General features: G+C 50.8%; 1 protein-coding gene and 1 long non-coding RNA gene across 2 annotated transcripts; both read right to left on the bottom strand.

Annotated features, from left to right (window-relative positions):
* Positions 1 to 12590: 12590 nt before the first annotated feature.
* LOC144952839 (uncharacterized) lies at positions 12591 to 35070 on the bottom strand. The gene is made up of 8 exons (XM_078883308.1): positions 34990 to 35070; positions 19779 to 19973; positions 18244 to 18448; positions 17195 to 17740; positions 16563 to 16630; positions 15839 to 16012; positions 14488 to 14592; positions 12591 to 12623 (listed from the first exon to the last, which is right to left on the bottom strand). Exons 1-8 carry the CDS (start codon positions 35068 to 35070, stop codon positions 12591 to 12593), a joined length of 1407 nt encoding a protein of 468 aa, XP_078739434.1.
* A 5843-nt stretch (positions 35071 to 40913) lies between these two features.
* LOC144952787 (uncharacterized) lies at positions 40914 to 46801 on the bottom strand. The gene is made up of 3 exons (XR_013640690.1): positions 46435 to 46801; positions 43362 to 43434; positions 40914 to 42565 (listed from the first exon to the last, which is right to left on the bottom strand). It is a non-coding gene; the product is annotated as an uncharacterized LOC144952787 (long non-coding RNA).
* Between the last annotated feature and the right edge of the window lie 23931 nt (positions 46802 to 70732).

Raw genomic sequence — 70732 nt, 5'->3', positions numbered from 1 at the left:
GGAGGCAAAAATAACGTGGATTTGGAGGCAAAAAAACGTGATTTGGAGGGCAAAAACGTGATTTGGAGGCAAAAACGTGATTTGGAGGGCAAAAACGTGATTTGGAGGCAAAAAACGTGATTTGGAGGCAAAAACGTGATTTGGAGGGCAAAAACGTGATTTGGAGGCAAAAACGTGATTTGGAGGCAAAAAACGTGGATTTGGAGGCAAAACGTGATTTGGAGGCAAAAACGTGATTTGGAGGCAAAAACGTGATTGGAGGCAAAAACGTGATTTGGAGGCAAAAACGTGATTTGGAGGCAAAAACCGTGATTGGAGGCAAAAACGTGATTTGGAGGCAAAAACGTGATTTGGAGGGCAAAAACGTGATTTGGAGGCAAAAAACGTGATTTGGAGGCAAAAACGTGATTTGGAGGCAAAACGTGATTTGGAGGCAAAAACGTGATTTGGAGGCAAAAACGTGATTTGGAGGCAAAAACGTGATTTGGAGGCAAAAACGTGATTTGGAGGCAAAACGTGATTTGGAGGCAAAAACGTGATTTGGAGGCAAAAAACGTGATTTGGAGGCAAAAACGTGATTTGGAGGCAAAAACGTGATTTGGAGGGCAAAAACGTGATTTGGAGGCAAAAACGTGATTTGGAGGGCAAAAAACGTGATTTGGAGGCAAAAACGTGATTTGGAGGCAAAAACGTGATTTGGAGGCAAAAACGTGATTTGGAGGCAAAAACGTGATTTGGAGGGCAAAAAACGTGATTTGGAGGCAAAAAACGTGATTTGGAGGGCAAAAACGTGATTTGGAGGGCAAAAACGTGATTTGGAGGCAAAAACGTGATTTGGAGGCAAAACGTGATTTGGAGGCAAAAACGTGATTTGGAGGCAAAAACGTGATTTGGAGGGCAAAAACGTGATTTGGAGGGCAAAAACGTGATTTGGAGGCAAAAACGTGATTTGGAGGGCAAAAACGTGATTTGGAGGCTAAAAACGTGATTTGGAGGTAAAAACGTGATTTGGAGGGCAAAAACGTGATTTGGAGGCAAAAACGTGATTTGGAGGGCAAAAACGTGATTTGGAGGCAAAAACGTGATTTGGAGGCAAAAACGTGATTTGGAGGGCAAAAACGTGATTTGGAGGCAAAAACGTGATTTGGAGGCAAAAACGTGATTTGGAGGGCAAAAACGTGATTTGGAGGCAAAAACGTGATTTGGAGGCAAAACGTGATTTGGAGGCAAAAACGTGATTTGGAGGGCAAAAACGTGATTTGGAGGCAAAAACGTGATTTGGAGGCAAAACGTGATTTGGAGGGCAAAAACGTGATTTGGAGGGCAAAAACGTGATTTGGAGGCAAAAACGTGATTTGGGAGGGCAAAAACGTGATTTGGAGGGCAAAAACGTGATTTGGAGGGCAAAAACGTGATTTGGAGGCAAAAACGTGATTTGGAGGTGCAAAAACGTGATTTGGGAGGCAAAAACGTGATTTGGAGGCAAAAACGTGATTTGGAGGCAAAAACGTGATTTGGAGGCAAAAACGTGATTTGGAGGGCAAAAACGTGATTTGGAGGCAAAAACGTGATTTGGAGGCAAAAACGTGATTTGGAGGCAAAAACGTGATTTGGAGGCAAAAACGTGATTTGGAGGCAAAAACGTGATTTGGAGGCAAAAACGTGATTTGGAGGGCAAAAACGTGATTTGGAGGGTAAAAACGTGATTTGGAGGCAAAAACGTGATTTGGAGGCAAAAACGTGATTTGGAGGCAAAAACGTGATTTGGAGGCAAAACGTGATTTGGAGGCAAAAACGTGATTTGGAGGGCAAAAACGTGATTGGAGGGCAAAAACGTGATTTGGAGGCAAAAACGTGATTTGGAGGGCAAAAACGTGATTTGGAGGCAAAAACGTGATTTGGAGGGCAAAAACGTGATTTGGAGGCAAAAACGTGATTTGGAGGCAAAAACGTGATTTGGAGGGCAAAAACGTGATTTGGAGGCAAAAACGTGATTTGGAGGCAAAAACGTGATTTGGAGGCAAAAACGTGATTTGGAGGGCAAAAACGTGATTTGGAGGGCAAAAACGTGATTTGGAGGCAAAAACGTGATTTGGAGGGCAAAAACGTGATTTGGAGGGCAAAAACGTGATTTGGAGGGCAAAAACGTGATTTGAGGCAAAAACGTGATTTGGAGGCAAAAACGTGATTTGAGGGCAAAAACGTGATTTGGAGGCAAAAACGTGATTTGGAGGCAAAAACGTGATTTGGAGGGCAAAAACGTGATTTGGAGGGCAAAAACGTGATTTGGAGGGCAAAAACGTGATTTGGAGGGCAAAACGTGATTTGGAGGGCAAAACGTGATTTGGAGGCAAAAACGTGATTTGGAGGCAAAAACGTGATTTGGAGGCAAAAACGTGATTTGGAGGCAAAAACGTGATTTGGAGGGCAAAAACGTGATTTGGAGGCAAAAACGTGATTTGGAGGCAAAAACGTGATTTGGAGGCAAAAACGTGATTTGGAGGCAAAAACGTGATTTGGAGGCAAAAACGTGATTTGGAGGCAAAAACGTGATTTGGAGGGCAAAAACGTGATTTGGAGGCAAAAAACGTGATTTGGAGGCAAAAACGTGATTTGGAGGGCAAAAACGTGATTTGGAGGCAAAAACGTGATTTGGAGGGCAAAAACGTGATTTGGAGGCAAAAACGTGATTTGGAGGCAAAAACGTGATTTGGAGGGCAAAAACGTGATTTGGAGGCAAAAACGTGATTTGGAGGGCAAAAACGTGATTTGGAGGGCAAAAACGTGATTTGGAGGCAAAAACGTGATTTGGAGGGCAAAAACGTGATTTGGAGGCAAAAACGTGATTTGGAGGGCAAAAACGTGATTTGGAGGCAAAAACGTGATTTGGAGGGCAAAAACGTGATTTGGAGGCAAAAACGTGATTTGGAGGGCAAAACGTGATTTGGAGGGCAAAAACGTGATTTGGAGGCAAAAACGTGATTTGGAGGGCAAAAACGTGATTTGGAGGCAAAAACGTGATTTGGAGGCAAAAACGTGATTTGGAGGCAAAAACGTGATTTGGAGGGCAAAAACGTGATTTGGAGGCAAAAACGTGATTTGGAGGCAAAAACGTGATTTGGAGGCAAAAACGTGAGTTGGAGGCAAAAACGTGATTTGGAGGGCAAAAACGTGATTTGGAGGCAAAAACGTGATTTGGAGGCAAAAACGTGATTTGGAGGGCAAAAAACGTGATTTTGAGGGCAAAAACGTGATTTGGAGGCAAAAACGTGATTTGGAGTGCAAAAACGTGATTTGGAGGCAAAAACGTGATTTGGAGGCAAAAAACGTGATTTGGAGGGCAAAAACGTGATTTGGAGGCAAAAACGTGATTTGGAGGCAAAAACGTGATTTGGAGGGCAAAAACGTGATTTGGAGGGCAAAAACGTGATTTGGAGGGCAAAAACGTGATTTGGAGGGCAAAAACGTGATTTGGAGGCAAAAACGTGATTTGGAGGCAAAAACGTGATTTGGAGGGCAAAAACGTGATTTGGAGGGCAAAAACGTGATTTGGAGGCAAAAACGTGATTTGGAGGCAAAAACGTGATTTGGAGGGCAAAAACGTGATTTGGAGGGCAAAAACGTGATTTGGAGGCAAAAAACGTGATTTGGAGGGCAAAAACGTGATTTGGAGGTAAAAACGTGATTTGGAGGCAAAAACGTGATTTGGAGGCAAAAACGTGATTTGGAGGCAAAAACGTGATTTGGAGGCAAAAACGTGATTTGGAGGCAAAAACGTGATTGGAGGGCAAAAACGTGATTTGGAGGCAAAAACGTGATTTGGAGGCAAAAACGTGATTTGGAGGCAAAAACGTGATTTGGAGGGCAAAAAACGTGATTTGGAGGCAAAAACGTGATTTGGAGGCAAAAAACGTGATTTGGAGGCAAAAACGTGATTTGGAGGCAAAAACGTGATTTGGAGGCAAAAACGTGATTTGGAGGCAAAAACGTGATTTGGAGGCAAAAACGTGATTTGGAAGCAAAAACGTGATTTGGAGGCAAAAACGTGATTTGGAGGCAAAAACGTGATTTGGAGGCAAAAACGTGATTTGGAGGCAAAAACGTGATTTGGAGGCAAAAACGTGATTTGGAGGGCAAAAACGTGATTTGGAGGGCAAAAAACGTGATTTGGAGGGCAAAAACGTGATTTGGAGGCAAAAACGTGATTTGGAGGCAAAAACGTGATTTGGAGGCAAAAACGTGATTTGGAGGCAAAAACGTGATTTGGAGGCAAAAACGTGATTTGGAGGCAAAAACGTGATTTGGAGGCAAAAACGTGATTTGGAGGGCAAAAAACGTGATTTGGAGGCAAAAACGTGATTTGGAGGCAAAAACGTGATTTGGAGGCAAAAACGTGATTTGGAGGCAAAAACGTGATTTGGAGGCAAAAACGTGATTTGGAGGGCAAAAACGTGATTTGGAGGGCAAAACGTGATTTTGGAGGGCAAAAACGTGATTTGGAGGTAAAAACGTGATTTGGAGGTAAAAACGTGATTTGGAGGGCAAAAACGTGATTTGGAGGCAAAAACGTGATTTGGAGGGCAAAAACGTGATTTGGAGGGCAAAAACGTGATTTGGAGGCAAAAACGTGATTTGGGAGGGCAAAAAACGTGATTTGGAGGCAAAAACGTGATTTGGAGGCAAAACGTGATTTGGAGGCAAAAACGTGATTTGGAGGCAAAAACGTGATTTGGAGGGCAAAAACGTGATTTGGAGGCAAAAACGTGATTTGGAGGCAAAAACGTGATTTGGAGGGCAAAAAACGTGATTTGGAGGCAAAAACGTGATTTGGAGGGCAAAAACGTGATTTGGAGGCAAAAACGTGATTGGAGGCAAAAACGTGATTTGGAGGCAAAACGTGATTTGGAGGGCAAAAACGTGATTTGGAGGCAAAAACTTTGATTTGGAGGGCAAAACGTGATTTGGAGGGCAAAAACGTGATTTGGAGGTAAAAACGTGATTTGGAGGCAAAAACGTGATTTGGAGGGCAAAAACGTGATTTGGAGGCAAAAACGTGATAAACGTGATTTGGAGGCAAAAACGTGATTTTGAGGCAAAAACGTGATTTGGAGGCAAAAACGTGATTTGGAGGCAAAAACGTGATTTGGAGGGCAAAAACGTGATTTGGAGGCAAAACGTGATTTGGAGGGCAAAAACGTGATTTGGAGGCAAAAACGTGATTTGGAGGCAAAAACGTGATTTGGAGGCAAAAACGTGATTTGGAAGCAAAAACGTGATTTGGAGGCAAAAACGTGATTTGGAGGCAAAAACGTGATTTGGAGGCAAAAACGTGATTTGGAGGCAAAAACGTGATTTGGAGGCAAAAACGTGATTTGGAGGCAAAACGTGATTTGGAGGCAAAAACGTGATTTGGAGGGCAAAAACGTGATTTGGAGGCAAAAACGTGATTTGGAGGCAAAAACGTGATTTGGAGGCAAAAACGTGATTTGGAGGTAAAAACGTGATTTGGAGGGCAAAAACGTGATTTGGAGGCAAAAACGTGATTTGGAGGCAAAAACGTGATTTGGAGGCAAAAACGTGATTTGGAGCCAAAAACGTGATTTGGAGGCAAAAACGTGATTTGGAGGGCAAAAACGTGATTTGGAGGTAAAAACGTGATTTGGAGGTAAAAACGTGATTTGGAGGGCAAAAACGTGATTTGGAGGCAAAAACGTGATTTGGAGGCAAAAACGTGATTTGGAGGCAAAAACGTGATTTGGAGGCAAAAACGTGATTTGGAGGCAAAAACGTGATTTGGAGGCAAAAACGTGATTTGGAGGGCAAAAACGTGATTTGGAGGCAAAAACGTGATTTGGAGGCAAAAACGTGATTTGGAGGCAAAAACGTGATTTGGAGGGCAAAAACGTGATTTGGAGGCAAAAACGTGATTTGGAGGCAAAAACGTGATTTGGAGGCAAAAACGTGATTTGGAGGCAAAAACGTGATTTGGAGGGCAAAAACGTGATTTGGAGGCAAAAACGTGATTTGGAGGCAAAAACGTGATTTGGAGGCAAAACGTGATTTGGAGGGCAAAAACGTGATTTGGAGGCAAAAACGTGATTTGGAGGGCAAAAACGTGATTTGGAGGCAAAAACGTGATTTGGAGGCAAAAACGTGATTTGGAGGCAAAAACGTGATTTGGAGGCAAAAACGTGATTTGGAGGGCAAAAACGTGATTTGGAGGCAAAAATGTGATTTGGAGGCAAAAACGTGATTTGGAGGGCAAAAACGTGATTTGGAGGTAAAAACGTGATTTGGAGGGCAAAAACGTGATTTGGAGGCAAAAACGTGATTTGGAGGCAAAAACGTGATTTTGAGGGCAAAAACGTGATTTGGAGGCAAAAACGTGATTTGGAGGCAAAAACGTGATTTGGAGGGCAAAAACGTGATTTGGAGGGCAAAAACGTGATTTGGAGGGCAAAAACGTGATTTGGAGGCAAAAACGTGATTTGGAGGCAAAAACGTGATTTGGAAGCAAAAACGTGATTTGGAGGCAAAAACGTGATTTGGAGGCAAAAACGTGATTTGGAGGCAAAAACGTGATTTGGAGGCAAAAACGTGATTTGGAGGCAAAAACGTGATTTGGAGGCAAAAACGTGATTTGGAGGCAAAAACGTGATTTGGAGGGCAAAAACGTGATTTGGAGGCAAAAACGTGATTTGGAGGCAAAAAACGTGATTTGGAGGGCAAAAACGTGATTTGGAGGTAAAAACGTGATTTGGAGGGCAAAAACGTGATTTGGAGGCAAAAACGTGATTTGGAGGGCAAAAACGTGATTTGGAGGGCAAAAACGTGATTTGGAGCCAAAAACGTGATTTGGAGGCAAAAACGTGATTTGGAGGGCAAAAACGTGATTTGGAGGTAAAAACGTGATTTGGAGGTAAAAACGTGATTTGGAGGGCAAAAACGTGATTTGGAGGCAAAAACGTGATTTGGAGGCAAAAACGTGATTTGGAGGCAAAAACGTGATTTGGAGGCAAAAACGTGATTTGGAGGGCAAAAACGTGATTTGGAGGGCAAAAACGTGATTTAGAGGCAAAAACGTGATTTGGAGGGCAAAAACGTGATTTGGAGGCAAAAACGTGATTTGGAGGCAAAAACGTGATTTGGAGGCAAAAACGTGATTTGGAGGCAAAAACGTGATTTGGAGGCAAAAACGTGATTTGGAGGGCAAAAACGTGATTTGGAGGCAAAAACGTGATTTGGAGGCAAAAACGTGATTTGGAGGCAAAAACGTGATTTGGAGGGCAAAAACGTGATTTGGAGGCAAAAACGTGATTTGGAGGGCAAAAACATGATTTGGAGGCAAAAACGTGATTTGGAGGGCAAAAACGTGATTTGGAGGCAAAAACGTGATTTGGAGGGCAAAAACGTGATTTGAGGCAAAAACGTGATTTGGAAGGCAAAAACGTGATTTGGAGGCAAAAACGTGATTTGGAGGGCAAAAACATGATTTGGAGGCAAAAACGTGATTTGGAGGGCAAAAACGTGATTTGGAGGCAAAAACGTGATTTGGAGGGCAAAAACGTGATTTGGAGGCAAAAACGTGATTTGGAGGCAAAAACGTGATTTGGAGGCAAAAACGTGATTTGGAGGCAAAAACGTGATTTGGAGGCAAAAACGTGATTTGGAGGCAAAAACGTGATTTGGAGGGCAAAAACGTGATTTGGAGGCAAAAACGTGATTTGGAGGCAAAAACGTGATTTGGAGGCAAAAACGTGATTTGGAGGGCAAAAACGTGATTTGGAGGCAAAAACGTGATTTGGAGGGCAAAAACATGATTTGGAGGCAAAAACGTGATTTGGAGGGCAAAAACGTGATTTGGAGGCAAAAACGTGATTTGGAGGGCAAAAACGTGATTTGGAGGCAAAAACGTGATTTGGAGGCAAAAACGTGATTTGGAGGGCAAAAACGTGATTTGGAGGCAAAAACGTGATTTGGAGGCAAAAACGTGATTTGGAGGCAAAAACGTGATTTGGAGGGCAAAAACGTGATTTGGAGGCAAAAACGTGATTTGGAGGCAAAAACGTGATTTGGAGGCAAAAACGTGATTTGGAGGCAAAAACGTGATTTGGAGGCAAAAACGTGATTTGGAGGGCAAAAACGTGATTTGGAGGGCAAAAACGTGATTTGGAGGGCAAAAACGTGATTTGGAGGGCAAAAACGTGATTTGGAGGTAAAAACGTGATTTGGAGGGCAAAAACGTGATTTGGAGGCCAAAAACGTGATTTGGAGGCAAAAACGTGATTTGGAGGGCAAAAACGTGATTTGGAGGCAAAAACGTGATTTGGAGGCAAAAACGTGATTTGGAGGCAAAAACGTGATTTTGAGGGCAAAAACGTGATTTGGAGGCAAAAACGTGATTTGGAGGCAAAAACGTGATTTGGAGGGCAAAAACGTGATTTGGAGGGCAAAAACGTGATTTGGAGGGCAAAAACGTGATTTGGAGGCAAAAACGTGATTTGGAGGCAAAAACGTGATTTGGAAGCAAAAACGTGATTTGGAGGCAAAAACGTGATTTGGAGGCAAAAACGTGATTTGGAGGCAAAAACGTGATTTGGAGGCAAAAACGTGATTTGGAGGCAAAAACGTGATTTGGAGGCAAAAACGTGATTTGGAGGCAAAAACGTGATTTGGAGGGCAAAAACGTGATTTGGAGGCAAAAACGTGATTTGGAGGCAAAAACGTGATTTGGAGGGCAAAAACGTGATTTGGAGGTAAAAACGTGATTTGGAGGGCAAAAACGTGATTTGGAGGCAAAACGTGATTTGGAGGGCAAAAACGTGATTTGGAGGGCAAAAACGTGATTTGGAGCCAAAAACGTGATTTGGAGGGCAAAAACGTGATTTGGAGGCAAAAACGTGATTTGGAGGCAAAAACGTGATTTGGAGGGCAAAAACGTGATTTGGAGGCAAAAACGTGATTTGGAGGGCAAAAACGTGATTTGGAGGCAAAAACGTGATTTTGAGGGCAAAAACGTGATTTGAGGCAAAAACGTGATTTGGAGGCAAAAACGTGATTTGGAGGGCAAAAAACGTGATTTGGAGGGCAAAAACGTGATTTGGAGGGCAAAAACGTGATTTGGAGGCAAAAACGTGATTTGGAGGCAAAAACGTGATTTGGAAGCAAAAACGTGATTTGGAGGCAAAAACGTGATTTGGAGGCAAAAACGTGATTTGGAGGCAAAAACGTGATTTGGAGGCAAAAACGTGATTTGGAGGCAAAAACGTGATTTGGAGGCAAAAACGTGATTTGGAGGCAAAAACGTGATTTGGAGGGCAAAAACGTGATTTGGAGGCAAAAACGTGATTTGGAGGCAAAAACGTGATTTGGAGGGCAAAAACGTGATTTGGAGGTAAAAACGTGATTTGGAGGGCAAAAACGTGATTTGGAGGCAAAAACGTGATTTGGAGGGCAAAAACGTGATTTGGAGGGCAAAAACGTGATTTGGAGCCAAAAACGTGATTTGGAGGCAAAAACGTGATTTGGAGGGCAAAAACGTGATTTGGAGGTAAAAACGTGATTTGGAGGTAAAAACGTGATTTGGAGGGCAAAAACGTGATTTGGAGGCAAAAACGTGATTGGAGGCAAAAACGTGATTTGGAGGCAAAAACGTGATTTGGAGGCAAAAACGTGATTTGGAGGGCAAAAACGTGATTTGGAGGGCAAAAACGTGATTTAGAGGCAAAAACGTGATTTGGAGGGCAAAAACGTGATTTGGAGGCAAAAACGTGATTTGGAGGCAAAAACGTGATTTGGGGGCAAAAACGTGATTTGGAGGCAAAAACGTGATTTGGAGGCAAAAACGTGATTTGGAGGGCAAAAACGTGATTTGGAGGCAAAAACGTGATTTGGAGGCAAAAACGTGATTTGGAGGCAAAAACGTGATTTGGAGGGCAAAAACGTGATTTGGAGGCAAAAACGTGATTTGGAGGGCAAAAACATGATTTGGAGGCAAAACGTGATTTGGAGGGCAAAAACGTGATTTGGAGGCAAAAACGTGATTTGGAGGGCAAAAACGTGATTTGGAGGCAAAAACGTGATTTGGAGGCAAAAACGTGATTTTGGAGGCAAAAACGTGATTTGGAGGGCAAAAACATGATTTGGAGGCAAAAACGTGATTTGGAGGGCAAAAACGTGATTTGGAGGCAAAAACGTGATTTGGAGGGCAAAAACGTGATTTGGAGGCAAAAACGTGATTTGGAGGCAAAAACGTGATTTGGAGGCAAAAACGTGATTTGGAGGCAAAAACGTGATTTGGAGGCAAAAACGTGATTTGGAGGCAAAAACGTGATTTGGAGGGCAAAAACGTGATTTGGAGGCAAAAACGTGATTTGGAGGCAAAAACGTGATTTGGAGGCAAAAACGTGATTTGGAGGGCAAAAACGTGATTTGGAGGCAAAAACGTGATTTGGAGGGCAAAAACATGATTTGGAGGCAAAAACGTGATTTGGAGGGCAAAAACGTGATTTGGAGGCAAAAACGTGATTTGGAGGGCAAAAACGTGATTTGGAGGCAAAAACGTGATTTGGAGGCAAAAACGTGATTTGGAGGGCAAAAACGTGATTTGGAGGCAAAAACGTGATTTGGAGGCAAAAACGTGATTTGGAGGCAAAAACGTGATTTGGAGGGCAAAAACGTGATTTGGAGGCAAAAACGTGATTTGGAGGCAAAAACGTGATTTGGAGGCAAAAACGTGATTTGGAGGCAAAAACGTGATTTGGAGGCAAAAACGTGATTTGGAGGGCAAAAACGTGATTTGGAGGGCAAAAACGTGATTTGGAGGGCAAAAACGTGATTTGGAGGGCAAAAACGTGATTTGGAGGTAAAAACGTGATTTGGAGGGCAAAAACGTGATTTGGAGGCAAAAACGTGATTTGGAGGCAAAAACGTGATTTGGAGGGCAAAAACGTGATTTGGAGGCAAAAACGTGATTTGGAGGCAAAAACGTGATTTGGAGGCAAAAACGTGATTTGGAGGCAAAAACGTGATTTGCAGGCAAAAACGTGATTTGGAGGCAAAAACGTGATTTGGAGGGCAAAAACGTGATTTGGAGGCAAAAACGTGATTTGGAGGGCAAAAACGTGATTTGGAGGCAAAAACGTGATTTGGAGGCAAAAATGTGATTTGGAGGCAAAAACGTGATTTGGAGGGCAAAAACGTGATTTGGAGGGCAAAAAACGTGATTTGGAGGCAAAAACGTGATTTGGAGGCAAAAACGTGATTTTGAGGGCAAAAACGTGATTTGGAAGCAAAAACGTGATTTGGAGGCAAAAACGTGATTTGGAGGAAAAACGTGATTTGGAGGCAAAAACGTGATTTGGAGGCAAAAACATGATTTGGAGGCAAAAACGTGATTTGGAGGGCAAAAACGTGATTTGGAGGCAAAAATGTGATTTGGAGGCAAAAACGTGATTTGGAGGGCAAAAACGTGATTTGGAGGGCAAAAACGTGATTTGGAGGCAAAAACGTGATTTGGAGGCAAAAACGTGATTTTGAGGGCAAAAACGTGATTTGGAGGCAAAAACGTGATTTGGAGGCAAAAACGTGATTTGGAGGCAAAAACGTGATTTGGAGGGCAAAAACGTGATTTGGAGGGCAAAAACGTGATTTGGAGGCAAAAACGTGATTTGGAGGCAAAAACGTGATTTGCAGGCAAAAACGTGATTTGGAGGCAAAAACGTGATTTGGAGGCAAAAACGTGATTTGGAGGGCAAAAACGTGATTTGGAGGCAAAAACGTGATTTGGAGGGCAAAAACGTGATTTGGAGGCAAAAACGTGATTTGGAGGCAAAAACGTGATTTGGAGGCAAAAACGTGATTTGGAGGCAAAAACGTGATTTGGAGGGCAAAAACGTGATTTGGAGGCAAAAACGTGATTTGGAGGCAAAAACGTGATTTGGAGGCAAAAACGTGATTTGGAGGGCAAAAACGTGATTTGGAGGCAAAAACGTGATTTGGAGGCAAAAACGTGATTTGGAGGCAAAAACGTGATTTGGAGGCAAAAACGTGATTTGGAGGCAAAAACGTGATTTGGAGGCAAAAACGTGATTTGGAGGCAAAAACGTGATTTGGAGGCAAAAACGTGATTTGGAGGCAAAAACGTGATTTGGAGGCAAAAACGTGATTTGGAGGCAAAAACGTGATTTGGAGGCAAAAACGTGATTTGGAGGGCAAAAACGTGATTTGGAGGGCAAAAACGTGATTTGGAGGTGTGTGTGCACTGTGTGTGTGTGCACTGTGTGTGTGTGCACTGTGTGTGTGTGTGCACTGTGTGTGTGTGTGCACTGTGTGTGTGCACTGTGTGTGTGTGTGTGCACTGTGTGTGTGTGTGCACTGTGTGTGTGCACTGTGTGTGTGCACTGTGTGTGTGTGCACTGTGTGTGTGTGCACTGTGTGTGTGTGCACTGTGTGTGTGCACTGTGTTGTGTGTGTGTGCACTGTGTGTGTGTGTGTGCACTGTGTGTGTGTGTGTGCACTGTGTGTGTGTGTGCACTGTGTGTGTGTGTGTGCACTGTGTGTGTGTGAGACGATGCGAATAAAGATTCTGCTCAGGGCAGCACCTCGCGAGGTCTGGACACTTGCTTACTGCCACCGCGGGGGGGAGAGCCGTCCCCGCCATAGGAACGTGGAATGAGCATCCTCCCTCCCTACCACCCCCTCCTCCTCCTTCCCACCCCTCCCCCCCACCCCTCCTCTTCCCCCCCACCCCTCCCCCCTTCTCACCCCCCCACCCCTCTCCCTACTCCTCTTCCTTCCCACCCCCCTCCCCCTACCCCCCCTCGTCCTCCTCCCCCCACCCCTCCCCCCCTCCTCGCCCCATCTCAGAGGCGACGGTTCAGACGACAACAACAACGTCAACAACAACAACGTCAACAACAACGTCAACAACAACAACGTCAACAACAACGTCAACAACAACGTCAACAACAACAGCGTCAACAACAACAGCGTCAACAACAACAGCGTCAACAACAACAACGTCAACAACAACAGCGTCAACAACAACAGCGTCAACAACAACAACGTCAACAACAACAGCGTCAACAACGACGACGCAGAGCGACTTTAGCGGCTTGTGCAGATTTTGCTTTAATTGGGAATCCTCACAGCGCCTCCCCCTCCTTGCACTTGCGGTGGTGGTGATGGTGATGATGGTGGTGGCGGCGATGATGAGATGGGGGGGGGGGGTTGCACGTCAACCACGTTGGTCAAGGTGGTGGCGGTGGTGGCGGTGGTGGCGGTGATGGTGGCGGTGATGGTGGCGGTGATGATGGTGGTGGTGGCGATGATGACGATGATGAGGTGGGGGGGGGGCTGCACGTCAACCACGTTGGTCAAGGTGGTGGCGGTGGTGGCGGTGGTGGCGGTGGTGGCGGTGATGGTGGCGGTGATGGTGGCAGTGATGGTGGCAGTGATGGTGGCGGTGATGATGGTGGTGGTGGCGATGATGACGATGATGAGGTGGGGGGGGGCTGCACGTCAACCACGTTGGTCAAGGTGGTGGCGGTGGTGGCGGTGGTGGCGGTGATGGTGGTGGCGGTGATGGTGGTGGCAGTGATGGCAGTGATGGCAGTGATGGTGGTGGTGGCAGTGATGGCAGTGATGGTGGTGGTAGTGATGGTGATGGTGGCGGTGATGGTGGCGGTGATGGTGGCGGTGATGGTGGCGGTGATGGTGATGGTGGCGGTGATGATGGTGGTGGCGATGATGATGGCAGCGGTGATGATGATGATGGCAGCGGTGATGATGATGATGATGGCAGCAGTGATGATGGCAGCAGTGATGATGATGATGGTGATGGCGGTGGTGATTATGGGAGCGGTGATGATGGCAGCGGTGATGATGGCAGCGGTTATGATGATGGCGGTGCTGATGGTGATGATGATGATGGCGGTGATGATGGTGGTGGCGGCGGTGATGAGGATGACGATGATGAGGTGGGGGGGGGCTGCACGTCAACCACGTTGGTCAAGGTGGTGGCGGTGCCCTGGTGGATGTGAATCTGGTCCGCCTCCACCAGGCCCAGCTGCAGATGCTGGTGCTGCTGGTGGTGTTGGTGGTGCTGCTGGTGGTGGGGGTGGTGCAGCACTGCCTGGAACTCTCTCCCAGCAGCTTCCATCACGGCCTGTGGGGGGGGGGGGGTGGTGGTGGTGGTGGTGGTGGGGTGGGGGATTGATTGTGGGGGTGGTGGTGGTGGTGGTGGGGGGGGTAGGGGGATGGTGATGGTGGTGCTGCTGGTGGTGGTGGGGGGAGGTGGTGGTGGTGAGGGGGTGGTGGTGGTGGTGGTATTTGTGGTGGTGGGGGTGGGGGGGGTGGTGGGGGTGGGGGGGTTGGTGGGTGTGTTGTGGTGGGGGGTGGTGGGGGGGGTGGTGGGGCGGTGGTGGGGGTGGTGGGGTGGTGGTGGTGGCGGGGGTGGTGGCGGGGGTGGTGGCGGGGGGTGGTGGCGGGGGTGGTGGCGGGGGTGGTGGCGGGGGTGCCTTGGTGGATGTGAATCTGGTCCGCCTCCACCAGGCCCAGCTGCTGGTGCTGCTGCAGATGCTGGTGGTGCTGCTGGTGGTGGTGGTGGTGGGGGTGGGGGGTGGTGGTGGGGGTGGTGGGGTTGGGGATTGATTGTGGGGGTGGTGGTGGTGGTGGGGGTGGTGGGGTTGGGGATTGATTGTGGGGGTGGTGGTGGTGGTGGTGGTGGTGGGGGTGGTGGAAGGGGTGGTGGTGGGGGTGGGGGTGAAGTTAGTGGGTTCGAGAGTGAGTGTGCGTGTTCTTGACACTTCACGTGACCTTATAACGTGCACCTAGCCTGGCACAAGCACTGCAGTGACGTCACCGCCACTTTGCGGAGAAAGGCGTTTGTTTTTGTTGTTGTTTGTTGTTGTTTGTTGTTCTTGTTATTTGTTGTTGTTTGTTGTGGGGAGCGGTGGGTGTAACAGCGGTTAGCGGAGCGCTGGGCTATGAGCCCGGCCATTGCCCGAGTTTGATTCCTGCTCAAGGCCAACACCAGCAGCTGTGTGAGTGAGTGGGTGGGTGGCTGAGTGAGTGAGTGAGTGGCTGAGTGGGTGGCTGAGTGAGTGGCTGAATGGCTGAGTGAGTGGTTGAGTGGCTGAGTGAGTGAGTGGCTGAGTGATTGGGTGGGTGAGTGAGTGAGTGAGTGGCTGAGTGAGTGGCTGAGTGGGTGAGTGGTTGAGTGTGTGAGTGAGTGGCTGTGTGGCTATGTGAGTGGCTGAGTGAGTGGGTGATTGAGTGAGTGTATGAGTGGGTGAGTGGCTGAGTGGTTGAGTGTATGAGTGAGTGTGTGAGTGTGTGGCTGTGTGAGTGAGTGAGTGGCTGAGTGAGGGGCTGAGTGAGTGAGTGACTGTGTGAGTGGCTGAGTGAGTGGGTGATTGAGTGAGTAGCTGAGTGAGTGAGTGGCTGTGTGAGTGAGTGATTGAGTGAATGAGTGAGTGGGTGAGTGGCTGAGTGGGTGTGTGGATGAGTGAGTGAGTGGCTGTGTGAGTGAGTGAGTGGCTGAGTGAGTGGGTGAGTGAGTGAGTGGCTGTGTGAGTGAGTGATTGAGTGAGTGGGTGGGTGAGTGGATGAGTGAGTGAGTGGCTGTGTGAGTGAGTGGGTGAGTGAGTGGCTGTGTGAGTGAGTGGGTGAGTGAGTGGCTGTGTGAGTGAGTGGATGGCTGAGTGAGTGGCTGAGTGAGTGAGTGTGTGAGTGGGTGGCTGAGTGAGTGGCTGAGTGAGTGAGTGGCTGTGTGAGTGTATAAGTAGGAAGGGGGGGAGGGGGGGTTGTGGTTGCGATCTCCTCCCTGGTCACTCACCGTGGCCACGACTACTCCATCGTGCCCTCCGTCTCGGCCGTCGTCACCGTCACTGCCGCCGCCAGCGGGCGCCAGCTGCATGTACTGCCCCTGGATGGAGCTGGCCGGCAGGGCGGTGGTGGTGGTGGCGTCACCGGCAGCGCCGCTCGCGTCACCGGCTGTCTCCGCAATCAGCTGCCGCGGGGGGGGGGGGGAGAGGTACGGTCCAGACGGCATGGTACAGATGGTACAGTGCAGATGGTACGGTGCAGATGGTACAGTGCAGATGGTACGGTGAGGTGAACGACTCACTCACCCACCCCACCCACTCAATCACCAACTCACCCACCAACTCGCCCACCCACTCAACCACACCACTCACTCACTCACCCACCCACTCACCCACCCCACTCACTCACCCCACCCACTCATCCACCCCACTCACTCACCCACCCCACTCACTCAATCACCCACTGACTCACCCACCCCACTCACTCAACCACCCCACTCACCCACTCACTCACCCCACTCACTCACCCCACCCACTCACTCACCCCACCCACTCACTCACCCCACCCACCCACTCACTCACCCACCCACTCACCCACTCACCCATCCACCCACCCACGGAATCAACCACACACTCACCCACTCACCCATCCACCCCACTCACCCACCCACCCACTCACTCCCTCACCCATTCACCCACCCACTCACCCCCTCACCCACCCACTCACCCACTCACCGTGGGTATGATCTGCCCGCTGGCCAGCGTGTAGCTGTGCAGCTGCGTCGTCTCCTCCCTGCAGACGCCTGGAGGTGGAAGGAGGTCACCACCATCACCACCATCATCACCATCATCACCACCATCATCACCACCACCATCATTATCACCACCGCCATCACCACCATCACCGTCAGCACCGCCATCACCACCATCACCGTCAGCACCGCCATCACCACCGCCATCACCACCATCATCATCATTACCGCCATCACCACCATCACCGCCATGACCGCCATCACCGCCATCACCACCATCATCACCGCCACCACCAACATCACCACCATCAGCACAATCACCGCCATCACCACCGCCATCACCGCCATCACCACCATCATCATCACCGCCATCACCATCACCACCATCACCGCCATCACCACCATCACCACCATCACCGCCATCATCATCATCATCACCGCCATCACCACCATCACCGCCATCACCACCACCCCCATCGCCATAACCACCATCACCGCCATCACCACACATCAGCAGCATCAGCATCACCACCATCACCACCCTCACCAGCATCACCACACACCACCACCAACACCCTCACCACCCTCATCACCACCACACACCACCACCCTCACCTCCCCCATCACCGCCGCCGTGTTTAGCAGCGACTCCCGCTACGCCGGTGCCGCTGGTGCCGCTGGTGCCGCTGGTCCCGCTGGTGCCGCTGGTCCCGCTGGTGCTGCTGGTCCCGCCGGTGCCGCCGGTGCCGCCGGTCCCGCCGGTGCCGCTGGTGCCGCCGCCGTGTTTAGCAGCGACTCCCGCTACGCCGGTGCCGCTGGTCCCGCTGGTGCCGCTGGTCCCGCTGGTGCTGCTGGTCCCGCCGGTGCCGCCGGTGCCGCCGGTCCCGCCGGTGCCGCTGGTGCCGCCGGTCCCGCCGGTGCCGCGAGTGCCGCTGGTGCCGCCGGTCCCGCGAATGCCGCCGGTGCCGCTGGTGCCGCGAGTGCCGCCGGTGCCGCCGGTGCCGCTGGTGCCGCGAGTGCCGCCGGTGCCCCTGCGGCCCTTAACTGTGCAGCTCTTGCCGAGCTGCTTGCGACGCCAGGCGGAGCGGCATTTTGTATCTATGGCAAGTTTTATGCGGCACCAGTCGCCCTCAGTGATGCCGAACTTGTAGATTAAGTGGCCTGCGTCACGGTCGGCATGGTGGTGGTGGTGGTTGTTGTGGTGGTGGTGCAGGTGGTGCAGGTGGTGGTGGTGTAGGTGGTGGTTGTTGTGGTCGTCGTGGTGGTGGTGGTGCAGGTGGTGGTGGTGGTGGAGGATGGAGGGAGGGAGGTTACAATTTGTGAGTATTCAATGGGACACTCCCACTAACACCCCCCACAACCCACTCCACCCACCCCACTCACTCCCTACCCGTCCACCCCCTCCCCCCTACACACCAGCCACCACCACCGCACCATCACCACCACCACCCCACCCACGCACCCACCCACCCCACCCCACTCACACCCCACCACCACCACACCCTCCACCCACTCCACCACCACCACCACCCACCACCACCACACCCTCCCCCCACCCCACCACCACCCACCACCACCACACCCTCCCCCCACCCCACCACCACCACCCACCACCACACCCTCCCCCCACCCCACCACCACCACCCACCACCACCGCAACTCACAGCGGATGCCGTCGACCATGAGCGGGTCCAGCTGCTTCTTGCCGTGGTGCCCGCGACCCGACAAGTTGCTGGTGGCCTGCACCTCGCGATCGAAGAGGTGGTCCAGGAGGGTGAGTGCCATCTTCCTGGGCGTGCGGCAAGTGGCGGTGATGTGCAGGAGGGCCCCCGGGGCGATGGGGCAGCGCACGCGAAGATTTAAATTTGACTGGTCGCCCAGCCAAGTGCCATGCGGGAGTGGGTGGGTGGGTGGGTGAGTGGATGGAGGAGAGGGGTGGTGAGTGGGTGGGTGAGTGGGTGAGTGTGTGAGTGGGTGGGTGGGGTGGGGTGGGTGGGTCGGTGGGTGGGGTGGGGTGAGTGGGTGGGTGGGTGGGGTGGGGTGGGGTGGGTGGGTGGGTGGGTGGGGTGGGTGGGTGAGTGAGTGAGTGGCCCTGGCCCGGCACAGCGCTGGAGGTGGGGGGGAGGGGCGGGGGGTGGACGCAGAAATCAGACCGAGACTGTGGGTCTCTGTGATGAGTCTGTGGGTCTCTGCTGTGTGATGAGTCTGTGGGTCTCTGTGATGGGTCTGTGGGTCTCTGTGATGAGGCTGTGGGTCTCTGTGATGAGGCTGTGGGTCTCTGCTGTGTGATGAGTCTGTGGGTCTCTGTGATGGGTCTGTGGGTCTCTGTGATGAGTCTATGGGTCTCTGTGATGAGTCTATGGGTCTCTGTGATGAGTCTGTGGGTCTCTGCTGTGTGATGAGTCTGTGGGTCTCTGTGATGGGTCTGTGGGTCTCTGTGATGAGGCTGTGGGTCTCTGTGATGTGATGAGTCTATGGGTCTCTGTGATGAGTCTGTGGGTCTGCTGTGTGATGAGTCTGTGGGTCTGCTGTGTGATGAGTCTGTGGGTCTGCTGTGTGATGAGTCTGTGGGTCTCTGCTGTGTGATGAGTCTGTGGGTCTCTGTGATGAGTCTGTGGGTCTCTGTGATGAGTCTGTGGGTCTCTGTGATGAGTCTGTGGGTCTCTGTGATGAGTCTGTGGGTCTCTGTGATGAGTCTGTGGGTCTCTGTGATGAGTCTGTGGGTCTCTGTGATGAGTCTGTGGGTCTCTGTGATGAGTCTGTGGGTCTCTGTGATGAGTCTGTGGGTCGATGTGATGAGTCTGTGGGTCTTTGTGATGAGTCTGTGGGTCTCTGTGATGAGTCTGTGGGTCTCTGTGATGTGATGAGTCTGTGGGTCTCTGTGATGTGATGAGTCTGTGGGTCTCTGTGATGAGTCTGTGGGTCTCTGTGATGTTATGAGTCTGTGGGTCTCTGTGATGAGTCTGTGGGTCTCTGCGATGTGATGAGTCTATGGGTCTCTGTGATGAGTCTGTGGGTCTCTGTGATGAGTCTGTGGGTCTCTGTGGGAGTCTGTGGCTCTCTGCTGTGTGATGAGTATATGGGTCTCTGCTGTGTGATGAGTCTATGGCTCTCTGCTGTGCGATGAGTCTATGGGTCTCTGCTGTGATGAGTCTACGTCTCTCTCCGACCTTCCCGCACCCAATGCCGACCTGCGAACTTTCATGGACGAGTGCATGACGCCCCAGGGTGAGCCGGCCTGCATCGACACGGTGGGTGCCCCGGCCACACCGCCACCGCCAGCGTACCTGCCCAGCAGCACGAGGCTCAACTTTTCCTCGACGTGGGCCAGGATCCGAGCCTCCATTGCCTCCAGGCGGTCGCACACAGCCTCGTGAAGGTCCACCAACAGGGCCTGCACGGCATGAGACGCGGGGGGGGAGGCAGACAGAAAGCAGACTGAGTATGTGGGTCTCTGCTGTGTGATGAGTCTATGGGTCTCTGCTGTGTTATGAGTCTATGGGTCTCTGCTGTGTGATGAGTCTGTGGCTCTCTGCTGTGTGATGAGTCTATGGGTCTCTGCTTTGTGATGAGTCAGTGGGTCTCTGCTGTGTGAGTCTGTGGGTGTCTGTGTGTGATGAGTCTGTGGGTGTCTGCGTGTGACGAGTCTGTGGGTGTCTGTGTGTGATGAGTCTGTGGGTGTCTCTGCTGTGTGATGAGTCTGTGGATCTCTGCCGTGTGATGAGTCTGTGGGTCTCTGTGATGGGTCTGTGGGTCTCTGTGATGAGGCTGTGGGTCTCTGTGATGAGTCTGTGGGTCTCTGTGATGAGTCTGTGGGTCTCTGCTGTGTGATGGGTCTGTGGGTCTCTGTGATGGGTCTGTGGGTCTCTGTGATGAGTCTATGGGTCTCTGTGATGAGTCTGTGGGTCTCTGCTGTGTGATGAGTCTGTGGGTCTCTGTGATGGGTCTCTGGGTCTCTGTGATGAGGCTGTGGGTCTCTGTGATGAGTCTGTGGGTCTCTGTGATGAGTCTGTTGGTCTCTGTGATGAGTCTGTGGGTCTCTGTGATGTGATGAGTCTATGGGTCTCTGTGATGAGTCTGTGGGTCTGCTGTGTGATGAGTCTGTGGGTCTGCTGTGTGATGAGTCTGTGGGTCTCTGCTGTGTGATGAGTCTGTGGGTCTCTGTGATGAGTCTGTGGGTCTCTGTGATGAGTCTGTGGGTCTCTGTGATGAGTCTGTGGGTCTCTGTGATGAGTCTGTGGGTCTCTGTGATGAGTCTGTGGGTCTCTGTGATGAGTCTGTGGGTCTCTGTGATGAGTCTGTGGGTCTCTGTGATGAGTCTGTGGGTCTCTGTGATGAGTCTGTGGGTCTCTGTGATGAGTCTGTGGGTCTCTGTGATGAGTCTGTGGGTCTCTGTGATGTGATGAGTCTGTGGGTCTCTGTGATGAGTCTGTGGGTCTCTGCGATGTGATGAGTCTATGGGTCTCTGTGATGAGTCTGTCGGTCTCTGTGATGAGTCTGTGGGTCTCTGTGATGAGTCTGTGGGTCTCTGTGATGAGTCTGTGGGTCTCTGTGATGAGTCTGTGGGTGTCTGTGTGTGATGAGTCTGTGGGTGTCTCTGCTGTGTGATGAGTCTGTGGATCTCTGCCGTGTGATGAGTCTATGGGTCTCTGTGTGTGAGTCTGTGGATCTCTGCTGTGTGAGTCTATGGGTCTCTGTGTGTGCGAGTCTGTGGGTCTCTGTGTGTGATGAGTCTGCGGGTCTGTGTGATGAGTCTGTGGGTCTCTGCTGTTTGATGAGTCGATGGGTCTCTGTGTGCGAGTCTGTGGGTCTCTGTTGTTTGATGAGTCTATGGGTCTCTGCTGTGTGATGAGTCTGTGGGTCTCTATTGTGTGAGTCTATGGGTCTCTGTGTGTGTGAGTCTGTGGGTCTCTGCTGTGTGCGAGTCTGTGGGTCTCTGCTGTGTGATGAGTCTGTGGGTCTCTGTGTGTGATGAGTCTGTGAGTCTGTGTGTGATGAGTCTGTGGGTCTCTGTGTGTGATGAATCTATGGGTCTCTGCTGTGTGATGAGTCTATGGGTCTCTGCTTTGTGATGAGTCAGTGGGTCTCTGCTGTGTGAGTCTGTGGGTGTCTGTGTGTGATGAGTCTGTGGGTGTCTGTGTGTGATGAGTCTGTGGATCTCTGCCGTGTGATGAGTCTATGGGTCTCTGCTGTGTGATGAGTCTGTGGGTGTCTGTGTGTGATGAGTCTGTGGGTCTCTATTGTGTGAGTCTATGGGTCTCTGTGTGCGAGTCTGTGGGTCTCTGTTGTGTGATGAGTCTATGGGTCTCTGCTGTGTGATGAGTCTGTGGGTCTCTATTGTGTGAGTCTATGGGTCTCTGTGTGTGAGTTTATGGGTCTCTGTGTGTGAGTCTGTGGGTCTGTGTGTGTGAGTCTGTGGGTCTCTGCTGTGTGCGAGTCTGTGGGTCTCTGCTGTGTGATGAGTCTGTGGGTCTCTGTGTGTGATGAGTCTGTGGGTCTCTGCTGTGTGATGAGTCTATGGGTCTCTGCCGTGTGACGAGTCTGTGGGTCTCTGCCGTGTGATGAGTCTGTGGGTCTCTGCCGTGTGATGAGTCTATGGCTCTCTGCTGTGTGATGAGTCTATGGGTCTCTGCCGTGTGATGAGTCTATGGGTCTCTGCCGTGTGATGAGTCTATGGCTCTCTGCTGTGTGATGAGTCTATGGGTCTCTGCTGTGTGATGAGTCTGTGGCTCTCTGCTGTGTGATGAGTCTATGGCTCTCTGCTGTGTGATGAGTCTATGGGTCTCTGCTTTGTGATGAGTCAGTGGGTCTCTGATGTGTGAGTCTGTGGGTGTCTGTGTGTGATGAGTCTGTGGGTCTCTGCTGTGTGATGAGTCTGTGGGACTCTGCTGTGTGATGAGTCTGTGGGTCTCTGTGTGATGAGTCTATGGCTCTCTGCTGTGTGATGAGTCTGTGGCTCTCTGCTGTGTGATGAGTCTGTGGGTCTCTGCTGTGTGATGAGTCTATGGGTCTCTGCCGTGTGATGAGTCTGTGGGTCTCTGCCGTGTGATGAGTCTGTGGGTCTCTGCCGTGTGATGAGTCTATGGCTCTCTGACGTGTGATGAGTCTATGGGTCTCTGCCGTGTGATGAGTCTATGGGTCTCTGCCGTGTTATGAGTCTATGGGTCTCTGCTGTGTGATGAGTCTGTGGGTCTCTGCTGTGTGATGAGTCTGTGGGTCTCTGCTGTGTGATGAGTCTGTGGATCTCTATTGTGTGAGTCTATGGGTTTCTGTGTGTGAGTCTATGGGTCTCTGTGTGTGTGAGTCTGTGGGTCTCTGCTGTGTGCGAGTCTGTGGGTCTCTGCTGTGTGATGAGTCTGTGGGTCTCTGCTGTGTGATGAGTCTGTGGGTCTCTGTGTGTGATGAGTCTGTGAGTCTGTGTGTGATGAGTCTGTGGGTCTCTGTGTGTGATGAGTCTATGGGTCTCTGCTGTGTGATGAGTCTGTGGGTCTCTGCTGTGTGATGAGTCTATGGCTCTCTGCTGTGTGATGAGTCTGTGGGTCTCTGCTGTGTGATGAGTCTATGGGTCTCTGCCATGTGATGAGTCTATGGGTCTCTGCCGTGTGATGAGGCTGTGGGTCTCTGCCGTGTGATGAGTCTATGGCTCTCTGCCGTGTGATGAGTCTATGGGTCTCTGCCGTGTGATGAGTCTATGGGTCTCTGTTGTGTGATGAGTCTATGGCTCTCTGCTGTGTGATGAGTCTATGGGTCTCTGCTGTGTTATGAGTCTATGGGTCTCTGCTGTGTTATGAGTCTATGGGTCTATTGTATGAGTCTATGGCTCTCTGCTGTGTGATGAGTCTATGGCTCTCTGCTGTGTGATGAGTCTATGGCTCTCTGCTGTGTGATGAGTCTATGGCTCTCTGCTGTGTGATGAGTCTATGGCTCTCTGCTGTGTGATGAGTCTATGGCTCTCTGCTGTGTGATGAGTCTATGGCTCTCTGCTGTGTGATGAGTCTATGGGTCTCTGCTGTGTGATGAGTCTATGGGTCTCTGCTGTGTGATGAGTCTATGGCTCTCTGCTGTGTGATGAGTCTATGGGTCTCTGCTTTGTGATGAGTCAGTGGGTCTCTGCTGTGTGAGTCTGTGGGTGTCTGTGTGTGATGAGTCTGTGGGTGTCTGCGTGTGACGAGTCTGTGGGTGTCTGTGTGTGATGAGTCTGTGGGTGTCTCTGCTGTGTGATGAGTCTGTGGATCTCTGCCGTGTGATGAGTCTATGGGTCTCTGTGTGTGAGTCTGTGGATCTCTGCTGTGTGAGTCTATGGGTCTCTGTGTGTGCGAGTCTGTGGGTCTCTGTGTGCGAGTCTGTGGGTCTCTGTTGTGTGATGAGTCTATGGGTCTCTGCTGTGTGATGAGTCTGTGGGTCTCTGCTGTGTGATGAGTCTGTGGGTCTCTGCTGTGTGATGAGTCTGTGGGTCTCTGTGTGATGAGTCTATGGCTCTCTGCTGTGTGATGAGTCTGTGGCTTTCTGCTGTGTGATGAGTCTATGGGTCTCTGCCGTGTGATGAGTCTATGGGTATTATAGTAGGTTGTTACCCTTTTAACTGGTACAAAACTGACACCTTTATTCAAGGCATCATGTTTGCAATGACCACAACACAAGTAGTCAAAAAAGCAAACAAAAAGAAGCAACCCTGATAAGGATGATAATATGCACGAGCTCTCAATACTCTGATATTGCACTGTGTTTGAGTTGTACGCCTTCTGGTGTCATCTGGCCCTACACCAATGGGGACTAGGCTCTAAAGAAAGCCGTCTCGGGTGTGGGCCAATCAACTTCAAGGACAGTGCATATTATCATCCTTATCAGAGTTGCTTCTTTTTGTTTGCTTTTTTGACTACTTGTGTTGTGGTCATTGCAAACATGATGCCTTGAATAAAGGTGTCAGTTTTGTACCAGTTAAAAGGGTAAAAACATACTATTATATTTTGCCACTGGTAAAAGAGATCTCATAGTGTAAATGCTTACCCCGAGCTCTCAATACTCTGATATTGCACTGTGTTTGAGTTGTACGCCTTCTGGTGTCATCTGGCCCTACACCAATGGGGACTAGGCTCTAAAGAAAGCCGTCTCGGGTGTGGGCCAATCAACTTCAAGGACAGTGCATATTATCATCCTTATCAGAGTTGCTTCTTTTTGTTTGCTTTTTTGACTACTTGTGTTGTGGTCATTGCAAACATGATGCCTTGAATAAAGGTGTCAGTTTTGTACCAGTTAAAAGGGTAAAAACCTACTATTATATTTTGCCACTGGTAAAAGAGATCTCATAGTGTGAGTCTATGGGTCTCTGCCGTGTGATGAGTCTGTGGGTCTCTGCCGTGTGATGAGTCTATGGCTCTCTGCTGTGTGATGAGTCTATGGGTGTCTGCCGTGTGATGAGTCTATGGGTCTCTGCCGTGTGATGAGTCTATGGCTCTCTGCTGTGTGATGAGTCTATGGGTCTCTGCTGTGTTATGAGTCTATGGGTCTCTGCTGTGTGATGAGTCTGTGGCACTCTGCTGTGTGATGAGTCTATGGGTCTCTGCTTTGTGATGAGTCAGTGGGTCTCTGATGTGTGAGTCTGTGGGTGTCTGTGTGTGAGTCTATGGGTCTCTGTGTGTGAGTCTATGGGTCTGTGTGTGAGTCTATGGGTCTCTGCTGTGTGAGTCTGTGGGTCTCTGCTGTGTGATGAGTCTGTGGGACTCTGCTGTGTGATGAGTCTGTGGGTCTCTGTGTGATGAGTCTATGGCTCTCTGCTGTGTGATGAGTCTGTGGCTCTCTGCTGTGTGATGAGTCTGTGGGTCTCTGCTGTGTGATGAGTCTATGGGTCTCTGCCGTGTGATGAGTCTATGGGTCTCTGCCGTGTGAGGAGTCTGTGGGTCTCTGCCGTGTGATGAGTCTATGGCTCTCTGCCGTGTGATGAGTCTATGGGTCTCTGCCGTGTGATGAGTCTACGGCTCTCTGCTGTGTGATGAGTCTATGGGTCTCTGCTGTGTGATGAGTCTATGGCTCTCTGCTGTGTGATGAGTCTATGGCTCTCTGCTGCGTGCTGAGTCTATGGCTCTCTGCTGTGTGATGAGTCTATGGCTCTTTGCTGTGTGATGAGTCTATGGCTCTCTGTTGTGTGATGAGTCTATGGGTCTCTGCTTTGTGATGAGTCAGTGGGTCTCGGCTGTGTAAGTCTGTGGGTGTCTGTGTGTGATGAGTCTGTGGGTGTCTGTGTGTGATGAGTCTGTGGGTGTCTGTGTGTGATGAGTCTGTGGGTGTCTGCTGTGTGATGAGTCTGTGGATCTCTGCCGTGTGATGAGTCTATGGCTCTCTGACGTGTGATGAGTCTATGGGTCTCTGCCGTGTGATGAGTCTATGGGTCTCTGCCGTGTTATGAGTCTATGGGTCTCTGCTGTGTGATGAGTCTGTGGGTCTCTGCTGTGTGATGAGTCTGTGGGTCTCTGCTGTGTGATGAGTCTGTGGATCTCTATTGTGTGAGTCTATGGGTTTCTGTGTGTGAGTCTATGGGTCTCTGTGTGTGTGAGTCTGTGGGTCTCTGCTGTGTGCGAGTCTGTGGGTCTCTGCTGTGTGATGAGTCTGTGGGTCTCTGCTGTGTGATGAGTCTGTGGGTCTCTGTGTGTGATGAGTCTGTGAGTCTGTGTGTGATGAGTCTGTGGGTCTCTGTGTGTGATGAGTCTATGGGTCTCTGCTGTGTGATGAGTCTGTGGGTCTCTGCTGTGTGATGAGTCTATGGCTCTCTGCTGTGTGATGAGTCTGTGGGTCTCTGCTGTGTGATGAGTCTATGGGTCTCTGCCATGTGATGAGTCTATGGGTCTCTGCCGTGTGATGAGGCTGTGGGTCTCTGCCGTGTGATGAGTCTATGGCTCTCTGCCGTGTGATGAGTCTATGGGTCTCTGTTGTGTGATGAGTCTATGGCTCTCTGCTGTGTGATGAGTCTATGGGTCTCTGCTGTGTTATGAGTCTATGGGTCTCTGCTGTGTTATGAGTCTATGGGTCTATTGTATGAGTCTATGGCTCTCTGCTGTGTGATGAGTCTATGGCTCTCTGCTGTGTGATGAGTCTATGGCTCTCTGCTGTGTGATGAGTCTATGGCTCTCTGCTGTGTGATGAGTCTATGGCTCTCTGCTGTGTGATGAGTCTATGGCTCTCTGCTGTGTGATGAGTCTATGGCTCTCTGCTGTGTGATGAGTCTATGGGTCTCTGCTGTGTGATGAGTCTATGGGTCTCTGCTGTGTGATGAGTCTATGGCTCTCTGCTGTGTGATGAGTCTATGGGTCTCTGCTTTGTGATGAGTCAGTGGGTCTCTGCTGTGTGAGTCTGTGGGTGTCTGTGTGTGATGAGTCTGTGGGTGTCTGCGTGTGACGAGTCTGTGGGTGTCTGTGTGTGATGAGTCTGTGGTTGTCTCTGCTGTGTGATGAGTCTGTGGATCTCTGCCGTGTGATGAGTCTATGGGTCTCTGTGTGTGAGTCTGTGGATCTCTGCTGTGTGAGTCTATGGGTCTCTGTGTGTGCGAGTCTGTGGGTCTCTGTGTGCGAGTCTGTGGGTCTCTGTTGTGTGATGAGTCTATGGGTCTCTGCTGTGTGATGAGTCTGTGGGTCTCTGCTGTGTGATGAGTCTGTGGGTCTCTGCTGTGTGATGAGTCTGTGGGTCTCTGTGTGATGAGTCTATGGCTCTCTGCTGTGTGATGAGTCTGTGGCTTTCTGCTGTGTGATGAGTCTATGGGTCTCTGCCGTGTGATGAGTCTATGGGTATTATAGTAGGTTGTTACCCTTTTAACTGGTACAAAACTGACACCTTTATTCAAGGCATCATGTTTGCAATGACCACAACACAAGTAGTCAAAAAAGCAAACAAAAAGAAGCAACCCTGATAAGGATGATAATATGCACGAGCTCTCAATACTCTGATATTGCACTGTGTTTGAGTTGTACGCCTTCTGGTGTCATCTGGCCCTACACCAATGGGGACTAGGCTCTAAAGAAAGCCGTCTCGGGTGTGGGCCAATCAACTTCAAGGACAGTGCATATTATCATCCTTATCAGAGTTGCTTCTTTTTGTTTGCTTTTTTGACTACTTGTGTTGTGGTCATTGCAAACATGATGCCTTGAATAAAGGTGTCAGTTTTGTACCAGTTAAAAGGGTAAAAACATACTATTATATTTTGCCACTGGTAAAAGAGATCTCATAGTGTAAATGCTTACCCCGAGCTCTCAATACTCTGATATTGCACTGTGTTTGAGTTGTACGCCTTCTGGTGTCATCTGGCCCTACACCAATGGGGACTAGGCTCTAAAGAAAGCCGTCTCGGGTGTGGGCCAATCAACTTCAAGGACAGTGCATATTATCATCCTTATCAGAGTTGCTTCTTTTTGTTTGCTTTTTTGACTACTTGTGTTGTGGTCATTGCAAACATGATGCCTTGAATAAAGGTGTCAGTTTTGTACCAGTTAAAAGGGTAAAAACCTACTATTATATTTTGCCACTGGTAAAAGAGATCTCATAGTGTGAGTCTATGGGTCTCTGCCGTGTGATGAGTCTGTGGGTCTCTGCCGTGTGATGAGTCTATGGCTCTCTGCTGTGTGATGAGTCTATGGGTGTCTGCCGTGTGATGAGTCTATGGGTCTCTGCCGTGTGATGAGTCTATGGCTCTCTGCTGTGTGATGAGTCTATGGGTCTCTGCTGTGTTATGAGTCTATGGGTCTCTGCTGTGTGATGAGTCTGTGGCACTCTGCTGTGTGATGAGTCTATGGGTCTCTGCTTTGTGATGAGTCAGTGGGTCTCTGATGTGTGAGTCTGTGGGTGTCTGTGTGTGAGTCTATGGGTCTCTGTGTGTGAGTCTATGGGTCTGTGTGTGAGTCTATGGGTCTCTGCTGTGTGAGTCTGTGGGTCTCTGCTGTGTGATGAGTCTGTGGGACTCTGCTGTGTGATGAGTCTGTGGGTCTCTGTGTGATGAGTCTATGGCTCTCTGCTGTGTGATGAGTCTGTGGCTCTCTGCTGTGTGATGAGTCTGTGGGTCTCTGCTGTGTGATGAGTCTATGGGTCTCTGCCGTGTGATGAGTCTATGGGTCTCTGCCGTGTGAGGAGTCTGTGGGTCTCTGCCGTGTGATGAGTCTATGGCTCTCTGCCGTGTGATGAGTCTATGGGTCTCTGCCGTGTGATGAGTCTACGGCTCTCTGCTGTGTGATGAGTCTATGGGTCTCTGCTGTGTGATGAGTCTATGGCTCTCTGCTGTGTGATGAGTCTATGGCTCTCTGCTGCGTGCTGAGTCTATGGCTCTCTGCTGTGTGATGAGTCTATGGCTCTCTGCTGTGTGATGAGTCTATGGCTCTCTGTTGTGTGATGAGTCTATGGGTCTCTGCTTTGTGATGAGTCAGTGGGTCTCGGCTGTGTAAGTCTGTGGGTGTCTGTGTGTGATGAGTCTGTGGGTGTCTGTGTGTGATGAGTCTGTGGGTGTCTGTGTGTGATGAGTCTGTGGGTGTCTGCTGTGTGATGAGTCTGTGGATCTCTGCCGTGTGATGAGTCTATGGCTCTCTGACGTGTGATGAGTCTATGGGTCTCTGCCGTGTGATGAGTCTATGGGTCTCTGCCGTGTTATGAGTCTATGGGTCTCTGCTGTGTGATGAGTCTGTGGGTCTCTGCTGTGTGATGAGTCTGTGGGTCTCTGCTGTGTGATGAGTCTATGGCTCTCTGCTGTGTGATGAGTCTGTGGCTCTCTGCTGTGTGATGAGTCTGTGGGTCTCTGCTGTGTGATGAGTCTATGGGTCTCTGCCGTGTGATGAGTCTATGGGTCTCTGCCGTGTGAGGAGTCTGTGGGTCTCTGCCGTGTGATGAGTCTATGGCTCTCTGCCGTGTGATGAGTCTATGGGTCTCTGCCGTGTGATGAGTCTACGGCTCTCTGCTGTGTGATGAGTCTATGGGTCTCTGCTGTGTGATGAGTCTATGGCTCTCTGCTGTGTGATGAGTCTATGGCTCTCTGCTGCGTGCTGAGTCTATGGCTCTCTGCTGTGTGATGAGTCTATGGCTCTCTGCTGTGTGATGAGTCTATGGCTCTCTGTTGTGTGATGAGTCTATGGGTCTCTGCTTTGTGATGAGTCAGTGGGTCTCGGCTGTGTAAGTCTGTGGGTGTCTGTGTGTGATGAGTCTGTGGGTGTCTGTGTGTGATGAGTCTGTGGGTGTCTGTGTGTGATGAGTCTGTGGGTGTCTGCTGTGTGATGAGTCTGTGGATCTCTGCCGTGTGATGAGTCTATGGGTCTCTGTGTGTGAGTCTGTGGATCTCTGCTGTGTGAGTCTATGGGTCTCTGTGTGTGCGAGTCTGTGGGTCTCTGTGTGCGAGTCTGTGGGTCTCTGTTGTGTGATGAGTCTATGGGTCTCTGCTGTGTGATGAGTCTGTGGGTCTCTATTGTGTGAGTCTATGGGTCTCTGTGTGTGAGTCTATGGGTCTCTGTGTGTGTGAGTCTGTGGGTCTGTGTGTGATGAGTCTGTGGGTCTCTGTGTGTGATGAGTTTGTGGGTCTCTGTGTGTGATGAGTCTGTGAGTCTGTGTGTGATGAGTCTGTGGGTCTCTGTGTGATGAGTCTATGGCTCTCTGCTGTGTGATGAGTCTGTGGCTCTCTGCTGTGTGATGAGTCTGTGGGTCTCTGCCGTGTGATGAGTCTATGGGTCTCTGCCGTGTGATGAGTCTGTGGGTCTCTATTGTGTGAGTCTATGGGTCTCTGTGTGTGAGTCTATGGGTCTCTGCTGTGTGAGTCTGTGGGTCTCTGCTGTGTGATGAGTCTGTGGGACTCTGCTGTGTGATGAGTCTGTGGGTCTCTGTGTGATGAGTCTATGGCTCTCTGCTGTGTGATGAATCTGTGGCTCTCTGCTGTGTGATGAGTCTGTGGGTCTCTGCTGTGTGATGAGTCTATGGGTCTCTGCCGTGTGATGAGTCTATGGGTCTCTGCCGTGTGATGAGTCTGTGGGTCTCTGCCGTGTGATGAGTCTGTGGGTCTCTGCCGTGTGATGAGTCTATGGCTCTCTGCCGTGTGATGAGTCTATGGGTCTCTGCCGTGTGATGAGTCTATGGGTCTCTGCCGTGTGATGAGTTTATGGGTCTCTGCTGTGTTATGAGTCTATGGGTCTCTGCTGTGTGATGAGTCTGTGGCTCTCTGCTGTGTGATGAGTCTGTGGGTCTCTGCTGTGTGATGAGTCTATGGCTCTCTGCTGTGTGATGAGTCTATGGCTCTCTGCTGTGTGATGAGTCTATGGGTCTCTGCTTTGTGATGAGTCAGTGGGTGTCTCTGCTGTGTGATGAGTCTGTGGATCTCTGCCGTGTGATGAGTCTATGGGTCTCTGTGTGTGAGTCTGTGGATCTCTGCTGTGTGAGTCTATGGGTCTCTGTTGTGTGATGAGTCTATGGGTCTCTGCTGTGTGATGAGTCTGTGGGTCTCTATTGTGTGAGTCTATGGGTCTCTGTGTGTGTGAGTCTGTGGGTCTCTGCTGTGTGCGCGTCTGTGGGTCTCTGCTGTGTGATGAGTCTGTGGGTCTCTGTGTGTGATGAGTCTGTGAGTCTGTGTGTGATGAGTCTGTGGGTCTCTGTGTGTGATGAGTCTATGGGTCTCTGCTGTGTGATGAGTCTGTGGGTCTCTGTGTGATGAGTCTATGGCTCTCTGCTGTGTGATGAGTCTGTGGCTCTCTGCTGTGTGATGAGTCTGTGGGTCTCTGCCGTGTGATGAGTCTATGGCTCTCTGCTGTGTGATGAGGCTGTGGGTCTCTGCCGTGTGATGAGTCTATGGGTCTCTGCTGTGTGATGAGTCTATGGGTCTCTGCTGTGTGATGAGTCTATGGCTCTCTGCTGTGTGAGTCTATGGGTCTCTGCTTTGTGATGAGTCAGTGGGTCTCTGCTGTGTGAGTCTGTGGGTGTCTGTGTGTGATGAGTCTGTGGGTGTCTGTGTGTGACGAGTCTGTGGGTGTCTGTGTGTGATGAGTCTGTGGATCTCTGCCGTGTGATGAGTCTATGGGTCTATGTGTGTGAGTCTGTGGATCTCTGCTGTGTGAGTCTATGGGTCTCTGTGTGTGCGAGTCTGTGGGTCTCTGTGTGTGATGAGTCTGCGGGTCTGTGTGATGAGTCTGTGGGTCTCTGCTGTTTGATGAGTCGATGGGTCTCTGTGTGATGAGTCTGTGGGTCTCTGTGTGTGCGAGTATGTGGGTCTCTGTGTGCGAGTCTGTGGGTCTCTGTTGTGTGATGAGTCTATGGGTCTCTGCTGTGTGATGAGTCTGTGGGTCTCTCCTGTGTGATGAGTCTGTGGGTCTCTGCTGTGTGATGAGTCTGTGGGTCTCTGCTGTGTGATGAGTCTATGTGTCTCTGCCGTGTGATGAGTCTATGGGTCTCTGCCGTGTGATGAGTCTATGGGTCTCTGCCGTGTGATGAGTCTGTGGGTCTCTGCCGTGTGATGAGTCTATGGCTCTCTGCCGTGTGATGAGTCTATGGGTCTCTGCCGTGTGATGAGTCTATGGGTCTCTGCTGTGTTATGAGTCTATGGGTCTCTGCTGTGTGATGAGTCTGTGGCTCTCTGCTGTGTGATGAGTCTATGGGTCTCTGCTTTGTGATGAGTCAGTGGGTCTCTGATGTGTGAGTCTGTGGGTGTCTGTGTGTGATGAGTCTGTGGGTCTCTATTGTGTGAGTCTATGGGTCTCTGTGTGTGAGTCTATGGGTCTCTGCTGTGTGAGTCTGTGGGTCTCTGCTGTGTGATGAGTCTGTGGGTCTCTGTGTGATGAGTCTATGGCTCTCTGCTGTGTGATGAGTCTGTGGCTCTCTGCTGTGTGATGAGTCTGTGGGTCTCTGCTGTGTGATGAGTCTATGGGTCTCTGCCGTGTGAGGAGTCTGTGGGTCTCTACCGTGTGATGAGTCTATGGCTCTCTGCCGTGTGATGGGTCTACGGGTCTCTGCCGTGTGATGAGTCTACGGGTCTCTGCCGTGTGATGAGTCTATGGGTCTCTGCTGTGTGATGAGTCTGTGGCTCTCTGCTGTGTGATGAGTCTATGGGTATCTGCTGTGTGATGAGTCTATGGCTCTCTGCTGTGTGATGAGTCTATGGCTCTCTGCTGTGTGATGAGTCTATGGCTCTCTGCTGTGTGATGAGTCTATGGCTCTCTGCTGTGTGATGAGTCTATGGCTCTCTGCTGTGTGATGAGTCTATGGCTCTCTGCTGTGTGATGAGTCTATGGCTCTCTGCTGTGTGATGAGTCTATGGCTCTCTGCTGTGTGATGAGTCTATGGGTCTCTGCTTTGTGATGAGTCAGTGGGTCTCTGCTGTGTAAGTCTGTGGGTGTCTGTGTGTGATGAGTCTGTGGGTGTCTGTGTGTGATGAGTCTGTGGGTGTCTGTGTGTGATGAGTCTGTGGGTGTCTGCTGTGTGATGAGTCTGTGGATCTCTGCCGTGTGATGAGTCTATGGGTCTCTGTGTGTGAGTCTGTGGATCTCTGCTGTGTGAGTCTATGGGTCTCTGTGTGTGCAAGTCTGTGGATCTCTGTGTGCGAGTCTGTGGGTCTCTGTTGTGTGATGAGTCTATGGGTCTCTGCTGTGTGATGAGTCTGTGGGTCTCTATTGTGTGAGTCTATGGGTCTCTGTGTGTGAGTCTATGGGTCTCTGTGTGTGTGAGTCTGTGGGTCTGTGTGTGATGAGTCTGTGGGTCTATGTGTGTGATGAGTCTGTGGGTCTCTGTGTGTGATGAGTCTGTGAGTCTGTGTGATGAGTCTGTGGGTCTCTGTGTGTGATGAGTCTATGGGTCTCTGCTGTGTGATGAGTCTGTGGGTCTCTGTGTGATGAGTCTATGGCTCTCTGCTGTGTGATGAGTCTGTGGCTCTCTGCTGTGTGATGAGTCTATGGGTCTCTGCCGTGTTATGAGTCTATGGGTCTCTGCCGTGTGATGAGTCTGTGGGTCTCTGCCGTGTGATGAGTCTGTGGCTCTCTGCCGTGTGATGAGTCTATGGGTCTCTGCCGTGTGATGAGTCTATGGGTCTCTGCCGTGTGATGAGTCTATGGGTCTCTGCCGTGTTATGAGTCTATGGGTCTCTGCTGTGTGATGAGTCTATGGCTCTCTGCTGTGTGATGAGTCTATGGCTCTCTGCTGTGTGATGAGTCTATGGCTCTCTGCTTTGTGATGAGTCTATGGCTCTCTGCTGTGTGATGAGTCTATGGCTCTCTGCTGTGTGATGAGTCTATGGGTCTCTGCTTTGTGATGAGTCAGTGGGTCTCTGCTGTGTAAGTCTGTGGGTGTCTGTGTGTGATGAGTCTGTGGGTGTCTGTGTGTGATGAGTCTGTGGGTGTCTCTGCTGTGTGATGAGTCTGTGGGTGTCTCTGCTGTGTGATGAGTCTGTGGATCTCTGCCGTGTGATGAGTCTATGGGTCTCTGTGTGTGAGTCTGTGGATCTCTGCTGTGTGAGTCTATGGGTCTCTGTGTGTGATGAGTCTGTGGGTCTCTGTGTGTGCGAGTCTGTGGGTCTCTGTGTGCGAGTCTGTGGGTCTCTGTGTGCGAGTCTGTGGGTCTCTGTTGTGTGATGAGTCTATGGGTCTCTGCTGTGTGATGAGTCTGTGGGTCTCTATTGTGTGAGTCTATGGGTCTCTGTGTGTGAGTCTATGGGTCTCTGCTGTGTGCGCGTCTGTGGGTCTCTGCTGTGTGATGAGTCTGTGAGTCTGTGTGTGATGAGTCTGTGGGTCTCTGTGTGTGATGAGTCTATGGGTCTCTGCTGTGTGATGAGTCTGTGGGTCTCTGTGTGATGAGTCTATGGCTCTCTGCTGTGTGATGAGTCTGTGGCTCTCTGCTGTGTGATGAGTCTGTGGGTCTCTGCCGTGTGATGAGTCTATGGCTCTCTGCTGTGTGATGAGGCTGTGGGTCTCTGCCGTGTGATGAGTCTATGGGTCTCTGTGTGTGAGTCTGTGGGTCTCTGTGTGTGATGAGTCTGTGGGTGTCTGTGTGTGCGAGTCTGTGGGTCTCTGTGTGCGAGTCTGTGGGTCTCTGTTGTGTGATGAGTCTATGGCTCTCTGCTGTGTGATGAGTCTATGGGTCTCTGCTTTGTGATGAGTCAGTGGGTCTCTGTGTGTGATGAGTCTGCGGGTCTGTGTGATGAGTCTGTGGGTCTCTGCTGTTTGATGAGTCGATGGGTCTCTGTGTGTGAGTCTGTGGGTCTCTGTGTGTGATGAGTCTGTGGGTGTCTGTGTGTGCGAGTCTGTGGGTCTCTGTGTGCGAGTCTGTGGGTCTCTGTTGTGTGATGAGTCTATGGCTCTCTGCAGTGTGATGAGTCTGTGGGTCTCTGCTATGTGATGAGTCTATGGGTCTCTGCTGTGTGATGAGTCTATGGGTCTCTGCTGTGTGATGAGTCTACGACTCTGCTGTGTGATGGTTCTGACCCTGAGGCTGGCGTCATCCGTCACCTCTCTGCTGGTGCCGGCGAAGACCTGGAAGCGCGGGCGCTTCAGCGGCGGAGCCATCTGGCTACCATGAGAGATTCGTTCATGAGGCTATCCACATATATAAACACAGAGACAATTTCAACCGAGAAGATGGATTCTGGCTTAGCAATCATTGGAAGGACGTAATAAACCATTTCGGATCTTAACTGATTGTGTTCACGTTTACGGTGACTTTCAGACCGCGTTCCACTCACTGGCATTGTATTCTCCGCAGAGAATGGATGCTTTGCTCCGCTGCATTGACATATTTTGTTGCTTCCTCTTAGTATCTTTCACACGACGGTCAACAGTACAGTGTATCATAACAAATAGTTTAAAAATGTATATGCTTAATACAATGTACAAAGTAATATATAGTATCGTAATTGTATAGTGAATATACAGCAGTGTAATATACATTAGGGTGGGTAGAATAATACATAGTGTAATATTACAATGGATAAGGTATAGGGTGGTTTATAGCAATACAGTATATATTTTAATGTTTGGGTTTGTCTATGGCAGTATATAGTACGGTGTAGACTCGTGTGATGTAAGAGAATAAAGTTTAGATGGAAGCATATTATATTTTTTACGACGTAGAATTGTAATGTATTACTTACTGTTAGTAACTCAGCTTATTGTAGAGTATATTTAGTATAATTATGATACTATGTAGTTTATACTTTAGTTGTTTACGTGGTGGTTTTAGTTACTGCTGCTACATACTATTGTAATAAATGGACTCGACCACAGTATCTGGTCTGGTGTCCTTTATTCGGGTTCGTTTCTGTTTCCCACACGGCTGTCCTTTATCTGGCTCCTTCCACACGGTGCCGACTTCGCTGTCGCTCCCGTCACCGCCAACAGCCCCGCTGTTGGTCTCCGTCGCTCCCGTAGCTCCTTAGCAGCCTTGCTGCTGTTCCCCCACACGCAGCCCCTCCGGCTGCTGTCGCTCCCGTAGCCCTCTTGCTCTGCAGCCCCCGGCTGCTGTAGCCCCTAGCAGCCTCGCTGCTGTCTCCCACACGCAGCCCCTCCGGCTGCTGTCGCTCCCGTAGCCCTCTTGCTCTGCAGCCCCCGGCTGCTGTAGCCCCTAGCAGCCTCGCTGCTGTCTCCCACACGCAGCCTCTCCGGCTGCTGTCGCTGCTCCCAGCTTTCGCCCTCCCTGGCCTCACCCTCGTCCAGTCTCCAACCAACTCCCTTCCATCCCGCTGGCTGGCGCTGTCACCGAGCCCCTCAGCCACCAGGCTGAGGGCACGGCGACCACCCAACGCGGTCTCCACTCTTCCCTCGCCCGACTCCTCGATCTCTTCCTGTCTCACCGCTATACTATCTCCCTCTCACGTGACCCTGACTCCTCCCCACATGACGTCACATCCGCCAAGCCCTTTACGCCCGCATTACACTATTAACACTTCTTCCCTTTATTAATGCTACCCCTATCCCCTCCCTGTGATGCTGCTAATCCTGCATCATGCACGGGCAAAGTAGCACTAATCACATACCTGCATTTCTCATATCCCCTCCCTTGGATGCTGCTAATCCTGCATAATGCACGGACATAAGTAGTACTAATCACATACCTGCATTTCCCATAAATATGCTAAATTCCTCTTGATATGCAAATTCTTTTGTCAAGGCGCCCTTCCCCCCCCCCCTTCCAACCCAGCTTATATATATGCTCCAAGCACGTGTGCTGTTTCATTCAGACTCTGTCGCCTCGACAGACCTGGTTTCACCTGAGGACGGCTGCTTGCGTTGTGGCCAAAACGTCGTGGGAATTATTTTATTGTTTTATTTTTATTATTTTATTACTTCCCTTCTATGTGACTTTACCGAAAGAACCAAGAAGATGAACCTTACACTTATTACTACACCGCATTACACTTATTACTACACACATTACACTTATTACACATTATTCTTATTATAACATTATACTCGTTATAACATATTATAATTACGGCTTTGTGTCAATGAGAGATTTGGAGGTTTGTTGACTGCACTTAATCAAACAAACTTCGTAACATTTGAAATGTAATGCAATGCAACACAGAGAGTCGGTCAACACAATTGACGCATCGCCTGGCTGATTGCGTTCTTCCACAGATTGCTAAACTAAGCGAGAGAATTGAAGCGAACGCCATCAGGCGAGGGCAGGAGGCAAGGCCCCGCGTTGTAAAGTTCCAACGTGGACATCGCTTCCATGCTCGCTGCTACTCAATTGACATCCCTACGAGAGAGAGCGCGAGGCTCTACCTCGGTATACAACAACAACCACCACATCCACCACCACATCCACCACCACATCCACCACCACAACAACCACCACAACCACCACATCCTCCACCACAACCACAACAACCACCACAACCACCACTACAACCACCACAACCGCGATGAAAATTTCTCACCTCGAATTTCAGTGTGAGCACGGAGATGCAACAGTCACGCAGCAGCAGGCCGTGACGTCACTTCCAGGGTACAAGACACGCCCCTCCCGCAATGAGCGTCTCTTAACTTAAAAAATTATGTTAATGAGCCCCGCCAATACGTGGAGGGGTGGGGTGCGCGTGCTGAACCCGTCGCAATGAACTCGCGACGGCTTTCACGAATAAATTATGTTAATGAGGTGCCAGTCACTGGGCGTGGCTTTGCCCAAATAAGGATTGGCATTGGAAGATATCGTCTTCTTAGGTTTTTTCGGTAAAGTCACGTAGAAAGTAAAATAAAATAAAAACAAAAATCACGACGTTTCGGAGGCAACACAAGTCTCCGTCATCAGGTGGGACCGTCACAGCCAGATTAGCTGTATCAAGTGAGGCAATGATTCAAGATGTAATCCCTTAAAAGCGAGTTGAGGGGGGAGGGAGAGGGAGGGGGGAGCTCATCAGACTATGGTAGCCAATGAAAGGAACGTATCGGGAGGGAGGGGGGGCGAGGCCAAAAGGGTGGGCGATGGACGTGGAAGCGCTTGTGCCCAAGCGGCCAATTACTGCACACGCCAACACAATGGAGCGATTGTGCGCAAGCGGCCAGCCACTGCACCCGCCAACACAATGGGCAGAGAGGAGGAGGGGGAGGTCTAATACACATGATAGACAAAAGAACGAAAATGATGATGGGTACAAACTTAGGGGGAGCTCATCAGACTATGGTAGCCAATGAATGGAACGTATCGGGAGGGAGGGGGGGGGGCGGGGGGGGGGGGCGAGGCCAAAGGGTGGGCGACGGACGTGGAAGCGCTTGTGCGCAAGCGGCCAATTACTGCACACGCCAACACAATGGAGAGAGAGGGGGAGTGGGGGGTCTGATACACATGATAGACAAAAGAACGAAAATGCCCATGTTTATACCAATGCTGGCTGAACAATGAAGAGAGTACTGTTAAAATAACTGGGGATGTTAACACTTGGTAAAGTACAGTAAAATAGTGCCTGTCAGATAAGATGGTCCAAAAAATTTGTGATTAAGTCTTTTTGGACCATCTTATCTGACAGGCACTATTTTACTGTACTTTACCGAGTGTTAACATCCCCAGTTATTTTAACAGTACTCTCTTCATTGTTCAGCCAGCATTGGTATAAACATAGGCATTTTCGTTCTTTTGTCTATCATGTGTATCAGACCCCCCCTCCCCCTCTCTCTCCATTGTGTTGGCGTGTGCAGTAATTGGCCGCTTGCGCACAAGCGCTTCCACGTCCGTCGCCCACCCTTTGGCCTCGCCCCCCCCCCCCCCCGCCCCCCCCCCCCTCCCTCCCGATACGTTCCATTCATTGGCTACCATAGTCTGATGAGCTCCCCCTAAGTTTGTACCCATCATCATTTTCGTTCTTTTGTCTATCATGTGTATTAGACCTCCCCCTCCTCCTCTCTGCCCATTGTGTTGGCGGGTGCAGTGGCTGGCCGCTTGCGCACAATCGCTCCATTGTGTTGGCGTGTGCAGTAATTGGCCGCTTGGGCACAAGCGCTTCCACGTCCATCGCCCACCCTTTTGGCCTCGCCCCCCCTCCCTCCCGATACGTTCCTTTCATTGGCTACCATAGTCTGATGAGCTCCCCCCTCCCTCTCCCTCCCCCCTCAACTCGCTTTTAAGGGATTACATCTTGAATCATTGCCTCACTTGATACAGCTAATCTGGCTGTGACGGTCCCACCTGATGACGGAGACTTGTGTTGCCTCCGAAACGTCGTGATTTTTGTTTTTATTTTATTTTACTTTCTACGTGACTTTACCGGAAAAAACCTAAGAAGATGATTCCTTGCAGTCACGAAAGCTTCAAATCTAGAATGGAAGATATCGGTTGCGGCCGAGCGGAAGTGACGTCAGGAGGTGGGCGAATACCTTGGTGACATGACGTCACTAGCGAAGCACACCTCCCCCTGACGTTTGACGTCGATGAGGTCACGCTGAGCGGCGACGTCAGAGAGCGGGGTCAGAGTTCAAGTTTGTTGACAACAGTGGAGCGGCAGTGTCGTGGTGAGCGCTGCGCTCCGCACCGACCAGCCGAGTTCCATTCCCGCTCGTGGCCAACACCGCCAGTGACGACTTTCTGAACCGGTCCTGAGCCTCCCCTACGTCGACTCAGCCTCAAACGAGTACCCGGTGCGGTGTGTCAACATCGCCACTGGGGAGACAAAGGCGGCCGGGCGTGGTGCTGGCCACCCACCCCCTCGTGTGCCGTCCCACCCTTAATAGGTGCTCGCTAACAGCACTTGCCCCTGCAGTCTGTACGGGGGATCGTTGTCTTTGTGTGTTGGGAGCAAGTTTGTGTGGCGTGTAGCCTTGGGAGTTGAACGGGCGACTGCTGGTACTGACAGTCGTTGACTGCGGTTGGACAGACGCTGATAGACAGACACACACAGACAAGACAGGCGGACAGACACAGACAAGAGGAACACAGAGACACAGAGACGACATAGACAGAGACAGGCAGAGAGAGAGAGACACAGAGGCGAACAGAGACACAGACGGACAGAGAGATGTTGAATCGAACTCACTGAACTCGCTCCATTGAAAGAGATTCCTCGATCTTTGCCCATCCCCGGAAGTCGTTCTCGTTTCTATTTATTTCATTGTGTGTGGTGTGTAGTGTAATCAATGTGGGATATCGATGTACACGGATATGAACAAGATCAGCAGACAAGACGTCTTTCGTACTCTTTGGTTCTTTCGGTAAAGTCACGTAGGTAGAACAAGTAAAATAATAATAAATAAATCACGACGTTTGGATCGCAACACGAGCGGTCGTCCTCAGGCGAAAACATCCAGACATTGTCGCGGCAGAAGTCACGTGAGCTACAGCTGAGCATTGTTGTAATGCGGTGGGCTCACTCGAAATTGATTTCTGTAAGACGAAGGTACTTTGAAAACCCACTGGCGATGCTCTTTTATATAAGCGCACAACTTGATCTATCTGTATTCTTAGTTCTTTCTTAAAATTATTCATTTTGATTTCATTTTTTACCTACGTGACTTTACAGAAAGAACTAAGAATATGAATCCTTGCAGTCACGAAAGCTTCAAATCTAGAATTAATCTGTGATGAATGCTGCACTTTCCGTCGTTTTCATGCAGGGGGCGCTATAACCCTACGCGCCCCCTGCATGAACGACGGAGGCACAGGGACAGACGTTCGATCACGTTGGAATCGATCTGCAGACGGCGGTCTTCTCGCACGGCCAGCTCTGTCGCCTCATCTCAATCCCGCGATCCCAACCAGGTGAAAGTCCGCATCGAACCGAATCCCCGGCAAGGCCACCTACTTAACGACGAGAGAAAATTCACACGAAATGTCGTTTTCAATTAAGTCTTCCAGATGTAAAATTGTATTGAAGAAACACAATTCAAAACATAATACAATTCAAAGTTGTTTCATTTTAAAACTTCAAAACGGAGCATTGGGAGTTGGCGTGGATGCGTCGTTCGTGTGCAATTTTTTCGTGACTTTCCTGGCCCAAGGCCGTAAATGGTTGTGAGGGGCACCGCAGGCAGTCAGGCTTGCTTCACCCCATGGTTGTCAACATCCAGACGTTAATCGGCAAGGGCCATTTCTCGTCCCAATTCGACAAAATCTACGTCAACACGTAATACAAAATTATAATTCGTGTTGTTGAGAATGTATCTCCTCTACGTGTAACTTTTGGGTGGTATGCCTTGTAATTGATGAATGATCCGAGTGTGCTCCCTATTTCAAAGACAATGAGTTGCTCCAGAGAAAGATGCTTCCTGAAAACACAAAAATACCCTTTGACCTGTATCACAAGAACAATGAGTCTCACCTGAGTTATCTGTACAGGTTACTTGCAAAACACACACTGTGTCCTAACATCACTTATTCAATGTTTGACCCTCATAGACAAAAGGTTGCATGTACGCACACAATCAGACAAGTATTCATTGTAACTTATTGACAGGCATATGATCAAAATTGAATTACTGCACTGAAATATACTGCATCAGGTTACATCCTATTAACTAGAAGCTAATTAAAAAAATACGCACCGTCTATGCATGTACAACATACTAATGCACCATTCAAAACGAGTCGACCATTGCATGCTGGCATCTGGGTAAAAATTTAGCAAATTCTAAACATTACCTACAAACTCCACAACTGAGATGCCACATCAACCATCGCCCCCTACTGACAGGCTCTTGTCCACATGCAGGCCGGTAAAGGGCCACCACCTTGTGCCACACAGGGGCAGCTGCTACTTGGGGATGCTCTTCGAGTGTTTGAGACGAGATACGATGCAAAACTCCGAATTGCCGAGGCAATTAAGCAAGGACAATATAAATGCAATTGATAACAGTGAATGCTTGGGAGCTTATTGGCATTCGCTCCTGGTTAGAGATCTACCCAACACACAGGTTCACAAAGACTGGCCGCTCTTACCCTGCAGGTTGAACCTAGGAATTGAGTGTTCAACTTCACATTCTTGTCATTAAAAGCCTGTGACAAAGGTGCATCTACTGGAGCGACATCGTCTCAGGCTTACACATCTACCGTGTCTCCAATTGACTTTGTATTGTCTCGGAGGAAGTCCACCCACACCTCCACTTCCACAAACTGCTGGGAGTTGCCTCGCTCTGCCTCACAGTCAGGATTCTTCTCCTGCTTCACGTTGCCTCCATCAATGTGAAAGTCCGATTTTGGAATTTAATCTTCATTTTCACATTTTACCTTCACTTCTTCGCTCTTCACCATCACCTCTTCACATTTCACCTTCACCTCTTCATATTTCACCTTGTTACCTTTAAAAGTGTCCAAGCTGGGATTGTCATCCGGTTCTTGTTTGATGAGGGATGGGCTCATTGCGGCACTGACTTTCACAAGCTGATTTCACACTCCACTGCTAGTGGATCTTCTGATGCTTGTGTGTTCTCTGGTGTATTTGAGTGAACATCGCCACGTGTCTTGAGTGAACACCGCCACGCGTCTAGAGTGAACACCGCCACACGTCCAGAGTGAACTCCGCCACGTGTCTTGAGTGAACACCGCCACGTGTCTTGAGTGAACACCGCCACGCGTCTAGAGTGAACATCGCCACGCGTCTAGAGTGAACTCCGCCACGCGTCTAGAGTGAACATCGCCACGCGTCTAGAGTGAACTCCGCCACGCGTCTAGAGTGAACACCGCCACGCATCTAGAGTGAACACCGCCACGCGTCTAGAGTGAACACCGCCACGCGTCTAGAGCGAACACCGCCACACGTCTAGAGCGAACACCGCCACGCGTCTAGAGTGAACACCGCCACACGTCTAGAGTGAACTCCGCCACGTGTCTAGAGTGAACACCGCCACGCGTCTAGAGTGAACACCGCCACGCGTCTAGAGTGAACACCGCCACGCGTCCAGAGTGAACTCCGCCACGTGTCTAGAGTGAACTCCGCCACGCGTCTAGAGTGAACACCGCCACGCGTCTAGAGTGAACACCGCCACGCGTCTAGAGTGAACACCGCCACACGTCCAGAGTGAACTCCACCACGTGTCTAGAGTGAACTCCACCACGTGTCTAGAGTGAACTCCGCTACGTGTCTAGAGTGAACTCCGCCACGCGTCTAGAGTGAACACCATCACGTGTCTAGAGTGAACTCCGCCACGCGTCTAGAGTGAACACCGCCACGTGTCTAGAGTGAACTCCGCCACGCGTCTAGAGTGAACACCGCCACGCGTCTAGAGTGAACACCGCCACACGTCCAGAGTGAACTCCGCCACGTGTCTAGAGTGAACTCCGCCACGTGTCTAGAGTGAACACCGCCACGCGTCTAGAGTGAACACCGCCACGCGTCTAGAGTGAACACCGCCACGCTGTTGACGAGCCTCACCTTGTTGTTATTGTTGTTGTGGGCAAGTCGCTTCTGAAAACAAGAGCGGTATATCAGCTCAAGCGGGTGTGGCCTGGTAAAAAAAATGGAAAAAAAACCTATTAAACTTAGAGTCAGCTAACATAACAGTCAACACCCTACCTGGTTGATAACGTTCTTCCAAAGATTGCTCAATTTGAGAGAGAGACACGGAGACACATAGACAGACACATAAGCAGAGAGAGAGAGATGACACAAAGACACACAGAGAGAGACACAGATATAGACACACAGAGAGAGATGACACAGAGAGAGACACACATAGGCACACAGAGAAACAACGCCTCTGTGTTGAGGCCTTAAATAGAGAGAGGGGGGGGGTAGAGAAGGGGGTAGAGAAACTAGCACGTCAATGCAAGGCCGTAGCCATGGAGTCAACATTGGGGGGGACCAAATCTTCCACGGGTCTGGGGTCCCCCCCCCAGAAAAATATCTAAATTTGAAAACTATTTTCCTGCCATTTCCTCCCTAAAATATTTTTAAAAGTTCACTAGCACATGGCATGGACTTTGTTTTATTTGATACAATAATGTCTAATAGGGTATTGTAATACATTGCTCTGTTTTTTCTTTTTTACCTTTCTTGTTTCATAGTATGTAATGGCAGAGATTAGGGATTCATAAAGTACAACGCAATCCTATAAACAGGAATCTATGCATTGTTATATGAAGACAAGTCCAGATTTCGTGGCCAAGGTTTAGCAAATTGTTGTCTTTATTAACAGAGCATCACAATTATTATTTACAAATAATTTTACAGAAACATATTGGGGGGCATATTTGATTATTATACGTATTATAACATATTATAACATTATAATTATGACATATTATACTTATTATAACATTATAATTATTATATATTATAACATAATATTATACTTATTATAACATGTTATAATGACGGCCTTGTGTCAATGAGAGACTTGGAGGTTTGGAGACTGCACAGAGAGAGAGAGAGACACTTAATGTAATGCAACACAGAGAGTCGGTCAACACACCAACTCACGTACTCTTAGGTTTTGTCGGTAAAGTCACCACGTAGGTAAAAAATGAAATTAAAATTAATGAAAGTAAAGCTTAATAACCAGGCTACAGTCTACATTATAGACTGCCAGTACACTCACCCAGCTTAATAACCAGGCTACAGTCTACGTTACTACGTTATAGACTGCCAGTACACTCACCCAGCTTAATAACCAGGCTACAGTCTACATTATAGACTGCCAGTACACTCACCCAGCTTAATAACCAGGCTACAGTCCACATTATAGACTGCCAGTACACTCACTTCAGTCCTCGGACTGGTTTACAGCAGCGTCCTGCATTGAGTTTTTATTGTAAGATTTCTGTTTCGGCCAATTAATGATGACGAGTGTTAATACAAGTGGGAGAAAACCGGAGCACCCGAGAAAAACCCACGCCATGTGCGTGGTGGCAACACTCTATCCCTGCACAGATGGAAACAGGTGGCAATTAATCCGCTGGCCAAAGGCTAGATTATGGACCGGGCCAGTGGGGCCAGTGCCCCGGGGCTGCCAGGGGGGGGCCTCCAAGCCTCAGGCCGCTAGGTGTGTCGCCCAAGTCTTCCGAAGGAAGTTGAACGCCAGGGCCCTCAGTGCGCACAGCGCAAGCCGACCACTGGCCCCTGGGTGGCTATAGCGTGAGCTAACCACTAGGGCCCCCCAGACCCCTCAGTGCTTACAATGTGAGGGCCCCTTAGACCATTTGGTGTTTAAAACGTAACCTGACAACTAGGGTCCCTGGGCCCCTCGACACCTACAGTGTGAGTGTCCCAGGGCCCCTCCACGCTTAAATCATGAGCTGACCACTAGGGCCCCCAGGCCCCTCGGTGCACACATCGAGCGTAACACCTGGGCCCCTTGGTACATACAGTGCATGCCTAAAACGAGAGCCTCTGGACAACCGAGCCACTGGTCGGCACGCTAAAATATAAAATATAAATTTTCAAATTTTCTTTGTGGATTTCACACCTGATGATGATTTCTTGTGTTGCAGTCGAAACGTCGTGAGAATTTTTATTGTTTTATATTTATATTATTTTATTATTACCAAGTTTGCAGTCGATACCACTTTGGGAAGTGGGTTAAAATTAATTTTAGAACTTTCGTGACTGCAGGGATTATTATTTGTTTCTTTCGGTTAAGTCACGTCTAAAGATAAAATAATAAATTAAATTAAATAATAGAATACGACGTTTCGATTGCAACACAAGCAATCATCATCAGGTATAATGAAATAGCGACATAAAATCTAACCAGAAAACTATAGACAGACATATTAGCAGACAGATATCACCAAGATACATAGCGAGAGCAACACAGGTAACAGAGAGGGGTGATCGTCTCTGTGTGGTGGCCTTAAATAGACAGAGGGGGGGGGGGGCGGAGGCAGAGAGAGGGAGGAGGGTTAGAGAAAAAATTAGCATATCAATGAGTGGTCAACAGACGTGGTGCTGCGAATGCGATGGCACGGCAAGCAAGCCTGAACATCAGGAGAAGGACACACTAAAATTAAATAACCTAGTAAAATATCGAAATGTAATGTAATACAACACAGAGGGTCGGTCAACACACAATTAACGCATAGCCTGGTTGATTACGTATTTCAAAGATTGCTAAGTTAGAATTTAAGTGTGAACAATCTAAAGAGAGGACACAGGCAGAGAAAACAAGTCGCCAGAGAGAGAGAAAAAAGATAAGCTTAAAACTTCCCCGTAGAAGTGGTTCAATCTTAATTTTAGAACTTTCGTGACTGCAGGAATTATTATTTGTTTCTTTCGGTTAAGTCACGTCTAAAGATAAAATAATAAATTAAATTAAATAATAGAATACGACGTTTCGATTGCAACACAAGCAATCATCATCATGAAATAGCGAAACAAATAATAATGGGTTAAAATTGAGTTACAAGATTTGAGGATACAACAACAGACAGAGTGGGCTAATAGAAGGCGCGTAATAAAAAAAAAACCGAAAACAGGCTGGAACAACGAGGACGTCCAGAATAAGTACCTGCTCGATCGAGACCCAAACATTCCTCCTTGTAGACACGAGTGGTGTAACCATCATCTGCATCAGAACATCAAAAGGCCGCTGCACACGTCTCGATTATAAACGGCTTAGACTCCGCCCTCGGCCCCGCACCCCTTCTGGATATTCCAGAATGCCTTGCCCACAGGTGCAATTGACAGAACGGAATTGTACCCCTAATGACATTGTCTACCAATCTCCTAGCGACACGCGCTACAGTGACTCATTCAATGTCAATAGACGTAATAATGCCATAAGAGGAATAGGCAGGGATTCTCCTGTAGATACAACTGGTTCTTCATGTTCTACAGATGTAGATGCCACTGGGTTTTGACGTTCTGCAGATGTAGATGCCACTGGTTCTTCACGTTCTGTAGATGTAGATGCCACTGGTTCTTCTCGTTCTGTAGATGTAGATACCACTGGTTCTTCTCGTTCTGTAGATGTAGATGCCACTGGTTCTTCATGTTCTGCAGATGAAGATGCCACTGGTTCTTCACGTTCTGCAGATGTAGATGCCACTGGTTCTTCACGTTCTGCAGATCTAGATGCCACTGGTTCTTCACGTTCTGTAGATGTAGATGCCACTGGTTCTTCACGTTCTGCAGATCTAGATGCCACTGGTTTTTTTCGTTCTGTAGATGTAGATACCACTGGTTCTTCTCATTCTGCAGGTGTAGATGCCACTGATTCTTCACGTTCTGCAGATGTAGATGCCACTGATTCTTCACGTTCTGCCGATGTAGATACCACTGGTTCTTCACGTTCTGCAGGTGTAGATGCCACTGATTCTTCACGTTCTGCCGATGTAGATACCACTGGTTCTTCACGTTCTGCAGGTGTAGATACCACTGGTTCTTCTCGTTCTGCAGATGTAGATGCCACTGGTTCTTCACGTTCTGTAGATGTAGATGCCACTGGTCCTTCACGTTCTGTAGATGTAGATACCACTGGTTCTTCATGTTCTGTATATCTAGATACCACTGGTTCTTCACGTTCTGCAGATGTAGATGCCACTGGTTCTTCTCATTCTGCAGATGTAGATGCCACTGGTTCTTCACGTTCTGTAGATGTAGATGCCACTGGTTCTTCACGTTCTGTAGATGTAGATGCCACTGGTTCTTCTCGTTCTGTAGATGTAGATACCACTGGTTCTTCTCATTCTGCAGGTGCAGATACCACTGGTTCTTCTCGTTCTGTAGATGTAGATACCACTGGTTCTTCTCATTCTGCAGATGTAGATGCCACTGGTTATTCACGTTCTGTAGATGTAGATGCCACTGGTTCTTCTCATTCTGCAGATGTAGATGCCACTGGTTCTTCACGTTCTGTAGATGTAGATACCACTGGTTCTTCTCATTCTGCAGATGTAGATGCCACTGGTTCTTCACGTTCTGTAGATGTAGATACCACTGGTTCTTCTCATTCTGCAGATGTAGATGCCACTGTTTCTTCTCGTTCTGTAGATGTAGATGCCACTGGTTCTTCACGTTCTGTAGATGTAGATACCACTGGTTCTTCTCGTTCTGTAGATGTAGATACCACTGGTTCTTCTCATTCTGCAGGTGCAGATACCACTGGTTCTTCTCGTTCTGTAGATGTAGATACCACTGGTTCTTCTCATTCTGCAGATGTAGATGCCACTGGTTATTCACGTTCTGTAGATGTAGATGCCACTGGTTCTTCTCATTCTGCAGATGTAGATGCCACTGGTTCTTCTCGTTCTGTAGATGCCACTGGTTCTTCACGTTCTGTAGATGTAGATACCACTGGTTCTTCGCATTCTGCAGATGTAGATGCCACTGGTTCTTCACGTTCTGTAGATGTAGATACCACTGGTTCTTCTCATTCTGCAGATGTAGATGCCACTGGTTCTTCACGTTCTGTAGATGTAGATACCACTGGTTCTTCTCATTCTGCAGATGTAGATGCCACTGGTTCTTCATGTTCTACAGATGTAGATGCCACTGGTTCTTCACATTCTGTAGATGTAGATGCCACGGGTTCTTCACGTTCTGTAGATGTAGATACCACTGGTTCTTCTCATTCTGCAGATGTAGATGCCACTGGTTCTTCATGTTCTACAGATGTAGATGCCACTGGTTCTTCACGTTCTGTAGATGTAGATGCCACTGGTTCTTCTCGTTCTGTAGATGTAGATACCACTGGTTCTTCTCATTCTGCAGATGTAGATGCCACTGGTTCTTCATGTTCTACAGATGTAGATGCCACTGGTTCTTCACGTTCTGTAGATGTAGATGCCACTGGTTCTTCTCATTCTGCAGATGTAGATGCCACTGGTTCTTCATGTTCTACAGATGTAGATGCCACTGGTTCTTCTCGTTCTGTAGATGTAGATGCCACTGGTTCTTCTCGTTCTGTAGATGTAGATGCCACTGGTTCTTCTCGTTCTGTAGATGTAGATACCACTGGTTCTTCTCATTATGCAGATGTAGATGCCACTGGTTCTTCATGTTCTACAGATGTAGGTGCCACTGGTTCTTCACGTTCTGTAGATGTAGATGCCACTGGTTCTTCTCATTCTGCAGATGTAGATGCCACTGGTTCTTCATGTTCTACAGATGTAGATGCCACTGGTTCTTCTCGTTCTGTAGATGTAGATGCCACTGGTTCTTCTCATTCTGCAGATGTAGATGCCACTGGTTCTTCTCGTTCTGTAGATGTAGATGCCACTGGTTCTTCTCATTCTGCAGATGTAGATACCACTGGTTCTTCTCATTCTGCAGATGTAGATACCACTGGTTCTTCTCATTCTGTAGATGTAGATGCCACTGGTTCTTCACGTTCTGTAGATGTAGATGCCACTGGTTCTTCTCATTCTGTAGATGTAGATGCCACTGGTTCTTCTCATTCTGCAGATGTAGATGCCACTGGTTCTTCATGTTCTACAGATGTAGATGCCACTGGTTCTTCTCGTTCTGTAGATGTAGATGCCACTGGTTCTTCTCATTCTGCAGATGTAGATGCCACTGGTTATTCACGTTCTGTAGATGTAGGGAGTGCTCCTAATCTCAACTTGTTACCTGTGTAATAAAAGACTTGACCACGATCTCTGGCTCAGTGTCCTATATTTGGTTCGTACTGTATTTCCCAAACGGCTGTCTCCTCTTTGCTCAGTCCCCACAGTGCTGACTCCGATGTCTTTCCAGTCTCCACCAGCAGCCCCTCTGTTGGCCTCTGTCGCTCTTGTAGCCCCCACAGCAGTTCCGCTGCTGTTACTCTCTCTCAGCCCCCCTGGCTGTAATCGCTGCAGCTCCTCTCGCTCTTGGTTACTCCGCAGCTCTGACAGCCTCGTGCTGTCTCTCTCTCTTCGTCGCTCCTGCGACTCTCTGCAGCCTCACCGCTGCCTCTAACACACAGCCTTCCTGGCTGTACTCTCCGCAGCCTCACCGCTGCCTCTAACACACAGCCTTCCTGGCTGTACTCTCTGCAGCCACACCGCTGCCTCTAACACACAGCCTTCCTGGCTGTACTCTCCGCAGCCTCACACCACCCCTTAGCTCCCTACTGTTCTCCGGGGTTGGCTCCCGCTGGCCGACGGTGCCCCCCTCCTCTCGTTCGCCCGCGTGGCCTCACTCTTTTCCATTCACAACCCGACTGACTTCTCCTTCCGGTTTACCCGCTTAAGGACCCGAACCTTTCACCCACGTCACATGGCTCCGCCTCCCCGTGACGTCACATCCGGAAGGTCGCTTACGCCCGCATTACACCTGTATAAAAGGCACCTGTTCACAGAAGAAATCAATAAATCAGATTCCAAACTCTCCATCATGGCCAAGACCAATGAGCTCTGCAAGGATGTCAGGGACAAGATTGTAAACCTACACAAGGCTGGAATGGGCTACAAGACCATCGCCAAGCAGCTTGGTGAGAAGGTGACAAAAGTTGGTGCGAATATTCGCAAATGGAAGAAACACAAAAGAACTGTCAATCTCCCTCGGCCTGGGGCTCCATGCAAGATCTCACCTCGTGGAGTTGCAATGATCATGAGAACGGTGAGGAATCAGCCCAGAACTACACGGGAGGATCTTGTCAATGATCTCAAGGCAGCTGGGACCATAGTCACTAAGAAAACAGTTGGTAACACACTACGCCGTGAAGGACTGAAATCCTGCACTCGCTCTCACTCACACACACTCACCCTCACACTATCAGACTCACACACACTCACTTTCACACTCTCAGACTCACACACTCACACTCTCACTCACACACACTCTCTCAGACTTACACACGCACACTCACTCTCACACTCCCACACACTCACACTCACTCTCACATTCTCAGACACACTCACACTCTCAGACACACACACTTACCTGGTCAATATTCTAGATATTTTTAAACTATCAATCAGAATTTGTTTAACCAAGAAAACTGTGGACCCGCTTCACCCTTCTTGGTGTCGACAGCAGATCCAGAGGCAGGAAGGCAGGCGGAATGGAAGTGGCTGAGGTGGCTTACAATCGTCATCTGCTGCTGCTGACTGCAGCCAACATCAACATAGGGAGGATAAAAATAAGCAAAGCCAGATTTGCAAAACACATAATGGCAAGCGCACTACAGATGAAGTGCTGGACCTGTTAAACGTAAAAAATTAAATGACGCAATGCTTCACAATCGACTGTCGATGTGATAAACCGTCACGGCTGGCGGTGGTGATTCGATTAAAAACATGATTAACAGTTGTTGTTGTTTTAACGTCTAATTTGTATTTACCGTTTGTTCCGTCTCGTTAATCATAATCACAATAAAACACATTCCAAGTGATTAATAATCTACAACTCGCATCGTAACAACTGCCTGATTACTAATCTAGTATATAATTACAATAACCCCCCCCCCTCAAATCTCTGCACGTGATGAGTTAATGAGTTAATGATGACGTCACCCTGCTGCTGCTCTATATAAGAACGGGAGACAGAGGAGAGCCTCACCATTCTGGCGAATTGCCCGATGAGTAGGGGGGGGGGTTGGTGCGGTGCCTCTGTATCTCTGCTGGTGTCGTGCCAAGTCTCGGCTCCCTGGCTTCCTGGCTTCCTGGCCAGTGGCAGCCTCGCAGGCCCTCGGGGGCATGGCGACCAAGCGCTCTGGGGTGGTGAGCCAAGGTGAGCGGGCCAGTTTGGCTGCTGCAGAGGCGGAGGATGGTGAGGTGGGACTGCCTGGAGGAGGGAGACCCGCAGAGGAGAGGGACGAGGCGCGAGCGTCGACCTTGAGGCGAGCGGAGGAGGACGCCTGGTGGCAGCGGGCGAGGAAGGGAGAGGAGCCGACGAGGAGTGGAATGGTGTCGGCCAGCCCAGGAGAGGAGGTGGAGGAAGCACCGAGCTCGGCGGGGCTGCAGGCGCAAGGTGCACAACGCGACGCAATGCAGGTATGTGCTTGGATCACAAATTCGGATAATACACAATTAACCTCGGAATAAAAACGCAAAAATGCAACAATTCCAAAGAACGAAAATGTAAATATGCAATAAAGTGCCATTATCTGCACGGATAAAAGGAATCAAGATTGAAGAGTATCAGTTTAACATGTAGGCTTTCGCGACCAATATCATACATAATAGTTTTTTGGGTTATATCGCGTAAATATATATTTATATAAATATCTACGAGGTTAGATCGCATATTTATGTGATCTAACCCCTGACAACGACCTGTATTGTGGAAGAGTCTCTTATGGTCGTTTTACATTTTCGTAAACGTGATTCGTACAAACGGATAAGTAACGTTTGAATTATGTTAATTTGCTTAGAGTCCAAGTTAAACCTCAGTTAGAAACGATAATTGAGCACGGACGTGGCGTGAATGATGGTAACGGCTGCATTTCCCTACTATGGGATGGAAGCACAAACCTCAAACGCCGTATTGAGCGCTCTGAAGCTTTGTGTTTGTGGCACAGGATGGGACCGGGAGTCGAGTCAATTCCACAAGAGTCAGAATATTTATTTATAACTGGGGAAGGAATCTGATAAGCTATGAAGCTCTTTTTCCTTGATGCCCAGTGGGGGCGTGTCGGCAAGTTACAACAACAAACAAAACACAAACACGACAGGAGTGCGACATAGAGAAACAGGGTAAGCAAGTGGTACAATATAATTAATGTATTTATTAATGAGTTATCGAAGTCTGACTTGTCAACATTAGGCAGCAGAAAGCACAACGCAGTTACAGACCACACCAAGACAGCGCCACACAGCAGTAGCCCTCAATACAATGGCACATTGACATTGAACAATCGACGAGCAGGTAATGGTCAACGTTACAAATCACATTTGCAAGTGTGACTGTATCCAGCACGAATCTACTGCTTCAGGATCTGTGTTTGAAGGGCAGCAGGCACGGGGTAGCAGGATTAGGGGGAGAGTGAAGTGAGGTTGGGAAGGAAGTCCTCGAGGGCGGACAAAAGTTCAAGACGAGCAGCAGTCAGAATCTTTATATCCTGGGGACGGAGAGGTGAACGCGATCACTTCTAACTGAAGAAAGTCCAAGGTGGGCTTGGGCAGGATGTGGCACGACTCGACGGGATGCTGGCCAACGGTCAAGAATAATGAGCGAGTGGCAATCCAAGGGAGTGGAACGCGTTTTGGAATGCCTCCGCTGAGCAGACGGAGCGACGACATCGGTGTGACACGTTGTCCTGCCCCCATTGTCGTGCTCCCATTTTGCATGTTGTGGGTTTACCCTCCAACACACCGGTGTGCTGAACCAGTAACTAATTGGCACATTTTGTTTACTTGACAAACCTTACTAATTGGCTGTTGGGTGGTGGTGGGTTTACCGACACATCTATATTTACACTATATAAACAAACAACCTTTATTACGGACGAAATCAGGTCGTGCTCGGTACCTGGGTGAATTGTTACATCGCAAGATGGCGGGAGGTGGTCGTGGCTTTGGGGAGGCATTCGTTCAGCTGTGGACCGAGTGTGGTTGATGAGGACAATGAGTCTATTTGTTGCTGTAAGTGTCCACGATGATAAGGCACTCCGACGAGCTCTCCTTTGTGGCCAGGTCACTTCTGAAAAAGAGCGACATAGCTCGGTGAGGTTTGTGTGTGCCCTTGCTATGTGCTTTACCCCAATTACACCTGATGATGAGCGCCTGTGTTGCGTTCGCAACGTCGTTATTTATTTTAATCTGATTTTATTTTATTTGTTAATATTTTATTTCCACATACGTGACTTTACCAAAAACAACAGTATAGGTTTAACTGGTGAAGTAAAAAAAAATTCGAGTGGAATGTTTAGAAAAGCTTCACCAACTACGTTATTTCCTCTGCCCGTGGCTGTCCCGTCTCCTGTCGGTTTTGCGATGGTGCCCCTCGCTTTGCAAACGGAATCACTCCGGTCTCATCCACGTGATGCGTGCGGTGCGTTCCACTCTTTGTTCCGTGCGCGGCGTTTTGAGCCTCATTGGCATTCAGACGCCACACGTACAAGTGGTGCTGTGGCGTGTCGGTGGCTTGTGTCTGTGGTCTGAACAAGTTAATTATTTCAAACAACAAAACAATTATTTCACGGCATTAAACAGGTAATCTTAAATCTGGAATTGTATTTGCACGAATCATTGTCTCGTAAGCTGGAGGGTTTCTTTCCTGTGCGAGTCAAACAAGAAGGTTTGCCATAAATATTTCTATCAACATGACTTCCAGGGCAATCATAGCTACTCAAAGTCCAGCATAAACTGTTATTTATTTTTTGACCGAGAAATCAGCCGCATGAAAGCTGCTCCCGTCGTCTCCCAGAGGCATACAATTCTTGTCCAGACCAGCGACGGAATTCAAAATTTCGAGACCTCACAGAAGAAGACTGCAAGGCTGGAGCCAATGGAACCATTTAGTGCTCCCAATTAAGTTTTGGCTGCGAGGATGTTTCAAGTTATCTCGATCCTTATAAACATTCCCCTGCAATTGCTACTGCGTGTCCTAATGTTCCGACGGTAACATGCCTTGCGAATTACAAGACGTTAAAAACCTAACCTTTTGCATAACGGTCAATTAATCCCGATTAGCTAAAGCTACTGGCAAAGGCGTGGCGGTTCCAACAAAGTGGCTTTGGGGAAGGGGGCCACATTGAATACGCACTACAATGACAATAGTTTAAAGCGATTTGAAGCATGTTTCATTTTGGGGGGGGCAGAGCTTTGACCTCATATTTGAGGGGGGTCTGACTTTTTGTGACGCCGTGTGGGGAGGGGGTGGTCAAAAATCGTCCAAAATTGCATTGAACATAACGGAACGCGATTTTGGGGGTGGGGGGGAGTGGGGTGGAGGTGCCCGTTGCTTGAACTAAACTAAAACTGTTATTTACCAGGTAAAGCCACCTGGGAGCTATGAGCTATTTTTCAGAAGCCACATGTGACGACCGCTCATAAAAGTGGCGTACGTCATGGTCATCTTCGGCTGGATAGAGTGTTTCCCACGCAGTGTCTGTTATGGGGGTGGTTTAACCTTGCTTCTTTGTGTGGTGGTGGTGCGTGTGGGTCGGTGGTGGTGGCGAGTCTGCGGGTCTCTGTGTGGTGGTGGTGAGTCCGCGGGTCTGAGCGTGGGTGTTGGTCAACTGCTTCTCAATGCCCGTCATTGCAAGTTGTTGAAATACACAATGTACTTTGCTGCAGTGCCCTCTGCTACCTTCAACATCAGAAGCGCATTTGAAAGCGCACGATGCAGTAACTCCTTTGTTCGGTGGTTAGCCAAAAGCCGCCGCTGCTGCGAGAATGAGCGGAGTTCGCGTGATGGTTTATGCTCCTTGACGAGATCAGCAGCGAGGTGTTGTGGGCTTTGTGTCATCGAGGCACACCCACCTGGTCTGCGTCTCCACTTGTGCCGCCGTAAGGGGCGCTCCTTACGGCGTTTTTTGTCTTTTTTCCGTTTTCGCAGAAGGGCGGGCAGCGACTTCTTCCGCTTCCTTTTTTTTACGTCCGATTCCAACCTGACGACGACAAGCGTCGAGAAGGGAGGGAATGACTGTGGCCGAGAAGACCTGACGCTTCGGGCGGAGCGACAGACCAGGTAGCTTCCACACAGCGTTACTCAACCGATGAAAAGATATTGCCGTTCGACCCAAGCGCCTCACCCTCGCTGATGAGCGTCACGCTCGGGTGGAAGTTCCCACGTCTGTCGCCGCCGTGTGCCCCGACGACTGCCGCTCCCGCTGCGTCTGCGCCGCGGGTGCCGCGGGTGCCCCTGCGGCCCTTGACGGCGAGGCTCTGTCCGAGCTGCTTGCGCCGCCAGGCGGTGCAGCACTTTGCATCGATATTCAGTTTGATGCAGCACCAGTCGCACTCGGTGATGCCAAACTTGTAGAACAGGTGGCCTGCGTCACGGTCGGCATAGTGGTGGTGGTGGAGGGAGGTTACGATTTGTGAGTATGCAATGGGACACTCCCACTCCACTCACCCCCTATCCACCACCCTCGCCCTACCCACTCCACCCACCCCACCCACCACCACCCCCCCCAACCCACTCCACTCGCCCCACTCACTCCCTACCCACCCACCCCACTCACTCACTCCCCACCCACCTCACTCACTCCCTACCCACCACCACACCACCACCACCCACCCACCCCCAACCCACTCCACCCATCCCACTCACTCCCTACCCGTCCACCCCCTCCCCCCCCCTACCCACCACCGCACCATCACCACCACCACCCACCCACCCCACCCACCCCACTCACACACCACCACCACCGCCGCAACTCGCAGCGGATGCCGTAGACCATGAGCCGGTCCAGCTGCTTCTTGCCGTGGTGCCCGTGACCCGACAAGTTGCTGGCGGCCTGCACCTCGCGATGGAAGAGGTGGTCCAGGAGGGTGAGCGCCATCTTCTCGGGCGTGCGGCAAGCGGCGGTCACGTGCAGCAGGTCCCCCGGGGCGATGGGGCAGCGCACGCGAAGCTCCACGTTCCACTCGTCGCCCAGCCAAGTGCCATGCGGGTAATCCTCTGCGGGGTTTTGTGGGTGAGTGGATGGAGGAGAGGGTTGGTGAGTGGGTGGGGTGGGTGGAAGGAGGAGTGGTTGTAAGTGGGTGGGTGAGTGGTTGAGTGAGTGGCTGAGTGGGTGGGTGAGTGTCACTCAGCGAGTGAGCAAGTGACCGGCTGTGCGACCGATCACGCGGCAGAGAGCCGCAGACTCAGAGACCCACAGTCTCGGTCTGATTTCTGCGTCCACCCCCCGCCCCCCCCCCCCCACCGCCAGCGCTGTGCCGGGCAAGGGCCCCGGTCTTGGTGAAGGTGCCGGAGCCGGTGGCGGCGGCCGTGGCCGCGATGGCGGAGGCGGAGCCGGTGCGCCTTCAGGCAACTTTACCGGTGACCTTTGCCGGGTTTCCTTTGCCGGGACGTGTGCATGTGTGTGTGTACGCACAGGACGAGGAGCAGGAGGATGAGGTGGTGACAGCGGCTCCGATGCCGCGCTGGTAGACGCTCATCGCTCGCCCTCCGGCAGCCAATCAGGAGACGCTGCCACGGGGGGGGGCAGCCAGGGAGTTGTGCGGGGGGGGGCAGTGTCAGCCGTGGGAACTTCCACCCGAGCGTGACGCTCATCACGCTCAACAGCGAGGGTGAGGCGCTTGGGTCGACGGATCGGTCACACAGCCGGTCACTCGCTCGCCGCTGAGTGACACTCACCCACCCACTCATCCACTCACTCACTCAACCACTCACCTACTCGCCCACCCACCCACTCACCACCCCTCTCCTCCATCCACCCACCCACCGACAAAACCCCGCAGAGGATTTCCCGAACGGCACTTGGCTGGGCGACGAGTGGAACGTGGATCTTCGCGTGCGCTGCCCCATCGCCCCGGGGGACCTGCTGCACGTGACCGCCGCTTGCCGCACGCCCGAGAAGATGGCGCTCACCCTCCTGGACCACCTCCTCCATCTCGAGGTGCAGGCCGCCAGTAACCTGTCGGGTCACGGGCACCACGGCAAGAAGCAGATGGACCCGCTCATTGTCTACGGCATCCGCTGTGAGTTGCGGTGGTGGTGGTGGGGTGTGAGTGGGGTGGGTGGGTGGTGGTGGTGGTGGTGCGGTGGTCGGTAGGGGGGGGAGGGTGGTGGGTGGAGTGTGTTGGGGGGGGGGGTGGTGGGTGGGTAGTGAGTGAGTGGGGGTGGTGGGTGGGTGGGGAGGGTGGGAGGGTGTGTGGGTAGGGAGAGTGGGGTGAATGGAGTGGGTGGGGGGTGGGTAGGGAGTGAGTGGGTTGTGGGGGGTGGTGGGGTGATGGTGGGGGGTGTTGGTGGGAGTGTCCCATTGTATTCTCACAAATCGTAACCTATTCTATCAACCCTACTGTATGTCACACTGCTGTATATTTACTATACAATTACGATACTATATATTGCCTTGTACATTGTATTAAACATTACAATTTTATACTCTTTATTACTATACATTCTGCTATACCAGTTACTACTGGCAAAGACTAATTAGAGAATCCATTGAAATTGAGAGAAACAGAAATAACTTTAATCGCTCGGACAGCTACAGGCCTAGTGCGGCCTGGAAGCGTATTATTAAATAAGATACATTACAATTCCTTTATAGGGGAAACAAACACTAACTGATTAATAACGTAGCATAATCGCAATAAAACACATTCCAACTAATTACTAATCTACAACTCGCATTGTAACAACTGCCATATTACTAATCTAGTATATCATTACTAACAGGTCCCTGCGGGGTGGGCTGGTAGGAACGAATAACCAAAGAATATAAACATCATGTATTATTACACTTGTTTAGCCAGGAAAGCCCCACTGAGTGTAAAGGTTTTTGTAGGGTCCTGCCAAGTGTTTGCAGTAGGGGGCGATGCTGCTACACCGAATCGGACGATACGAAGGGAGAGTGTGAGGCCTAGTTCTAGGCTTTAGGCCTAGCTGTAGGCGTTAGGCCGCTGTGAGTTAATTTTAAATTTACCTGTTTTTATAATTCATGTAAAAGCTTTAAATGTAAATGTTTCTATTTAAAAGCATCAGGGAATGTAACATTAATAAACATAACTCCCTTGCACACACGCAGGGGAACGATACGAAGGGAGAGTTTGAGGTGTTGTTCGAGGCTTGAGGCCTAGCTGTAGGCTTTAGGGCGCTGAGTTTTTTATTTAATTTCAAAGTTTTAATTAAAAGCTATCTCAGGGAATTATAAGGGAATGTTACACTTGTTTAGGCAGGAAAGCCTCAGTCTAACGGTTTTTGTAGGGTCAGGCCAAGTGTTTGCAGTAGGGGGCGATGTTGCTACACGGTCGGACGGACGAAATAATCTATTGGTGGCTGGTCCACTTTGTTCCTACCAGTATAACTCCCCCCCCCCCCCCCTCAAATCGTTGCGCCTGATGAGTTAATGATGACGTCACCCTGCTCTGCTGCTCTATATAAGAACGGGAGATGGAGCAGAGCCTCACCATTCTGGCGAATTGCCCGATGATGCTGGATGCAATTACCAGCGAAACGTCGTACTCAAAAATTGTAAATGTTGTGGTTTCACGCTTCAACACACCGGTGGGCGAAAGCAGTGAACTATTTGTCTTTTGTCAACGTGACTTTTATTTACTGATTGGCTGTGTCGGGTGGTGGAGGGTTACGACACATTTATAAATAACGCGATCTAACCCAAAAACGTTGATTATGAATATTGGTCGCGAAAGCCTACGTGTTGAACTGATGAGAACGATGATGAGCCCAATACGCTTCACGTGTTTTTTAAATATTTTTCAAGGAAGGCTTGGATCACAAATTCAGATAATACACAATTAACCTCAGAATAAAAATGCAACAATTCCAAAGAACGAAAATGTAAAAATGCAATAAAGTGCCATTATCTGCACGGATAAAAGGAATCAAGATTGAAGAGTATCAGTTTAACATGTAGGCTTTCGCGACCAATATCATCCATAATAGTTTTTTTGGGTTATATCGCGTAAACATAGATAATTATATAAATATCTAAGGGGTTAGATCACGTAAATATGCGATCTAACCTCGGACAACGACCTGTATTGTGGAAGAGTCTATGGTCGTTTTACATTTTCGTAAACGTGATTAGTAGAAACAGACAAGTTACGTTTGAATTATGTTAATTTGCTTAGAGTCCAAGTTAAACCTCAGTTAGAAACGATAATTGAGCACGGACGTGGCGTGAATGATGGTAACGGCTGCATTTCCATACAATGCGATGGAAGCACAAACCTCAAACGCCGTATTGAGCGCTCTGAAGCTTTGTGTTTGTGGCACAGGATGGGACCGGGAGTCGAGTCAATTCCACAAGAGTCAGAATATTTATTTATAACTGGGGAAGGAATCTGATAAGCTATGAAGCTCTTTTTCCTTGATGCCCAGTGGGGGCGTGTCGGCAAGTTACAACAACAACAAACAAAACACAAACACGACAGGAGTGCGACATAGAGAAACAGGGTAAGCAAGTGGTACAATATAATTAATGTATTTATTAATGAGTTATCGAAGTCTGACTTGTCAACATTAGGCGGCAGAAAGCACAACGCAGTTACAAACCACACCAAGACAGCGCCACACAGCAGTAGCCCTCAATACAATGGCACATTGACATTGAACAATCGACGAGCAGGTAATAGTCAACGTTACAAATCACATTTGCAAGTGTGACTGTATCCAGCACGAATCTACTGCTTCAGGATCTGTGTTTGAAGGGCAGCAGGCACGGGGTAGCAGGATTAGGGGGAGAGTGAAGTGAGGTTGGGAAGGAAGTCTCCGAGGCGGACAAAAGTTCAAGACGAGCAGCAGTCAGAATCTTTATCCTGGGGAAATCCGATGACCTGTGAAGCTCTTTGTCACAGATCTCCTAATAACAGGACCCTGCGGGGTGGGCTGGTAGGAATAATACTAATACCGGTACAGGGATATCGACCGGGTATAGAGGAGTTAAAAAGAAAATGATTTGTGCATGGGGGGTGAGCGATGACGTCCACACCCCCCTCCCCACTGACTTGCGCGGCCACAGAGCAAGGATTGCAACAGGCGATGTCATTGGCTGTGCCGGATGCGACGGCCATCTTGTTAAAACTGTTATGTACCAGGTAAAGCCACCTGGGAGCTACGAGCTATTTTTCAGAGGCCACATGTGACGACCGCTCATAAAAGTGGCGTACGTCATGGTCATCTTCGGCTGGATAGAGTGTTTCCCACGCAGTGTCTGTTATGGGGGTGGTTTAACCTTGCTTCTTTGTGTGGTGGTGGTGCGTGTGGGTCGGTGGTGGTGGCGAGTCTGCGGGTCTCTGTGTGGTGGTGGTGAGTCCGCGGGTCTGAGCGTGGGTGTTGGTCAACTGTGCTTCTCAATGCCCGTCATTGCAAGTTGTTGAAATACACAATGTACTTTGCTGCAGTGCCCTCTGCTACCTTCAACATCAGAAGCGCATTTGAAAGCGCACGATGCAGTAACTCCTTTGTTCGGTGGTTAGCCAAAAGCCGCCGCTGCAGCGAGAATGAGCGGAGTTCGCGTGATAGTTTATGCTCCTTGACGAGATCAGCAGCGAGGTGTTGTGGGCTTTGTGTCATCGAGGCACACCCACCTGGTCTGCGTCTCCACTTGTGCCACCGTAAGGGGCGCTCCTTACGGCGTTTTTTGTCTTTTTTCCGTTTTCGCAGAAGGGCGGGCAGCGACTTCTTCCGCTTCCTTTTTTTTACGTCCGATTCCAACCTGACGACGACAAGCGTCGAGAAGGGAGGGAATGACTGTGGCCGAGAAGACCTGACGCTTCGGGCGGAGCGACAGACCAGGTAGCTTCCACACAGCGTTACTCAACCGATGAAAAGATATTGCCGCTCGACCCAAGCGCCTCACCCTCGCTGTTGAGCGTGATGAGTGTCACGCTCGGGTGGAAGTTCCCACGGCTGCCACCGCCCCCCCCCCCCTCGTGGCGGCATCTCCTGATTGGCTGCCGGAGAGCGAGCGAAGAGCGTCCACCAGCGCGGCATCGGAGCCGTTGTCACCACCTACACCCCTCCCCTCCTCATCATCCTCCTCCTGCTGCTCCTCGTCCTCCGCTCAAGCGCCCGCGCTTCCAGATCTTCGCCGGCACCAGCAGAGGTGACGGATGACGCCAGCCTCAGGGTCAGAACCGTCGCACGGCAGAGAGCCATAGACTCGTCGCACGGCAGAGAGCCATAGACTCGTCGCACGGCAGAGAGCCATAGACTCGTCGCACGGCAGAGAGCCATAGACTCGTCGCACGGCAGAGAGCCATAGACTCGTCGCACGGCAGAGAGCCATAGACTCGTCGCACGGCAGAGAGCCATAGACTCGTCGCACGGCAGAGAGCCATAGACTCGTCGCACGGCAGAGAGCCATAGACTCGTCGCACGGCAGAGAGCCATAGACTCGTCGCACGGCAGAGAGCCATAGACTCGTCGCACGGCAGAGAGCCATAGACTCGTCGCACGGCAGAGAGCCATAGACTCGTCGCACGGCAGAGAGCCATAGACTCGTCGCACGGCAGAGCCATAGACTCGTCGCACGGCAGAGAGCCATAGACTCGTCGCACGGCAGAGAGCCATAGACTCGTCGCACGGCAGAGAGCCATAGACTCGTCGCACGGCAGAGAGCCATAGACTCGTCGCACGGCAGAGAGCCATAGACTCGTCGCACGGCAGAGAGCCATAGACTCGTCGCACGGCAGAGAGCCATAGACTCGTCGCACGGCAGAGAGCCATAGACTCGTCGCACGGCAGAGAGCCATAGACTCGTCGCACGGCAGAGAGCCATAGACTCGTCGCACGGCAGAGAGCCATAGACTCGTCGCACGGCAGAGAGCCATAGACTCGTCGCACGGCAGAGAGCCATAGACTCGTCGCACGGCAGAGAGCCATAGACTCGTCGCACGGCAGAGAGCCATAGACTCGTCGCACGGCAGAGAGCCATAGACTCGTCGCACGGCAGAGAGCCATAGACTCGTCGCACGGCAGAGAGCCCCCCTCCCACGTGGTGATGTATTCAGCTTCAGGGAGAGGCGGGGGGGAGGGGGGAGGGGGGGAGACGTCAACTCACGTGTACACACAGCCCCTATCACCACCACAGCCCCTATCACCACCACAGCCCCTATCACCACCACAACCCCTATCACCACCCCAGCCCCTATCACCACCCCAACCCATATCACCACCCCAACCCCTATCACCACCACAACCCCTATCACCACCACAACCCCTATCACCACCACAACCCCTATCACCACCACAACCCCTATCACCACCACAACCCCTATCACCACCACAACCCCTATCACCACCACAACCCCTATCACCACCACAACCCCTACCACCACCACCCCAGCCCCTATCACCACCCCAGCCCCTATCACCACCCCAGCCCCTATCACCACCCCAGCCCCTATCACCACCCCAGCCCCTATCACCACCCCAGCCCCTATCACCACCCCAGCCCCTATCACCACCCCAGCCCCTATCACCACCCCAGCCCCTATCACCACCCCAGCCCCTATCACCACCCCAGCCCCTATCACCACCCCAGCCCCTATCACCACCCCAGCCCCTATCACCACCACCCCAGCCCCTATCACCACCCCAGCCCCTATCACCACCCCAGCCCCTATCACCACCCCAGCCCCTATCACCACCCCAGCCCCTATCACCACCCCAGCCCCTATCACCACCCCAGCCCCTATCACCACCCCAGCCCCTATCACCACCCCAGCCCCTATCACCACCCCAGCCCCTATCACCACCCCAGCCCCTATCACCACCCCAGCCCCTATCACCACCCCAGCCCCTATCACCACCCCAGCCCCCTATCACCACCACAGCCCCTATCACCACCACAGCCCCTATCACCACCACAGCCCCTATCACCACCACAGCCCCCCTATCACCACCACAACCCCTATCACCACCACAACCCCTATCACCACCACAACCCCTATCACCACCACAACCCCTATCACCACCACAACCCCTATCACCACCACAACCCCTATCACCACCACAACCCCTATCACCACCACAACCCCTATCACCACCACAACCCCTATCACCAACCACAACCCCTATCACCACCACAACCCACTATCACCACCACAACCCCTATCACCACCACAACCCCTATCACCACCACAACCCCTATCACCACCACAACCCCTATCACCACCACAACCCCTATCACCACCACAACCCTATCACCACCACAACCCCTATCACCACCACAACCCCTATCACCACCACAACCCCTATCACCACCACAACCCCCTATCACCACCACAACCCCTATCACCACCACAACCCCTATCACCACCACAACCCCTATCACCACCACAACCCCTATCACCACCAACAACCCCTATCACCACCACAACCCCTATCACCACCACAACCCCTATCACCACCACAACCCCCTATCACCACCACAACCCCTATCACCACCACAACCCCTATCACCACCACAACCCCTATCACCACCACAACCCCTATCACCACCACAACCCCTATCACCACCACAACCCTATCACCACCACAACCCCTATCACCACCACAACCCCTATCACCACCACAACCCCTATCACCACCACAACCCTATCACCACCACAACCCCCTATCACCACCACAACCCCTATCACCACCACAACCCCTATCACCACCACAACCCCTATCACCACCACAACCCCTATCACCACCACAACCCCTATCACCACCACAACCCCTATCACCACCACAACCCCCTATCACCACCACAACCCCTATCACCACCACAACCCCTATCACCACCACAACCCCTATCACCACCACACAACCCCTATCACCACCAACAACCCCTATCACCACCACAACCCGCCTATCACCACCACAACCCCTATCACCACCACAACCCCTATCACCACCACAACCCCTATCACCACCACAACCCCTATCACCACCACAACCCCTATCACCACCACAACCCCCTATCACCACCACAACCCCTATCACCACCCACAACCCCTATCACCACCACAACCCCTATCACCACCACAACCCCTATCACCACCACAACCCCTATCACCACCACAACCCCGTATCACCACCACAACCCCTATCACCACCACAACCCCTATCACCACCACAACCCCTATCACCACCACAACCCCTATCACCACCACAACCCCTATCACCACCACAACCACTATCACCACCACAACCCCTATCACCACCACAACCCCTATCACCACCACAACCCCTATCACCACCACAACCCCTATCACCACCACAACCCCTATCACCACCTCACAACCCCTATCACCACCACAACCCCTATCACCACCACAACCCTATCACCACCACAACCCCTATCACCCACCACAACCCCTATCACCACCAACAACCCTATCACCACCACAACCCCTATCACCACCACAACCCCTATCACCACCACAACCCCTATCACCACCACAACCCCTATCACCACCACAACCCCTATATCACCACCACAACCCCTATCACCACCACAACCCCTATCACCACCACAACCCCTATCACCACCACAAACCCCTAGCACCACCACAACCCCTATCACCACCACAACCCCTATCACCACCACCACAACCCCTATCACCACCACAACCCCTATCACCTCACCAACAACCCTATCACCACCACAACCCCTATCACCAACCACAACCCACTATCACCACCACAACCCCTATCACCACCACAACCCCTATCACCCACCACAACCCCTATCACCACCACAACCCCTATCACCACCACAACCCCTATCACCACACACAACCCCTATCACCACCACAACCCCTATCACCACCACAACCCCTATCACCACCACACACCCCTATCACCACCACAACCCCTATCACCACGCACAACCCCTAGCACCACCACAACCCCTATCACCACCACAAACCCCTATCACCACCACAACCCCTATCACCACCACAACCCCTATCACCACCACAACCCCTATCACCACCACAACCCCTATCACCACCACAACCCCTATCACCACCACAACCCCCTATCACCACCACAACCCCTATCACCACCACAACCCCTATCACCACCACAACCCCTATCACCACCACAACCCCTATCACCACCACAACCCCTATCACCACCACAACCCCTATCACCACCACAACCCCTTTCACCACCACAACCCCTATCACCACCACAACCCCTATCACCACCCACAACCCCTATCACCACCACAACCCCTATCACCACCACAACCCCTATCACCACCACAACCCCTATCACCACCACAACCCCTATCACCACCACAACCCCTATCACCACCACAACCCCTATCACCACACAACCCCTATCACCACCACCAACCCCTATCACCACCACCAACCCCTATCACCACCACCAACCCCTATCACCACCACCAACCCCTATCACCACCACCAACCCCTATCACCACCACCAACCCCTATCACCACCACCAACCCCTATCACCACCACCAACCCCTATCACCACCACAACCACCACCAACCCTATCACCACCACCAACCCCTATCACCACCACCAACCCCTATCACCACCACCAACCCCTATCACCACCACCAACCCCTATCACCACCACCAACCCCTATCACCACCACCAACCCCCTATCACCACCACCAACCCCTATCACCACCCACCAACCCCTATCACCACCACCAACCCCTATCACCACCACCAACCCCTATCACCACCACCAACCCCTATCACCACCACCAACCCCTATCACCACCACCAACCCCTATCACCACCACCACCCCTATCACCACCACCAACCCTATCACCACCACCAACCCCTATCACCACCACCAACCCCTATCACCACCACCAACCCCTATCACCACCACCAACCCCTATCACCACCACCAACCCCTATCACCACCACCAACCCCTATCCACCACCACCAACCCCTATCACCACCACCAACCCCTATCACCACCACCAACCCCTATCACCACCACCAACCCTATCACCACCACCAACCCCTATCACCACCACCAACCCCTATCACCACCACCAACCCCTATCACCACCACCAACCCCTATCACCACCACCAACCCCTATCACCACCACCAACCCCTATCACCACCACCAACCCCTATCACCACCACCAACCCCTATCACCACCACCAACCCCTATCACCACCACCAACCCCTATCAACCACCACCAACCCCTATCACCACCACCAACCCTATCACCACCACCAACCCCTATCACCACCACCAACCCCTATCACCACCACCGAACCCCTATCACCACCACCAACCCCTATCACCACCACCAACCCCTATCACCACCACCAACCCCTATCACCACCACCAACCCCTATCACCACCACCAACCCCTATCACCACCACCAACCCCTATCACCACCACCAACCCCTATCACACACCACCAACCCCTATCACCACCACCAACCCCTATCACCACCACCAACCCCTATCACCACCACCAACCCCTATCACCACCACCAACCCCTATCACCACCACCAACCCCTATCACACACCACCAACCCCTATCACCACCACCAACCCCTATCACCACCACCAACCCCTATCACCACCACCAACCCCTATCACCACCACCAACCCCTATCACCACCACCAACCCCTATCACCACCACCAACCCCTATCACCACCACCAACCCCTATCACCACCACCAACCCCTATCACCACCACCAACCCCTATCACCACCACCATCCCCTATCACCACCACCAACCCCTATCACCACCACCAACCCCTATCACCACCACCAACCCCTATCACCACCACCAACCCCTATCACCACCACCACCCCTATCACCACCACCAACCCTATCACCACACCAACCCCTATCACACCACCAACCCCTATCACCACCACCTACCCCTATCACCACCACCAAACCCCTATCACCACCACCAACCCCTATCAACCACCACCAACCCCTATCACCACCACCAACCCCTATCACCACCACCAACCCCTATCACCACCACAACCCCTATCACCACCACCACCCCTATCACCACCTCACCAACCCCTATCACCACCACCAACCCCTATCACCACCACCAACCCCTATCACCACCACCAACCCCTATCACCACCACCAACCCTATCACCACCACCAACCCCTATCACCACCCACCAACCCCTATCACCACCACCAACCCCTATCACCACCACCAACCCCTATCACCACCACCAACACCCTATCACCACCACCAACCCCTATCACCACCACCAACCCCTATCACCACCACCATACCCCTATCACCACCACCAACCCCTATCACCACCACCAACCCCTATCACCACCAACCCTAACCCCCCTATCACCACCACCAACCCCCTATCACCACCACCACCCCTATCACCACCACCAACCCCTATCACCACCACCAACCCCTATCACCACCACCAACCCTATCACCACCACCAACCCCTATCACCACCACCAACCCCTATCACCACCACCCAACCCCTATCACCACCACCAACCCCTATCACCACCACCAACCCCTATCACCACCACCAACCCCTATCACCACCCACCAACCCCTATCACCACCACCAACCCCTATCACCACCACCAACCCCTATCACCACCACCAACCCCTATCACCACCACCAACCCCTATCACCACCACCAACCCCTATCACCACCACCAACCCCTATCACCACCACCAACCCCTATCACCACCACCAACCCTATCACCACCACCAACCCCTATCACCACCACCAACCCCTATCACCACCACCAACCCCTATCACCACCACCAACCCCTATCACCACCACCAACCCCTATCACCACCACCAACCCCTATCACCACCACCAACCCCTATCACCAACCACCAACCCCTATCACCACCACCAACCCCTATCACCACCACCAACCCCTATCACCACCACCAACCCCTATCACCACCGACCAACCCCTATCACCACCACCAACCCTATCACCACCACCAACCCCTATCACCCACCACCAACCCCTATCACCACCACCAACCCTATCACCACCACCAACCCCTATCACCACCACCAACCCCTATCACCACCACCAACCCCCTATCACCACCACCAACCCCTATCACCACCACCAACCCCTATCACCACCACCAACCCCTATCACCACCACCAACCCCTATCACCACCACCAACCCCTATCACCACCACCAACCCCTATCACCACCACCAACCCCTATCACCACCACCACCCCTATCACCACCACCAACCCCTATCACCACCACCAACCCTATCACCACACACAACCCCTATCACCACCACCAACCCCTATCACCACCCACCAACCCCTATCACCACCACCAACCCCCTATCACCACCACCAACCCCTATCACCACCACCAACCCTATCACCACCACCAACCCCTATCACCACCACCAACCCCTATCACCACCCACCAACCCCTATCACCACCACCAACCCCTATCACCACCACCAACCCCTATCACCACCACCAACCCCTATCACCACCACCAACCCCTATCACCACCACCAACCCCTATCACCACCACCAACCCCTATCACCACCACCAAACCCCTATCACCACCACCAACCCCTATCACCACCACAACCCCTATCACCACCACCAACCCCTATCACCACCACCAACCCCTATCACCACCACCAACCCCTATCACCACCACCAACCCCTATCACCACCACAACCCCTATCACCACCACCAACCCCTATCACCACCACCAACCCCTATCACCACCACCACCCCTATCACCACCACCAACCCCTAATCACCACCACCAACCCCTATCACCACCACCAACCCCTATCACCACCACCAACCCCTATCACCACCACCAACCCCTATCACCACCACCAACCCCTATCACCACCACCAACCCCTATCACCACCACCAACCCCTATCACCACCACCAACCCCTATCACCACCACCAACCCCTATCACCACCACCAACCCCTATCACCACCACCAACCCCTATCACCACCACCAACCCCTATCACCACCACCAACCCCTATCACCACCACCAACCCTATCACCACCACCAACCCCTATCACCACCACCAACCCCTATCACCACCACCAACCCCTATCACCACCACCAACCCCTATCACCACCACCAACCCCTATCACCACCACCAACCCTATCACCACCACCAACCCCTATCACCACCACCAACCCTATCACCACCACCACCCCTATCACCACCACCAACCCCTATCACCACCACCAACCCCTACACCACCACCATCCCCTTCACCACCACCACCCCTATCACCACCACCAACCCCTATCACCACCACAACCCCTATCACCTCCACCACCCCTATCACCACCACCAACCCCTATCACCACCACCAACCCCTATCACCACCACCAACCCCTATCACCACCACCAACCCCTATCACCACCACCAACCCCTATCACCACCACCAACCCCTATCACCACCACCAACACCCTATCACCACCACCAACCCCTATCACCACCACCAACCCCTATCACCACCACCAACCCCTATCACCACCACCAACCCCTATCACCACCACCAACCCCTATCACCACCACCAACCCCTATCACCACCACCAACCCCTATCACCAACACCAACCCCTATCACCACCACCAACCCCTATCACCACCACCAACCCCTATCACCACCACCAACCCCTATCACCACCACCACCCCTATCACCACCACCAACCCCTATCACCACCACCAACCCCTATCACCACCACCAACCCCTATCACCACCACCAACCCCTATCAACCACCACCAACCCCTATCACCCACCACCAACCCCTATCACCACCACCAACCCCTATCACCACCACCAACCCCTATCACCACCACCAACCCCTATCACCACCACCAACCCCTATCACCACCACCAACCCCTATCACCACCACCAACCCCTATCTCACCACCACCAAACCCCTATCACCACCACCAACCCATATCACCACCACCAACCCCTATCACCACCACCAACCCCTATCACCACCACCAACCCCTATCACCACCACCAACCCCTATCACCACCACCAACCCTATCACCACCACCAACCCTATCTACCACCACCAACCCCTATCACCACCACCAACCCCTATCACCACCACCAACCCCTATCACCACCACCAACCCCTATCACCACCACCAACCCCTATCACCACCACCAACCCCTATCACCACCACCAACCCCTATCACCACCACCAACCCCTATCACCACCACCAACCCCTATCACCACCACCAACCCCTATCACC

The sequence above is a fragment of the Lampetra fluviatilis genome, chromosome 70, assembly GCF_964198595.1.
Source record: "Lampetra fluviatilis chromosome 70, kcLamFluv1.1, whole genome shotgun sequence".
NCBI classification, from domain to species: Eukaryota; Metazoa; Chordata; class Hyperoartia; order Petromyzontiformes; family Petromyzontidae; genus Lampetra; species Lampetra fluviatilis.
Note: the sequence above shows the minus strand (reverse complement) of the source record. Positions and strands in the feature narration are given on the sequence as shown.

Bases quoted from the DNA above. Each gene is read 5' to 3' on its own strand.
- LOC144952839 (XM_078883308.1), bottom strand. From the start codon at position 35,070: ATGGCTCCGCCGCTGAAGCGCCCGCGCTTCCAGGTCTTCGCCGGCACC. The intron at 19,974-34,989 runs GTCAGAACCATC...CATGCCGTGCAG, and splicing joins CGGATGACGCCAGCCTCAGG to GCCCTGTTGGTGGACCTTCA. The intron at 16,631-17,194 runs GTGAGGGTGGTG...TTCCACCTCCAG, and splicing joins CGGCGGCGGTGATGGGGGAG to GCGTCTGCAGGGAGGAGACG.